Source organism: Protopterus annectens, chromosome 7.part0 (genome assembly GCF_019279795.1).
Source record: "Protopterus annectens isolate FY-2018-M chromosome 7.part0, PAN1.0, whole genome shotgun sequence".
In the NCBI taxonomy this organism is placed as follows: Eukaryota; Metazoa; Chordata; order Ceratodontiformes; family Protopteridae; genus Protopterus; species Protopterus annectens.
The window spans coordinates 586,661,211-586,733,299 of NC_056739.1; positions in this window are offsets into that span (position 1 = coordinate 586,661,211).

A 72,089-nucleotide genomic window follows, 5' to 3' on the forward strand; every position below is an offset into this window, starting at 1 on the left:
TGTGACTCAGTTGCTTCCCATTAGTTAGTGACCTCAATCCCTACAACATCAAACTGATGTGTCAGGAATACATAAGGAATACATAACAGTTATGGGGGACGAGACCAATGATATCAGCCAGACAACAGGACATCCTACGAATATGTGGACATAACACATTAGGGAAACTACACTCAGCTAACAAGCAAATCCAAACTACAATCAGACTGACATAACACTACCCAAATCCAGCTCTGGGGTTGTACACATGCATTTGCAAATATAACAGGCACTACTGGGATGTAACACTAGTGGAAAACAAACACTGGTGTGCAAGTGCATACCCACAAGCAATACCACAGTCACAGCAACATACCAGTAAGCAAACTGAACACTACAATATAATGAATGTGTGAGCAACAATATCTTGTTTGCCACTCACACATTACCCCTACATATACTGCCCCAAGTCCCAGTGTAGTGTGAATCTTGAGGTGTTACAGGAAATGTCACAGTCCACCCATACAAACATATACAGGCAATAGGGAACCAGACATTGGAGCAGTATGCACAGTCAGATAGAAATGGCCCATGACATTCACATGTATCCCCCTCCCTACACAACCCACATAACATGTGCACACTATACTGCTACACAATTCTGACAGTCTATTAACAATGGCCAGACATATACAGACTTTTCAAATGTACAGTTCCCCACAGAATGTATAGGCACAGGACTCATATCTATGACCGCTTCCTTGTTACATGTCTGGTGGACTATGACATCACTGGGATGGTAGCAGGAATAAAGGCAATAAGTAATGATACTACATACTACTGAACCTCTTAGTGCATGAGATCTGGACAAAAGCCGACATAATTGGGGGACAGAGGCCCAAACACAGGGATATATTGGACATGTTGCTGTTATAAATTTCGACAGCTGCAGGTGTTACTGGGTTTGTTGTCACATATCTTTCCTTAGGGATATTAAGTCAGTAACACCAATGGATGTTAGCATGTACTGACTGTTTTCTCCAGAGTATCCTCTTGTTTAGCCAAGGACAATGACTGTGTGGGGAACAAAGCAAACATATGAGGCACACATCTGGACAGTGTCTAGGCCTCTGGACAGTGTAGAAGTATGACCACAGTCATTTAACAGAATGGAAATCCCCTGACAGCTGCCAAATATGTCACCCAGCACCTTATGAAGCATAGTAAGACCAACACAACACTCCCCCACATCAGCTCTGGGCAATTACCCATGTATATTCAAATATAGCATGCACTACAGGGATGGAACTGTAGTGAAAAGCAGAAGTGGTGCAAAAATGTCCACCCAAAAACATTTGCATCACAGTCACAGCAACATACCAGTACCCAAAATGAACTCCAGAGTACAACTGTCTGAACACACATATCCTGATTGCCAGTCACACACTACACTGACATATACTGGCCAAAATTACAGTGTACTGAAAATCCTGAGGTGTTACAGGACATTTTACAGCCTGCCCCTACAAGCATACCGACCTGATAGACCACTAGCAGCTGTAGCAGCATACACAGTCAGATAGGTAAAGGATGTATGACACTCACATCTGGTACTCTCCCTACCCAGCCCAACAAACATCTACACACAACACTGCTGCACAATCCTGGCAATCTCTTCACAATGGCTAGACATACATAACTGTCATATGTACAGATTTCCATAGAATTTCCAGGGTGTTGAACCATAATCATGGCCACTGCCACATACCATGGTCAAGAGTCTGCTAAGTCACTGGGATTGTAACTGGAGTGCAGTAGGTGATTAATGATATACCATACCTCTGCACCTCATAGTGCAGGACATCTGGACAACACATGATGTACTTAGGGGACAGGGGGATGGAAAGAGGGATATATCACACATAATGGTGTTACAAACCGAAACAGTAACAGGTGTTACATGTGTTGTTGTAACATAACATTCCTAAAGGATATGATGTCTGGAACACCAATGGATGTCAACAGTTAGTGACTACAATCCTCACATTATCCTACTGACACCACAAAAAAGTAATTGTTCGAGGAACTGACCAAACATAACAGGCAAACTTTTGGCAAGTCTGTGGACAACATGCCATTTGAGAGGTATGTCAGAGGCATATAACTGTCAGATGTCAGGTCACTCAGTAAATGCATGTCCAGATGAACCCTGTCAATCTAGCAACCCTCCATGTGTATAACAGCACTAATGACATACAATCTGTACCAAAATCTGGACCTTTATCCCACATGTTGTTGGGCTGCCTCTACATATCCTGTCCTGTGATGTATTCCCACCTACTGTTTGTGAAGCTGTAACCCCCACACCTCCATAATGTCCCCTGCACAGCCAAGGAAAAGGAGCAAGGAAAAGGAGCAAGGCCCACATGAAGGACATCCTATATGATGGAACTAGCAGCAGTTTCCAGACCCAAACTACAATACTATGTGGGCACCTACATAGCTGTATGGCCTCAGCAATACTTGACAGGACAACATCAACCCCCTCAAGGTAGCTTGAATGCCTGTGGTGTACAGCAGCAATACACAACTACCACCATAGGTGGAAATAATTGCAGGGTGGGACAAGAAGGAACAGGTGCCTAATCGGCAGCTATGTCACCTTATTCTGCACAAGCTGATGTGATGGTGATGTACACTAAGGCTCTCTCTGAGTGCAAACTGGATACATCCAACAAGGCCAATCAGTAGGCCTTCCAGACATGTGTCCACAATTCCAGAGCCAACACACATATCTGCCCTTTAGTGATGGTCAATAATAGCACATACACATATGCCATAGATATATAGGCAACCAACTGCAGACAGGTGAAGTGTAAACTTCACCCCCCCCGTCCCCCATAGGTACACACGTACAGCACTTGCTCCCCTCCCCTCATGATCAGGAAGCAGGTCTGTAATTCCCTCTTAAAGGCAACACACAGAGGTCTTCATAGGCCTGATACCATTCCTGGCTGCATCCTACATAAACACAGGCATGGGCTCTCAGACCCATTCTGCAGTGTAGTCAACCACAGCCTGAGCACTGGTGTCATCCCATCTCCACAGAGGACAGACAGAAAGTTGATAGAAAACAGGTTATGCATTAGCACAAATGTTCTGAAGGATACACGTCTGAAACTGAAATGTATGCCATTATGCCATGACAGCAGTCCTCAATGACAAAGCCGAAAACTTCAATAATCTCCATTTAATAAAATAACATAATATTAATATGCAGTAGGAAATAAATAAAAATATACAGCTCAAATCCTCAACCCAAGGTAGTATAGTGGTTAGAGTCCCAGCTTGGCATGCAGGCATACACTGTTTGAGTATTACAACAGGGAATCCAATTTTACAAGGAAAGCAGTGTTAAAAGTAATATTTTCATATTAAAATATGTGGTAAGTTACTTTTGTCACCCAGGGTAGTGTAGCTGGTGTAACATGGAAGTGTGAGTGCATATAACATGTGAAACTACTCATGTATACCTGTGCCCCATACAGTGTAGTTACACCCCTTGCTAATATGTTATATCAGATATATAAAAATATATATATCAAAATATAATATAATATGATATTATAATAATATTATAAAGATATAATATTATAATATTATTATAATGATAATATAATGTAATATAATATATAATATAATATAATATAATAGAATAGAATATAATATAATATAATATATACAGAAATATATATAAAAGATATTTTATAAGAATGAACTTTAAGCAATGGTTAGCAATGCTCAGCTATGCTTAGGAGGTATCATCGTTGTTCAGACGTGAATGCTAAGCAGCAGGAAGCTCAGCTAAGTGGATGTGTGCACTGGTAAACATTGCTAAGTGAACCCAGCACAGATTAAGGATCTATACATTTAACCTTGTGTTGGCATCGCTTACTGTCACACAAACCTGCACAAACCCACTTAGAACTGCTTAAAACTGCTTTAATCACTCTGTTTCTATCAGCCACTGTTCATTCTAGCAACAAAATAATCAGGCTTGCTAAGTCACGATCCCAGAGCCCTGTACATCATAGTCAGAGCAATGTACCACTACACCATTTGAGTTGTAAACATTGCTGATCCTTTTTCAAACATATCATGCAGTATAGTCATTCAACAGTAGGGAAAAGATTCCATAGAATCAGTCAGGTTTTGTATTTATACATATACACATGTATATATGTATGGAGATGCATACATATGGAAAATATATACTTAATATGAATAGAGATATACACATAAAATATATACATATACATATATATAACTAAATATATATATATATATATATATATATATATATATATATATCTATATATATGTGTGTGTGTGTGTGTGTGTGTGTGTGTGTGTGTGTGTGTGTGTGTGTATATGTATATAGTCATACCTCACAACCAAACCTCTCAACCTGTTAGTGCAAGAAATCTCTCCAAAGGCTGTCCAAATGGGGGTCAATGGGCCCAAACTAGGGACATATTTTAAATATTGCTCTTATAAATGTAGAATGTTGCCAGAGTGACAGGGTTTGTTTCAGCATACATGTTCGGAAGGATGTGAGTTCTGAAACTGAAATGTTGCAGACATTGGACCCGACCCAGTTTGGCTTTGTCAAGGGCAGATCATGCCTTTTGAACTTGGTCGACTTCTTCGAAACAGTCACCAAGGCCATTGATGAGGGAAAGGCAGTCCATACAGCCTACCTTGACCTTGCAAAGGCCTTCAACACAATACCCCACTCGGGTATTGTAGAAAAACTTACCAGCTTAAATGTAAACCCATATGTCACAAGATGGGTTGCAAACTGGCTTAAGGACAGAACCCACAGGGTTAGAGTTGCTGGCGCTATGTCAGACTCCAAGCCAGTCACAAGTGGTGTCCCACAGGGCTCGGTCCTTCGCCGCCTATTGTTCGGCATCTACTTCTCAGAAGTACAGGCCAACATGGGAGGACTTTGGCTGACAAAGTTTGCAGGCGACTGCAAACTGGGCCATAGTGGAAAGTGCATCGGACACGGATATCCTTCAGAAGGGACTCACGGAAACAGATAGCTGGTGCCAGAGCCATGGCCTGAAGTTAAACGCCAAAGAATGTATAGTCATACCCTTCAGGAAAAACAAGGTAACCCCAAGCTACCATATAGGTGGCAACCCACTAAGCACAGAAGAGGTTATCAGGGACCTGGGGACCCAGGTTGACAGTGGCCTTTCTTTTGACACTCACATTGCTAAAGTGGTTAGAAAGACCTTCTACATTTCCCACCTGATCATGAAGGATTCACATCCAGATCTAGTGAGGTCATTGTTCCCTGTACTCTTCACTTATCAGACCAATGATCGAGTACAATGCCCCATTCGGGATGTATCTCACCCGACATCTGCAGCAATTGGAGAGACCCCAAAAGTTCCTCACCAAAAGGATAAAGGGACTCCAAAATCTGTCATATGCTGCCAGATTGAAGAAACTCCAGCTCTATTCAGTTGCATACCGTCTGCTCAGAGGTGACATGTGCCTGACATACAAGGCCATGTCCAACCCGGAATTAATGGACATGCTCCACCTCAAAAAATCCAAATCCACCAAAACCACTAGAGCAAGCGATTTTAACCATAGCACGGATATAAATAGGACGTGCTGGAGGGATAGATTTATCACTCAGAGACTCCCTATGCTGTGGAATAAAATCCCGATCCGTGTGAGGCAGAGCACCTCGCTGGCTCTGTTCAAGAGAAATCTTGACCTGTGGATGGGAGATCGTAGGTTTATCGCGGGAATCATCTCTGTGTCACTGCTGGACAGAGGCACAACAAACTAATGGGCACAGTATTTTTTCATATAAGGGGTGGCGTAAGCCACAAAAATTTGGGCTAGGCTTATAAATGCCTTAGGGCAGATAGCCTAGTATAAACCTATGAACCTATGAACCTATGAACCTATTTTCTGTCATAAATCTGCAGATCATCACAGTGATTTACCAGGGATGTAATAACAATGAATATGTGGAACAGACCAGAAATTTGAGCAATAAACCTGGACATACTGCAGCAATCCAAACAGTCGAGAGATAGGCTCAGAACTCCTTAGTGTAATGAATCTGGACCAAGCCTGACAAAGTGGGGGGGATGCATGAAAATAGGGACATATCTAAAATACTGCAGTAGATAAGCTGACACAGTTGCTGTAGTAACAACCTCCTGTCTGTCCTAACATATATTGATTGAAATAGCACAAGTCCAACACTCAATTACTTCTCACTAGTTTGTGACTGAAATTCTCACATCATCCCACTGATATGTCAGAAATACACAACACTTATGTGGGCCAGGCAACAGCACATCCTAAAAATATCTGGACATAACATCTCATTAGGGAAACTACACTCAGCTGCTAAGAATGTCACCAAGCACTGTCCAAACTACAGTCAGACTGACACAACACTAACCCAAATCCACTAGCGGGAATTACACATGTATTGGAAAATATATCAGGCACTACAGGGATGTAAAAGCACTGAAAAACAGACACCAGTGTGAAAGTGCATACCCACAGCCAATTCCACCACAGTCACAGTGACATACTGGTAAGCCAAAGGAACAGTACAGTATAAGGACTGTGTGAACAAAAACATCTCAACATGTTTGCCTCTCACACACTCCCCCTACATATACTGGCCCAATTCACAGTGTAATGTGATGCCTGATGATGGTATGGGACATGTCTCAATCTGCCCCTACAAACATATACAGCCAATAGACCACCAGAAACAGGAGCAGCATGCACAGGCAGATAGAAAAAGAACCACAACACATACATCCACCACCTTCCTACACAGGCCAAATAACATTGACATACTACACTGCTACACAATCCTGACAGTCTGTCAACAATTTCCAGAAATACACAGACCTCTCAACTGTATAGAGTCCCACAGAATGTCCAGGCTTTCCCCTCATATATAAGGCCTCTTCCACATAACATGTCTGGCAGTCTGGTACATCACGGGGATGATATTAGGTATGTAGGCACTAAGTAATCATATACCATACCTATCTAGCTCTTACTGCATGACATCTGGATAAAGCCTGACATAATTGTGGGACTGAGGCCCAAAAACAGGGGCATATTTGAAATATTACTGTTTTAAACTGAGAAAGCTGCTGGTATAACAGGGTTAGTTGTAACATATCTTTTCTGAGGGATATGAGGGCAGAAACACAAATGGATGTTAGTTACTGACTGCAATCCCCAGAGTATGCGACTGATTCTCCAAAGACAAAAAAAGTCTGAGAAACACACCAAACATAGGAGTCCAAACTCTGGCCATTCTGCAGATAGCCCTACAGTTGAGTGTTATGTCAAACACATAACACTGTCAGAGTTAAAATCATGTAGAAACTCCATGTCCACACAAACCCTGTTAGACTAGTATTAATCCAAATGTATAACAGCAATACTTACATTCTGTCCCTATGTCTGGAACTTTCTCCCCCATTTTATTGGCCTATCTCCACAGTTTTGGTTATAAGAGGTATTTCCAAATACCCTCTGTGATGCTGTTGTTCACACACCTCCATGAAGTTCTCCTCACTGGCAAGGAAAAGGGCCAACACCCACATGAAGTACTCAATTATAGGACTGTGTTGCCATGCCATTTGCTATATGAATAACAACACAGCTCTTCTGCATGCAATTAGGAAGTGGAGGACACAAATTGGTGCACAGGCCATCAGCTGCTCATGAGCATTACCTACAAAAGGCAAGCTGCTGCCTATGCAAAATAGATGTACACCCTACATCCATGAGATTGATAGAGATACAGTAAAAGAAAAACAGCAGGATATAACCACCTACACTTGGAAAAAAGGTATGTCAAACAAGTAAGCATGTAATGGACTGCAGTAGGGGGTATGTAAGAATGGGAAATAGGAAGCGTAACATATATGTCTCAAAAAGACTTGCTGTACTGATATATTGCTGATCAGAACCTATGGCCATAGCATCTGGGTCTGACTGCAATAACATAGATAATAGGTCAGGCCCCTGAGTCACCCCAGGAAAGGATGGCTCACATATGACTACTACTGGAATGTGTGTTGAACAATACTGACTGTGACAATGCTAGGCCAGCTTCTGGGATGTCATACATATCCGTATCTTACTTTTGAATACAACTGTATATACTTGTTTGTCTCAGAAATGTGAGAGACCTATATGTGGTATTTGCATAGTAAAGTACTGTTGCAGCTGTGTGTGTTGAACTGCATGTGATATACTGAGCTCATACCATTAAACTGTCCAGTGTTATGCATACTGACCATATGTGTGCCTCATATTTGTAGTCATTTACTCATACAGTTGTTTTATGTCTGGAAAATCCTTGGAAAATCTGTGAAGATTGACATTACAATATCTCAGTCTTTTTCCACTAGCTGTTCCTGTTAGGGGCTGCCACAGTGGATCATATGTTGCCATTTCTGCCTGTCTTCTGCATCTTGCTCTGTCACACCAACCACCTGCATGTCCTCTCTCACCACTTCCAGAACCTTATCTGAGGCCTTCCTCTTTTCCTATTACCTGGCAGCTACATCCTTACCATCCTTTTCCCAATATACTCAGCATCCCTCCTCAGCACGTCCAAACCAATGTAATCTCGCCTCTCCGGCTTTGTCTCAAGACTGTCCAACATAGGCTGACCCTCTCATATACACATTGCTAATCCTGTGCAGCCTCGTCACACCCAGTGCAAATCCTAATATCTGTAACTCTGCCACATCCAGCTCTGACTCCTGCCTTTTTGTCAAAGCCACTGTCTCCAACCCACATAAAATAGCCAGTCTCACTACCCTCTTGTAGACCTTCCCTTTCACTTTTACTGGTACTCATCTGTCACAAATCACTCCTGACACTCTTCTCCACCTTCTCCATCCTGCCTTTACTCTCTTCTCCACTTGTCCTCCACAGTTGTCATTACTCTGAAATGTTGATCCCAATCATTTCAACGCATTCACCTTTGCCAAATCTACTCCCTGCATCATCAACATTCTGCTATCCTCCCTCTCATTCACACACAAATATTCTGTCATAGTCCTGCTGACCTTCATTCCTCACCTCTGTAGAACATATCTCCAACTCTCCAGGTTCTCCTAAATCTGTTCCCTACTCTCAATACACTTCACAATGTCATCTGCAAACATCATATTCAACAGGGAATCCTGTATGATCTTGTCTGCCAACCTGTCCATCACCATTGCAAATAAGAAAGGGCTCACAGCTGATCCCCGATGTCATCCCACCTCGACCTTAAATGCAGCCATCACTCTCACCACAGACCTCACCACTGTCACACCACCCTTGTAAATATCCTGTACCACTCTTACTTATATCTCTGCCACTCATGACTACCTCATACAATACAACAACTCCTCTCTAGTTACCCTGTCATATGCTTTCTCTAAGTCCAGAAAGACACAAAGCAACTCCTGACCTTCTCTGTAGTTCTCCATCAACAATCTCTGAGCAAACATTGCATCTGTAGTGCTCTTTCCTGGCATGACACCATACTGCTGACCACTACTCATCACCTCCCTGCTTAACCTAGCTGTCACTACTCTTTCCGATAACGTAACTCTGTGACTGATCAATGTTATCCTTCTGTAGTTACTACAGCTCTGCACATCAACCCTATTCTTAAAACGGTACCCAAACACTTTCTCTTCACAACTCATGCAAACTCTCACTTTCCAAGATATCATTAAACAATCTGGTTAAAAACACCACTGCCATTTTCCCTAAACACCTTCAGGCTTTCACAGGTATGTCATGTGGACCAACAGGCTTTCCAGTATTCATCCTATCCTCTTCATATCTATCCTTACTTCCTCCTTGGTAAGCCATTGCACTTTCTGATTCACCATACCCACATCATACAACCTTCTATGTTTCATTCTCTTCATTCATCAGCCTCTCAAAGTACTCTGTCCATCTGCTCAACACACTCCCCTCATTTGTGAGTACGTTTCCCTCATTATCCTTTATCACCCTTATCTGCTGCACATCTTTACTATCTCAGTCCCTCTGTCTAGCCAGTTGGTACAAGTCCTTTCATCCAACCTGTCATATAACTCTTCATATGCCTCATCCTTAGCATTTGTCACCTCTCTCTTTGCCATGCACCTCATCTCCTTATACTCCTGCCTACTTTCCTCTTCTCTCTGGCAATCCCATTCCTTCCCCAACCTCTTTCTCTGTATACTGTCCTGTACTTCCTCAGTCCACCACCAGGTCTCCTTATACTCCTTCCTCCATCCACATGTCACACCAAGCACCTTTCTAGCTGTCTCCCTTACTAGCTCTGCTGCACTTATCCAGATATTTGGTAAATTATCACTGCCACCAAGTGCCTGTCTTAACTCTCCCTGAACTCCATCTCACAATCACCCTTTTCCAGTTCCCATCATTTGATCCTTGGTGTTGCCCTCACACTCCTCCTCTTCTTGATCACCAATGTCATCTTACAGACCAACATTCTATGCTGCCTAAATACACTTTCCCCTGTCATGACTTTACAGTCTCCAATCTCCTTCAAACTGGCCCTCCTACATTAGATATATTCCACCTGTGTGCATCTTCCTCCACTCTTGTATGTCACCTTATGCACCTTCCTCATGTTATAGTATGTATTCACCACAGCCATGTCCATTCTTTTTGCAAAATCCACTACCATCTCACTGCCTGCATTCCTTTGCTTGACACCATACATACCTATCACTTCCACATCCCCTCTGTACCTTCACCAACATGCCCATTGAAATATGCTGCAATCACCCCTTGGGTACAGTCATCACCACATCATCTAACTGACTTCACATTTCTCTTTCTGATCCATCACACAACCAACTTGCGTAGCATATGCACTAACAACAGTCTTCATTACACCATCAGTTTCCAGCTTCATAAACATCATTTTATCAGACACTCATTTCATCCTCCAAAGACACTCTTGGTATACTGTTCCTTCAGGATAACCCCTACCCCCCTTTCTCATCCCATTCACACCATGATAGCACAATTGTGACCTGCTTCCCATACACCTAGCTGTACTTCCCCTTCCATCTGGTCTCTTGCACTCAAAATATATCAATCTTCCCCTGGCCATCATATCAGCTAGCTCTGTCCCTATACCAGTCATACTGCCAATATTAAAAGTTCTTACCTCACTACCACACTCCTAGCCTTTTTTCTCTCTTCCTTCCAAAACAGTGTTGTAGATCCTCCAGGATATGCATGTCAATGCAAAGGTTACTGTGCTATCAAATGACTCAAGTGTGTTACAGCAATATTAAGACAGTGTCACTAATTTTGTCCCATTGCCCCCCATGTATGTGTGGTGTCCTACAGATGTCCTGCTCTAATGGGTTGAGAAGGATGACTGGGCAGTAAGAGTGTGAATACAGTGTGCCATACTGACATAGAACAGAAATGTATATCAGGTATTACCTGTGAACATGTCAGTATGAGTAAGTGTATCTAGCCACCTCATAACAATGGACATGGGATGCAAAATGCCAGTTAATGAAGCTGTACATGTTGTACACGTGTGTAATCTTAGTTACTGTGCATCCAACAGAGTGACATTTCTACAGCTACTGGTTGTTGCATCGCCCTGACACAGCCATGGGTACTACAATAAGCATGATTATCAGTTTGAAATTAGAGAGGTGTCCAACTGTGTTATGACTTTTTGTCCATGCCTACTGCAAACAGCTATATGAATACCTACATAGCTGTACGGACTCAGCAATACCTTACTTGTAAAACCTGCCTCCACCAAAGTACAGTAATCCCCTTTGCTGGACAGCAGCAATGCTGGACAGCAGCAATACACAAACCACAGGGCCCAACCTGGCATCAAGTCAGCCATTTTCTGAACAAGCATATAAGGTCACAGGTGGATTTCTGTAAGGCTAACTATGAGTACAACTTGGACACATCCACCAAGGCCAATCACAAGGCCATCTTCCCATATGTCTGCAATCTCAGTGGCAACCAACCGGCCCAAACTGTAATGGTGGTCAATCAGACCACATACACACACACAACATAACTATAGTCAACCTGCTGCAGATAGGGTTAGGGCAAACATCACCACCCCTAGCTCAGCATCACTATAGATGGATATGCACAGCACCCACACCCCTCCCCTCATTACCAGTGAGCAGGTACATATTGCCTACTGAAAGGCAACAAATGCAAGTATCTATGGGACATGATAACATTCCTGTCTGCATCCTACATGAACTCAGGCATGTGCTCCCAGCTCTATTAGACACTGTAGTCACACCAAGTCTCGTCACCATCCACACCTCATCCACATGGAAGATGGCCAGTGTCATCTGTCTACACAGACCTGAATGAGGAATAGAGGATTATGCAATTAACTGGCCCACATTGGAGGGAATATGACACATCAGGACCAGGGGTGCAATGCAAGCTGATAGATTACAGGGGTATGGTGTGATTGTGAGTGGTGGCTACTGGTATTCAATGTACATGTGCAGGTTCTGTACATACTGTTGCCAAATGTATGAGGTCCTGTGATGTGTTTCCCTGTTTATGTCTTCCAGGTGCAATGTTGCATCAGCAAAGGTCAACATTTTCAGCAGCTGAAACAACCATTATCATAGAAGCCATTCTACAGCACCATGCAATAATGTTTGGCCAAAGCCATCAACATCTGTGGGAGAGGACCACCCTGTGGGACGACCTTGTCCACAGGGTAAACAAAGTCAGCCTGAATGCACGTACATACCAGCAGGTCTAGCATCATGCAAATGACCTCATACTTTATGTCTGGCAAAGGCCTGCTGCCATGGCCAGAGACTACACATCCACAGGTGGTGGCCCAGCCATGCAGCCCCAATGACACCCACCAAGTAGCTCCTCGCCAACCTTGGGACACTCATCCAAGAACAACATCAGGGTATAGGCTCCCACATGCTGGAGGTGGGTGTCACCCAGACAATGGATGAGGAGAGTGCAGGTAAGGCCCAAGTGAAGATTACTACACTAGTGTAGCAGACATACTTGTATCTGTAGAGTATCTATGTGCATGTGTCAGGTCAGATTGCAGTTGTGGATGGGAAGGACAGCAAATTGTGTAGTATTGGGGGTTGTACTGTAAATGTGCAGACATGCTGCATCCATCCTGTATCAATGCCACATGTGAGTCTGCTGACAATACCTCTCTCCCACAACAACCTAGGTCCCTTTTGTCTGCATATGGGACAGCAACCTGAAGCTGGTGAGTACGGAATTTTTCTGTTGTGGTTTGCCTGTACCCCAGGCGTGTGAAGGGCATGCAATTTACCATGCACACAACTGTCACTCATAGCCATATTACGTTATGTGCATGTTCACTTGTGGTGGGGTTAACTGCATTGCATCACTGTGGTCACCGCAGGGGCCTATATGAAGAGAATGTAACATTCCTGTAGCCTACCTGACTAAATGTCAGTGCAAGACTTATGGACAGAGACCAGCAAAATGGGGGGACAAACGGCCTAAGGTAGGGACATTTGTGAAACATTATTCTTATACAGTGGATATAAAATGTGTACACACCCCTGTTAAGATGCCAGGTGTTTGTGATATATACAAATGGAGAAAATATGTCAGTCCACACCTTTTCTAACCTTTAACTCATTAACCCTGAGTACCATCTCACAGCGCCTCTGTGCTTACATCCAAGAGCTCTGTGAGACAGTAGTAATTGTATGCAGTTACATCCAAGTCCCTTCCACAAGGGCATCTAACTTTGCAGCTGTACTGTAGCTCCACTGTTAAATAAGTTGAAAAATTATCTGAACTTTTTCAGGAACTTTCTCAACTTACCTTTCAGTGTGGAGCTACCTGATGTATGTATTAGACTTTTCTGAGAAAATCGGTTGTGAATACCAGTAACTGCAGTAAGACAACTCTCCATGCATGTGGTGGCAGCCAATCAGATATATCCATTTCAAGACTCCACTTGCATAACACCTCCACCCCCCATCTAAATTTTCTTTGGTCTGTCCAAATAAATAGAGGGTTCAGCAGTAGTAATTCCCTTTTTTTATTTGTACGTAGTTGCTACTGGATCCTGCAATTTATTTGGACAGAACATCTACTTCTGTGTGCCAGTTTGCGAGTGTGGAATTGTTGAGGTACTGCTATGAGCTGACAAGTGGACAGCACAGAGAAAATCAGCAGAAACAATTGTCTACCTGAAGTGCAAGTTTGAGATATTGAGTTGCTGCCACTGTGTAAGGTCTGTCTTTCTGTTTAGTGTTGTGCCATCAGAGCCATATCTCTCCCTATGTTTGGTCCCTTGTCCTCCCCAGTATTTCTAGCTATGTCCATGTGTGCAATTGTGAAATGTTGAGAGCTATGATTGCCCATGCTTCATTTTTTACTGGTCTGTGTGTGTGTGTGTGTGTGTGTGTGTGTGTGTGTGTGTGTGTGTGTGTGTGTGTGTGTGTCTGTGCAAGTGTGCGGTCATAAGATATAGTCTTGGTGTGTGCTTTACGGCCGCCATCCATGCCGTTTTCCTGTAAGTTTTGGCATTTGTTTATTCAAGCCCGTGTTTTGTTATGATGTTTTGTTTTCATTTCTTAATATTGATTAATGGCATTTGTACATTAAACCTCAACTGTAACTATTGTGACTGTTTTAATTTTTTTAATTTTTTTTTTAATGGTTTGTTATATTTGCTGAAATATGTTAATTATGTTCTCAGTGTTATGCCAGTGGGATCCTCTATTGACGTGACGAGCTCTTTGGCTTGGTCGGTAGGATCTGATGGCTTGGGATCCTGGGGGGGTGACCAATAATTATAACTTGGCCATAAGTAGGGGTTGGTAGATGTGGATAAGAAAAAGGTCACAATTTGTTTTGAACAGGTTTTACGCCACTGCTATGCGTGTGTGCGTGTGTGTGTGCGTGTGTGTGCGTGTGTGTGCGCGTGTGTGCGCGTGTGTGCGTGTGTGTGCGCGTGTGTGTGTGTGTGTGTGTGTGTGTGTGTGTGTGTGTGTGTGTGTGTGTGTGTGTGTGTGTGTTTGTTACTGATTGATATGGCTTGCAGAAGCTGTAGCCCTCAAGTGCCAAATGTCACAGCATTACTTTAGGAACATAGCTCTCAACCTTTCACCACCAGTATTTGTACTCCATTTTCTCTTAAACTTTCATTTTACTGGCCAAATAGTAACAGATAATGCCATTACAGTTCACATCCCTCATAAAACTGCAAACCCAGTTATTCCGTCAAGTTTCGAAGTATGTATTTGATCAGCGGAACGCAAGTTAAATAAATTTAATCCCTGAAGCTCTCCTCGCTCATATTCGTTTATTGGAAAACAATGGTGGGTGAGCTGTGCAAAGTTTAGTTACATACAGACTTGTTTAAATTATTAAATTTTGAAAATGTTTTTTCATTTTATAGTTGACAATCAGAAAATTCATTGGTCAATGGGTCAAAAGCATGGACTTTGATAGGTGGGATCTTGTAAGGCATGTGATCAGAGGCGCGCATGGGGTTTGTCCTATCAAATACAAATGTGTCTGTGGGTAGTCTTGACCATCTGCTTAAAAGTTTAATATTAATATACCTATTAAGTTTAATAAAGGCATGTATGGCTTATGGACAAGTGGGCTTTTAAAACTAGGTTAAGACAGTGGGCAGGATTCACGAAGCCTCCGTGTAAGAGTTACAAGGCTTACACGGAGGCTGCAGTTAAATGGTGTGATGTCAGCATGTCATGCATATGCATGAGGGCATGCTGAATCACACCTAAGGTTAACACGGTCCGTGGAAGACAGTAGGGGGCGTGTCCGTAGGCCGAGCCCTGCAAACGGACACGCCCCCAGAAGAGTAAAAGTCCCGAAAGTAAACCCCCATGACAGAGTCCATGTAAATGTGAATAAACACAACACAACACATGCCCCCACAGACTACAAACATAAAATGTACAAATGAACATCTTATAATTTTTTTTTTAAATTGTAAAGATGTTTGCCCGTGAGTGCACTCGTTTGCTCGGGCGTGCCCGTAGCTTAGCCACAGTTAGCAGTCAGTGGAAAAGCATATAAGAACTAAATATGCAAAGTAAGCCAAAAAGCAATAGCGTAGCGGTAGAGATGTCGGCTGAAAAGCAGGCAGTCATGGTTCAAGCCCCCACAACATCAATTTTTTTTTTTTAGTGAAATAAGCACGAAACAAGCCCCTGACATATATGTACACATATAAAATTAGATTTTATGTAAAATGTAATGAAATGGGCCATATATTTTGAAGAAATGTGAGATAATGAAAAAACAAAAATGTCAGATGTGCCTATAGCTGAGCTACAGTCTAACAAGTTGAGTACATCTGCCCGTAGGTGAGCAGTGGTTTAACAGGTGTAAAATGAGTGCCCGTAGGTGAGCAGTGGTTTAACACGCTGAAACTGTGTGCCCATAGCTGAGCTGAGCGTAATATGTGTGCTGACAGCCAAATGACACGTAAACCAGCGTAACCCATTTGCGTGGAGCTGCGAGCCGCGCCAACAAGCTAACCGACGGGCAACGTTGAGCAAGCTGTAACAAAACTGCCTTTACACAGACACACCTCCTACTCTGTGTAGACAGTCATAAAATATAAAAATTAGTGGCCAGGTTCGAACCCAGGATACCATGCACCATAGTCAAGGTACTGAACCACTATATATATATATATATATATATATATATATATATATATATATATATATATATATATATATATATATATATATATATATATATATATATATATATATATATATATATATATATATATATATATATATATATATATATAGGAATGAATAGAATTCCAAATTGGCCAATCACAGATAAGAGCGGGAAAAATGGCATATATAAGCCCCATAGGCAGGAATACACAGCATAACCGATTGTAGAACCGACTTGCAGCCAGAATGTCAGGTGTAGGTGAGGGTAGTTGCTTTCGAGCACAGAGTTGGGGCATTGAGGAGTCCAAATATATGGTTTGGCTCCTTGTCCACAATCATGAGGCCCAACTCATGCAGGGCCAGGTCCTGTGGGGAGCATATAGGGCTGAAGTGTGGGACCGGTTGGCTCATGATCTCACCAGTGCCACAGGGATACCAAGGACTGGTGAGCAGGTCCATCACCACCATGCGGACCTGAAGAGATGGAAGCAGGACCAACTGAACCGCTGGATCCAGGAGGCCCGGCAAATGCCCAATGCCCCACTACTGAGTAAGTTACATCTAATTATTTATGTAAGAAATTAACTTAGCTGATATTATGGAGATGTGTATTCCAATATTACTTTATTTATATTACAGCTGCAGGTGTCCGTTCTGCAAACTGTAGAGCCTATGGCGATAGGCTGGCATGGTTGTGCCACCAGGCAGGTCAGTAATTCTCTCCCTGTAACTGTAAATAAATATATAAGTATGACAGTTAGCAAAAGTGTGCAGTGTAGTCACTAATTAATAAAATGTGCAAGTAACAGTGTAAGAGGGTTTGCAATATTGCTTGATTACAAAAGTGTGATGCAGCCTGTAATCCAAACATAAAAATGAAACAAGTCTGAAATAAAGATGTCCCACCTGTAATATAATAGTACATAACTTGCAGCAGGCTGAAAAGTACAGCTGCAGAAGCTGAGTAAAACATGTGTGAAATATATCCCTGTTGAAATACAGAAACATGACAGAAGTGAGACTGTTGGAAAGGATTGTTAGAACTACAGGTAAAACATGTCAATAAAGCCTAGAATTAAGTGCCATCCTGAATTGTAAAAATAAAAGAAGTGAGAGAGTATGAGAAAGAGTTATGAATCCACCAATAAAGTAGTACTAACTCCTGAATAAAGTATACTGCAGTCAGTACAGAATGAAATGAATGTGACAGGCAGAACCAAACACTAACATGTGCTGAAAATGGTACCGCAGCTGAAATGTGTATCCCAAAATCTGGATATGTTGCTCTCAGTCTGCAATATGCAGATAGTATGGTTGTCTGAAATACCAAACATCCACAGTTGTCTATAGCTATATAAAGCAAATGTAGCAGGATGATGTAGCTGAACAGAGCCAGATATGAATGTGTATGAATAAAAATGAAAATGTATATTGATGTAGCAGTAACATTCCTATCACCAACATGAAGTAGTTATCACATAGGAAACTGTAGGCAGAACTGTAGTGTGTATATATCTGCAGCTATTAGAAATGTACAGCATATGTATTGATATTTGAAGTTGTTAATTAAATTTTCTTCACCCTACCCTATAACCACATATAATCCATTCCACATGAAATTGGTATGTGCAGTCACAATTAACACCCCTAGACATTTGTCCTGTTGGTTCATACATATTTGCATGTACGTTGATGCATCTGCCCTGGTCATACATCCAAACCTGATGGCATGTTGCCATCAATCAACCCTGCATGTTGTTGGACTGTGTATTGCTGTTCAAAATATGCATGTGTTATGCTTGCTGTTCAATGGTTTGAATATCTGGGTGTTTGGTTAATGGGAATACTAATGCATGCTGTTACAACTAATTGTGAATGGTATTGTACGTTACTAACCCAAACTGTCATGACATAATGCAAAACATAGGACGACAGGGAAGGCGGGTTCCAGTGGACCCACCTCTCCCTCCTCAGCTGGCGAGTGCACTTGGCAGTAGTTCCCAAGCTGGACCCTCCTCCGGTGGCCCTGTGCCACCTGTGGGTAGAAGTGCTGCAGGAGATGGGGCTCGTCCCCCCCTCTCCAAGTGTGGCCAGAGGAGAACATCCACTCACCCTCCGTAATGTCCGGACTGTGGTGCGTAGGGAGATCTGGGAAGCTGTTCTTGGGCCCCTATGCCAGCTTGAGGCACCGGTGGCACAACTAACGGGCGTGCCTGCTGCCTGGCCTACACAGCCCCCAGCACAGCCCCGTTCTGGGCAGGGAAGGCACACTGGCAACTGCCCATGGGTGGGGATATCAGTACCATTGTTGCCATCTGTGGGCTCATGGGCTCTAGATATCCAAACATCCGTCCCCATCAATTGTGTAACCCCCCCACATGTGTCACACACTGCCCCTGTATGCGTCTTGTTTGTCTTGTCTGTTAACCTACCCAACCTACCTCCCCAGCTATACCGACTTCCTGTACCTAACATACCACTCTCACCTGAAAAAAAAAAAGGGCATTCTGTACCCACAAACAAATTGCGCCCCATACATAGCTGCCTATTTTGCACACATGTCTGCTGGACATGGAAACTGTCAATTACAATTGGCTGTACAACAAGTATTATTGTTGTCCTTACACCTGTCTCAGGGGTGGAAGGTTTCAAATGTCACACCAAATTACAAACATATGCACAGCTGTTGCTGATGAAGAAATGGGCAGCTATGGGCCTTACCTACATCCCTCCTGCAAAACCTGAGCTTGTTTCCCTACTGTCTTGCCCTCTTTGTGACCCCTTTTTCACCACTTTCCTGTCTCCCCATTTTTATTTCTTTCAAAGAAATTAGCGCAGGTGTGCGCAAGAGTAAGCACTTTTAAGTGGCTGTAAGTGGGTGTGCGCGGAGCTGAACCCAGTGCACATGTGTGAGCTCCACACAAACCAGCGCTAACCTGGTTACAACTGCTTAAAAGTGCCTTAGTCACTCTGAATGTCAAGGCCTGTAGTCAGCTCAAAAGCAAAATAAATTCCCACTGTCAGCCCTGAACCCAGGACCTTGGAAACAGTAGTCTGCATGACTTACCACTAAGCCATGACTGTTATACAAGAGCATTGTGCTACAATAAATATATCATGTAATAGTAGGAATGAATGTAAAGGGAATATAGGATGTGTAGTACACAAAGCATGTCATGTATATTTACTGTCAAATGTAGTGGATTTCTATAATAGTAGTGTGTGAACAGAAACAGCCATGCTAGTTGGTAGCTAGTAGGTAATAATGTCACTGTAGCACCTTGCAAGCCACACACATACTCACAGCAGGATAATCACTGCCCATACCCCACAACCTCTTACAGCAACATATCCGGACTAAGTAATAAAAAATGTGGAGCAAAGGCCCAAAAACAGGGACACATTCAAAATATTGCTCCAACAAACTTAGACAGTTGAGAGAGTAACAGGTTTTGCATTATGTTGGATGTTTGGAAGGGTATGAAGTCTGAAACTGAAATGTTTGTCACTATAGTCTGACTTGAGCCCAGTGTGATTTGCCAGAAAAAGCTGTTTATGAGATATGGACCAAAATATGAGGCAAAAATGTGGACATCCTGCAAATATCTGTACACTTGAGAGGTCTGACACTGCCATATTTGAATAGTTAAGAGCCTAGACATAGCAATAGTGACTGAGTTACAGGGATGGCCCACAGACTCCCTGTGAAATGTACAAACAGTAGGCAGAAAGGTGTTACAACACATGCAATGGTAACTGTGAAGTACTGAAAGTATGCACCACTTGCACGCCAGAAATAGTGTAGTAATACATATGCTCATGCTAACCCACAGTCACAACTGCAGAATTCCAGGCAATTTAATGGGTGTACCCCACTGATATGTAGCATTCCATGAGGCAGATAAAAGATGCACCTGAGAGTCTCTGGGGCCTGCTCAGCAGCATACTCAAATACCCTAATAGATGTCAAGGCCGACACCATGGCCAGGCCACACTGCATGCAGTAACACCCTAGCAGATATAGCAAGCATTCCAAGGTGTGAATGCACATGGAAAATAGGAAAGCCACAGCAACACACTATAGTCAAGACACCTAGCAGGCATACAAGTAGTGAATGCAAAGGGCAAATATTGAAGCCATAGCAACAAAGTGCAAGAGCCACTGCTATATACCAGTTACACCATGTCCCACAGGAAATCACACACACCCACATTAACAGTAGTAGTAGTCTTAGGTGTCAGTGTACATACACACTTAGTACAGGAAACTGGAGAAATGAATGGAGAAATGTTAATCTACAACACAGCCAGAAATATGAGAGAGATACTAACCTTTACACTCACAGAACAGTGTCCACAGCATACCAGCACGGTCCCTGCCCTTAAACTCTGAAAGGGCTACGCCTATCTCACATACCTCTTTATAGCACTGTCCTGGAATCACAGTGAGAACTGCAATCAGTACACAATTGGCTGCATGCAATTAGCAAATGCTGGCTAACAATTGGTGCAGAGGCCATCACATGGACATATGCAGATACCTACAAAAGCATGCTGTACTCCCAATCCACACATGCAATACGTTCATTGCACCCTGTGGAGGTAGGGAGAGAGAGAGAAAGAGAGAGAGAGAGAGAGAGAGAGAGAGAGAGAAAATAAACATACACAAACAAAAACAGTCATCAAAACTCACTCGAAAGCTGCCAACTGCCAACTGGAGCAGCAGCAAGACACCAAACCAAATGGCAATGCAAGCAGCTGTGACAAACACAGGTAATGTAAAGTAATACTTTAAAAGTCTACATACTGTGAACCCTCCATATGTGTCATTGGTCTGTATCCATATGTATATGAAGATGTGCATAGGGCAGGGGACATACAGCAACTATCAGTGAAGGCTGTACATACATATGTATGTGAGGGCATCTATGTGCACATATCAGTGTAGGTTGAATGTAGGTTGTAGTGCAATGTACAAAGTAGGTTTCACAGTTATGTATGTTTAGCAGTATGTTAGTGTGTGTATACAGTTTTATAAACAAACATGTTGATATACTTATCTATCATATGGATATGTATGTATGTCAATATAAGTATGTATATATAAATAGAGAGGGATGTAGGAATACATAGACAGATGTAGATAGATAGAATATGTAGAAACATATATATGTAATACACACATACAGATATAGATATATGTAGATACATATACATAGACAGACAGATCTATCTACAGATATGACTGTATATGACAATCTCACACTCCCCCTGTCCCACCCTCTGACACTCACACCCCCTCTTTGTCACACTCCCCCCCTCTCTCCATATCTATAGCAATATATGTACATCGATATATATATGTGTATATGTATACAGACATATATATATATATATATATATATATATATATATATATATATATATATATATATATATATATATATATATATATATATATATATATATATATATATATATATATATATATAGAGAGAGAGAGAGATGTATATATATATTCTGAGTGAGGCACATGTGTACAGATGTATTGCAACAGGTGCCTGGTGACAAAGGCATGGAGTGAACACCAGTGTTGAAACTGGAGTACCATTCCCCATTCCAAATCACCTACACCAGTAACCACCAGATATGTGATTGGCTGCCCACCACTGCATGTGTCAGGGGTGAACAGGGTCATAAATGTGTACAATAGTCCCCCCAATGATAGTCACAGTGGTACACTATTCCTGGAATACCTGCACATGGTATGTGTCAGCAGACATGGTGTGTCAGCTATGGACATGTAGGTCAGTGTACCCCTCCACACCACACAATGGCTGCCATGGTATGTACCTCACATGACAGCTACAGATATGGAGAAGGACACAGTGACATGTACAACACTGTGACAATGCACTCAAACACATTAGCAATGCACAGTGACTGACAACACCACAGAGTACACACATACTACCCACATAGAGGTTACCACTCCTGGATTTACATACTTAAGTCACACCCATGACAGATGTCCAACAACCATAGTAACACCTCACACCCTCCACAACTTAAATGACTGCTGTGTGTCGTCCTTGACACCGCAGTAGAGAGCACATGGTGGAGGTACAGGTTCCTACCCACAGAGAAGACATACCCTGCAATAAACCACACAGCGTTAAGAAACAAGACTACCCATGAGTACATGTCACACATACCCCAGCTGAATGTTAGTCAGATAGGTAATATGCCATATGAGTCACCCTGTGTAACTGTTTGACAGGAGCAGGTACCATCACATCACATGTGTCAAAATGGTCAAGGTAGCAGAACAGTATGCTGCTATAGTCCCAGGGGCAATAGCATATTGTATTGTATTGTATTGTAATGTATTGTATTGTGTTGTATTGTATTGGTATGTAGAGGTGCCACCTTCATGGAGTGGAACCACTGCTGCTGTACGCCAGTGTACAGGCACATATCCTGTAGTCAGGCTAGTGTTACATAGCACTTCTATATGTGTCTTTAGCTCCTCTTGGAGTTCATGTAGCATGCAACCGGGGATACCATCAGGTCTCATTGATGCTGTGTTTTCTGCTTTTCTGAGGGCGTCTCTCACCTGGACATCTGTGATGACAGGGAGGTTACATTCAGCTGGGATAAGTATGTCTTAGTTTGGGGGAGAGGGAGGGGGGGAAACTTGCACTTAACCTGTCTGCCACAATGTTGCCAATATCTGTGGGTTCAGTGAATTATTTGTTGTTGTGTACTAACTATGAGCATATTGGAGGGTTTCTGACCAGGTTTCTAACATAACTGAAAAAGGCCTTGTGGTTATCTGTAGTGTCCCCAGTGATTTTCCTCTCAAAGTTGCCCATGGATGTTTGTATGAGAGAAAATAGCTCTTTACTAGTGCTGATCAGACATGCCTTCCCTTTATGGAATTATGCTCTGTCTTGCAGTAGCTTCCATCTTTTGTTATACAATCTGTCTATGGCTGGAGTCCACCAGACAGGATGCTTTCCCTTTGTGGAGAGTGTCTTGGTCTTATATGGGATTGCATAATCCATGCATTCTTGGAGATGTCCGTAGAAATCATTTGTGAAGGAGTCAGCATTGTGGGTTGTATCTTCCACTGGCCCAGTGGGCTTAAAGGATACCATCTCAGTGTTATGAAGTGTAAAGTTTGCATTTGAAATGTTATTCACTGTAGTCATTTATGCTGGTGGTGGAGGTGGGATATGTATATCCAGGGCAATTCGTTTGTGGTCATATCACAGTAGTTGATGATGTACCCCATACAGTACCTCGATACAAACCCCCAGAGTGAGGATGTACTTTGGACCTGAATCAGTGTTTTGACTGCTGGGGTTTGGTAGTATGTCGTATGGAGTGTGCCAGGTACTGTTGCACAGTTGTTGGCTGAGCACTGATACCTGGCCATTTACATGTGTATCCACCAATAGACAGACAGATGCTATATATGTGAGATATGTTGTATCACGACAGTCGAGTAGCATGTGTAGTATGCGTGCCAAATTCTGCTGACATATTTTGCTGATATCATGTTATTTCCTTTTTCAGGACCATGGCTCACCAACGCAATCCAGCGTACTCTGCAGCTGGGGATGAGGAAATACACCAGAGCCTGGTGCGGGATTATGCAATACTCTTTTCCCGCACCAGCCAGAATCAGCAGGAGAGGGCTGCACTGTGGCAAGACCTGGTCTGTCGGGTAAATGACATAGGCGCGCATAATAGGACATATGAGCAGGTACGACATCACTGCAGTGATTTAATCAGAAATGTCCATCAGCGTGCGTCGGATATCCACAGGCAACAGGTTACCACAGGTGGTGGGGTGGCTACAAATCCCTCACTCACCAGACTGGAGGGACTACTCATAAGTGTTGTGGCTCCTGCCCACCAACAACAACAACAGCAGCAGACCTGCATTATGATGGAGGCTGGAGCCACACAGCACCAAGACTATGAGTGTGCAGGTAATATGCCATATGTATAGTTGACTGTTGTGTACACTGGTAGTTAATGCATGTGTGAGGTGTGTCTTTGGTTTGTAGCTGTCATCATAGTATTTAATGTGCAAGTGTGATATTCTCAATATCAGCAGCTGATCTGTGAAAGGCAACTGTTGTACTACTGACCTGTATCATACTCAGTAACAATGACACAGTTGTGCACACTGACATTAATTTCCTCACTTCTGCAGGTCCCTCCGGTGTAACAGCAATGCAGCCTATCCATGCTGATGAGTGTGTATTAACAATACCTTTAATAGTCTTGATAGTAATAGTAATATTAGGTTCACTTAGTAGTGCTCTGTGTATGCATGCAGGTGTGTCTGTGTCTGTGTGTTGATATCTCACATACTGAGTAGTGTGCAAGTGTGCAACTGTGTGCAAGTGTGCAACTGTGTGCAAGTGTGCAACTGTGTGCAACTGTGTGCAACTGTGTGCATGTGTGCACCTGTGCACCTGTGCATGTGTGCATGTGTGCACCTGTGCATGTGGGCATGTGTGCATGTGTGCATGTGTACATGTGTGCACCTGTGCATGTGTGCATGTGTGCATGTGTGCATCACTGGTAACATTGTGTAGACATTGTAAACTGTGTTTCCTGTTTCCCTCCCACAGGTTCTGGTGCTGCTCTGGTGTCATGCAGCAGGGAACCTGAATCAGGTGCCATGGATACTGATAATGATGACATCTGTGTAATGGCACAGGAAGGTGTGCCAGGGTCCATCATTGGTCAGCCAATTGACAGTACACAGCTGTCAACCCCATCAATGCACACAGTCATCCTGCCAATACACCCTTTGTCACCAATGTCCCTAGGTGATGGACAGGATACAGTGGGCATTGACCAGGGTAATGTGGTATCTGTGGCACATGCTTCACCACACAGCAGCCATGGGCATGGCCCTGAGATGGTACCACACAGACAGATGTCCAGGGGTTCTCATGGGAGCATCCGTGGGGGTACTGCCCCTGTCAGACATGCCCACAGAGGTCTTACAACCTCAGCTATGTTTCGGGCTGTCATGCAGGCACAGTCACGTATGGAACGGTACACCAGACAGGGTCTGAGGGAGCTGACAGCATGTTGCACAGCCATGACTGACAGTATGCGTGACATTGCGGCTGCCATCCGTAATTTCACCAATGTCATAGACAGACGTTGTGGGGACATATTAGATCAGTTCCACAACTACATGTCCATGAGCCAGGGCAATGGTGGAAGGTTGAGGCGTCGACGTGGGCGTATGCCAGCAACAGCAGCAGCTGGCAGTCATCGCGGATGACAACAGGGCCGCGGCTGCCCCCATAGTGCCAGCAGCAGCCCCAGCAATGCTGGGTCTGTGCTGTCATCAGACCACCCCAGGAGACCACATGCATGTGGCTCTGGACAGGTCCAACAGGGATCTGTGTCCAGTCAACGAACACTTGCTTCTGATGACAGTACCCAGTCTGGATTGGTACCGGATATGGTCCGTAGCACCCCTGCAAGGCACAGGTACCATGTCCATGGCCAGAGACACTGATCTGTATAACCTGGCAGGTACGGCTGTCCACAAACACCGGTATATGGCAAGCCATGAGGTGGAACTGTGTGCATCCATACACACATGCGAATTGACAACACCTAGGGCTACTGCATACACGCACACACTGCATCAACATTGCCCCACCTTGTACTGCTGTCCCTCACCAACACACATACACATACATGTCAATTGGTGGTATCAGTGGCAGACTCAGGCATACCAAGTTCACACCCTGTGCATATGATGAAACTGTGCCACCTCCTGCAATCTGTAACATCAGTGCAGGTACAGGTTAACATGTTGCTGATGCACAGGGTGACTACATAGGCATGTAGTAATAGTATCATGCTGTTAACAGTACTGTGTGCTGATATAATTGTGGGTATATCCCAGCATGCCTGATGCAGTAAGGGTATGATTGTCTTGTACTGTTTTCCACACCCATGGTAAGTACCATAGTGTATCATCTGCACATGTTTGCATACTGGTGGTAAGGATGTCAACAGAAGGCCACATACATAGGTAGCACAGGGGATAAGGTAATGAAAGTATTGATATGCGATGATGGACATGTAAACTGCAAGTGGCATGTTGCCCACACTGGACTCTGCAATGCGGATGTTTGAGGATGTTGATATGTGTGCAGTACTACACCACTGGTACAGGACACACAGGAGCACCCTAGCACTGCAAGCTCACATCTCATACCATGCTAGACAGCCCCAACACACAAAACTAACTTTCACAGGAGGGAGAGTCCCCATAAATGTCAGGGATACTGTGGTGGCAGAACAGGTAGCATACATCCTACTAAGTATGGAACCACTGAGTGAAGGCTCAGTGTCTGTTATTTGACATGTGTATTACTGCAGGTATGAGCACCTGGGTTTCCATCCGGTTATTGTACATCCTGATGGTACATGGTCTGTACACTTGTGTGCGCTGAGACTGGACCCTGGCCATCTGACCTGTGTATTTCCATGTACATGTGTATAGTGCCTGCATATTTGCACTGTGACCTACTGGAAGTGGTACAGCTTGTTTGTTGTACAATGGACTACATGCAGCCCTGCTTACTGTAGCTTTGTTTACATGCATGTTTGCTTGCAGTTACCCTGGAACACTAATCCCACCTGCAATGCAGATTTACAGAGCTTCTGTGGACTCCTAGTGACATCTGCATAGCTTACTATATGTATGTCCATGTCTCACTTGACAGAACGTCACTGTTTGTCCTGCTCGCATGTACGTTGCCTGTGACACATTGCATATGACTTTTCTGGCATTTGACCACGTGTGCAGTCATATATGCCAGTGCTAACTAATCACAGGCACTACACCCTCACATACTCACCTTCTGTACCTTGTTCCCCATTGGCCCTATGTGCTGTTAATCACCATGGCAATCACAATACTATGGTAGCATGTGCAAAGGTAACTTGTCAGTCACCTCTATGGTACAGTTGTGGAATATGTGAGTCATGTGGCAATGTCACAGCTGCCACATGTACACAGTCAACCCTCTCCCCTGCACATGGACATACAACACATGTATGAGATGCAACCACATAGCCAAACTGGGGACCAAGCACTCTGAACCCAGTACTGGCATAACCTGTCAGGTGGCATGAAATACTACAGTGACTACAATACCAGTCTGATGTCGACCTACACTGACAGCAATCCAAACACATGAACACACTGGGGCATTCATGGAACCTCAGAATAGCATCCTGCCTGAGCAGCAGACACCTCTGCAGCTGGCACACAGACATACGTTAAGCCGGAACACAGCACGTGCAACGCATTTCACACAAATCCTGTGTGCCAAACAGTCACAGCCTGTACGGCTAGACAACACACCTGCTACAGTTGTGTTAGGTACCTTTATTGTCTGGTACAGTGAGGTCCCGCTCACCATGCTGGACGAGGTGAAGGTCACAGTGATATGCCCGTGGGGCACTATGGTCCACCACATAACACAAGCATACAGGTCAGTCAGAGGTATGGACACATATGACTCAGTCATTGTCCATGCCACTATGGCTGACCTGTGATGTACCTCCCTGGACAACATGATAGGGAACATAGAAGGGCTCTCTGAGCATGTGGCACAGGCTGGTATGACCCTGACCTTGGTTGGCATCATACCCTCACCAAGAATGCTGAAGTATTACTGAATGCTGATGAATTACCCTAGCTGAAAGGTTCCTAGCATGTAGTCACTGCATTGCTATGGAACAACTTGTTACCACTCCCACAACAGGTGAAAACATGCAGCACCTGTTCATCAACATGTAGACTATATGCCCCAGACCAGATGTGTATCCCTCGCTGCTAGGATGATACCATATACAACTCACACTGTATATACACATACCACATGCAGCACCTGCACAGAAGACCACAGTCATAATGTTATCCAGTGCAAATACCATGTATTCACATGTGGCAGGCATCAGACATGGGAACTATTGAAGGTCACAGGTACATATGTGTATTTGGCACACACATACATCATCTGTGTCCATTGCCATTACTGGTTTAATCGATGTCATGCATTATTGTGAACAACAACCCACACACATGGTCATTCTGTGTGACAAAAACACACGTGGCATGTGTGGAATTCACAGCCATAACTAACTGTGCTAGGACAGTAGTGAGAGACGCAGTAGCAGAGTGTGCTATTTGCATTACTGGGATATTTGCCCTCTTCTGCTGTACTTGTAGGGTACTGACATCATCTCTGTTTAGAGATTGGAATATGCAGCAGCTGGTATGTTGTACTGATTGCCAAAAGGGTCAGTTCTTTCACACATGTAATTGCACACACCCTATTTCCACACCCAGGTTACAGGTACATATGTGTATTTAACAAAAAAGAACAGTAAACTTGGTAACACGACACAATACTGGAATAAAGCACAGCTTGAAGTGTAGTCAAGAAAAATCACATAAGTTACGCATTTCGTCCACCTTTAATCACTGTGAACTTCTTCAGAATACACATTCATTCACTTAATCACCTTAAATAATTAATTAAACACATCACATGATCATTCAAACCAATAAAAATCACATGTAAAATACTTATAAACATATACTTGTATATATATATACGGTTCTACCTGACTTCGTCGACAGCTGAGAAGACCGACATCGGAATCCGGAGCTCCAGAAGATCGAAAGCGAAGAAGACCGACGCGAATCGCGGGTTGCAGAACATCGACAATGCAGAAGACCGACACGACGGATGACAACACCAACGCCGAGGATGCCGACATGGGGAAAGGCTGTGTGAGTATGCGGTAGTGACGGACGTTAGGGTGCGAGGCAGGTAAGTGTGGAGATTGACGGTCTGTGGGGATAGGGGTGGGTTAAGTGAGTTAGGTTAGGGGCGATAGGGGTGGGTTAAGTGAGTTAGGGTTAGGAGCGATAGGGTTAAGTGAGTTAGGGTTAGGAGCGATAGGGCGGGTTAAGTGAGTTAGGGTTAGCGGGTAGGTAAGTGTGCGATAGTGACGGACCTTAGGGTTAGGGTAAGGTTTAGTGTGGGCTTGTAAGGATTTTGGTGTGCTTGTGTTGTGTGTGTGGTTTGTGGAATGGGGATGTGTTTTGTTTTGTATGGGGTTTCGTGTTTGTGTACCGTCGGTTATTTCGTTGTCGGTTATGTGTGGTTTCGTGTTTATGGACTGTCGAATATGTGGTGTCGGTGATGTGGTTGTCGGTGTTGTGTGGTTTCGATTATGTCAGGTAGAACCATATATACATATATATGTGTGACTTTAAAAGCTACAAACAAATACATTAAATTAAATTTGAATCTACACAAACACATAACACTAAATAATATTTAAAACTTATTAATTTAAACTCAAACCTAAAAATATGTTTGAGTATAACTTATTCTATGTTTTATAATTTTTTTTTTTCCATAATAAATTTTTATTGAAATATATTTTCCAAAAACATTACAAAAATACAATAAACATCACACACATAATACACTATAACTACTACAAACCATTTATACAATATCTACATGAAATGCTTCCTATATTTAATATATTCCTAAAATCAGTATCATGCTAATATAATATTGAAGACCTTTTCCCATATTTTCGGGTTATTAATATTTTTGTTAGTTTGTTTCAGAAGTAATTTATGTGCTAGTATATGCTTTATAGCCACAAGCTTAAAATTATTCCATGATGTCTTATGTGGTTCTAGCCAATTTGTGGCTATATAGAGTTTCATCAGCAAATAAATATTCATACAAATAATAGTTTGCGATCTGGAAAGCTCTCTTGGAGGAATGTGTAGAATCATAAATTCCCATGACAGTGTAGAACTTTGATAACCCATCTTTTGCAGTTGTACTTTAAGAGAGTTCCAAAGTTTATATACGCATTTACAACTCCAGAACATATGAAGAAGATCCGCTGTTTGATCTGCACAGTATGGACAAATTGGAGAATTCCTAGGGTTAAATTTATGTAATCTAAGATGTGTGTAATATGCATTGTTCCAAATCATCAATTGCGTGTACATCAGTTTTGAAAAGAAACTGATTTCCTAGTTATATCAATTGCTTTTAATATCTGATTGTCTGTTACTGTTACTTTTTACCCAATACTCTGAAAGCAAAATTTTGTCCTGAAATTTCAAATCCTTAATTAATTTATATGCAGTTGCTATAAATTTAGTGTCTTGTTGGATAGCTTGCCACAATTCAGAGCACTTATCCACAAATCCGGCTGCAGGTTTAAAGTTCCTAAAGTAGCTCAAGGCAAGTTCTTTAACTTGTCTCATTATAACAATGTAACTTCTAGGTAGATTCATTTCCTGTCTAATTTGTAAAGCCGATAAGTCAAGTTTATTAAAACATCAAATAGAGTCAGATTAAGTATTAATGGAAATTTGCTGAGATCGATCAGCTGATTATTTAGTTTAAAATTAGGATTCCTGTGGAAAGGTTGAAGAACCATCATATATTGCAATAAATCTACGGACTGAAATAAAGTTTGCAAAGATGAGACACAGGTTATTATGTGGTCCATGACCCCATATTTTATCAGACTAATTTTGTCCATAAAGGGCAATGCTTTAGGATTTATTTTCCTATCCAAAATATGCTTATGATTCAAGACCACCCAAGTTGGTATCCATTTTGTATTCGTTACATCATAATTAGCAATTCTTAAAATTTTATTAGCGTTTACAATCAAATAATATGCTTCAAAGTTTGGTAGCTCAAGTCCCCTCTTGTTTTAGGGGTCATTAATTTCTCATAAGATATTCTAGTTCTTTTGGGTTCCAGATAAATTTAGCTAGATCTTTATGCATTTGTTTAAAACTGTTTTTGAAATTGATAATTGGGCAGACCTAAATATGTATAACATTCGTGGTAGTATATTCATTTTCACTATTGATACTTTTGCTAATACCGGTAGTTTTAAATTCTTCCATCTGTCACAATCAGCTATTATGTGTTCCCATACTCGTTTAACATTATTGTTATAAAAGTCCTTATTATCCGTAGAGAAGTTGATACCCAAATATTTAATATTTTCTTTACATGTTAACTTCCCCATCAGGGCCATTAGTGAAAAAGGTTTTGGGGTTCTTAATGGGAAGATATTTGTTTTCTGTAAGTTAATTTTATAATTGGAAACTACTGAAAATTCGTTTATGAGCTTTAATATCTTTCTATGTTTTATAATTTTGTTGCATTTATAATCTCCGTGCTTGTAAGAAGCATTTAATGTTAGTAGCTTCGTTTAATCCAGGAAATTCATCAGCTTTCAACAAAATTTGCCATAAAGCCTCTTTACACTCCAATTTAACTTTATAATTTCCACTAAACAAATCATCACTAACCCTTTCTAGAACAGAAAAACTGAATTTTTTGAAATCCGGGCATGTATCAGCATGTTTTGCTAAAGCATTTTTAAAATCTTTATTTTTAATTGCTAGCAAATGCTCATAAATTCTTTTGTGAGGTAATCTAATAGTTTTTCCAATGTAGAATTGTTGACAAGAATTACACTGAGCAACGTAAACTACATTGTTTGTTTTACATGTATAGTGTCCTCTTGTCTGAAATTCCCTTTTTAGATGTTTAAAAAATACACTACTTGTACCCGAAATGTACCTACATTGTTTACAACTTCTACATGGATAAGTCCCAACAACTAAATTATCCTTCACTTCCGAATTACTGCTATCTTTCTCTAAAATAGTTTTTAAACTGATGTTTTTTCTATAAGAAAATAATGGATTTTTACCCACCACCACAGTTAAGTCATGATTTCCTAAAATAACCTTCCAATTATCAGAAATAATATTCCTAATCTGATACATCTCATTGGTGATGGGCATTGTGTGTGACAAAAACACATGTGGCATGTGTGGAATTCAAAGCCATAACTAACTGGGCTATGACAGTAGTGAGAGATGCAGTAGCAGAGCGTGCTATTTGCATTACTTGGAGATTTGCCCTCTTCTGCTGTACTTGTAGGGTGCTGACATCATCTCTGTGTAGAGATTGGAATATGTAGCAGCTGGTGTGTTGTACTGGTTGCCAAAAGGGTCAGTTCTTTCACACATGTAATTGCACACACCCTACTTCCACACCCAGGTCACAGGTACATCCACACCCACGTCACAGGTACATATGTGCATTTGGCACACACATACATCATCTGTGTCCATTGCCATTACTGGTTTATTCGATGTCATGCATTATTTTGAACAACAACCCACACACATGGGCATTCTGTGTGACAAAAACACACGTGGCATGTGTGGAATTCAAAGCCATAACTAACTTTGCTATGACAGTAGTGAGAGACGCAGTAGCAGAGCATGCTACTTGCATTACTGGGAGATTTGCCCTCTTCTGCTGTACTTGTAGGGTGCTGACATCATCTCTGTGTAGAGATTGGAATATGCAGCAGCTGGTGTGTTGTACTGGTTGCCAAAAGGGTCAGTTCTTGCACACATGTAATTGCATACACCCTACTTCCACTCCCAGGTCACAGGTACATATGTGTGTTTGGCACACACATACATCATCTGTGTCCATTGCCATTACTGGTTTAATCTATGTCATGCATTATTGTGAACAACAACCCACACACATGGGCATTCTGTGTGACAAAAACACACGTGGCATGTATGGAATTCCAAGCCATAACTAACTGTTCAATGACAGTAGTGAGAGACGCAGTAGCAGAGCTTGCTATTTGCATTACTGGGAGATTTGCCCTCTTCCGCTGTACTTGTAGGGTGCTGACATCATCTCTGTGTAGAGATTGGAATATGCAGCAGCTGGTATGTTGTACTGGTTGCCAAAAGGGTCAGTTCTTTCACACATGTAATTGCACACACCCTACTTCCACACCCAGGTCACAGGTACATATGTGTATTTGGCACACACATACATCATCTGTGTCCATTGCCATTACTGGTTTAATCAATGTCATGCATTATTGTGAACAACAACCCACACACATGGGCATTCTGTGTGACAAAAACACACGTGTCATGTATTGAATTCAAAGCCATAACTAACTGTGCTATGACAGTAGTGAGAGACGCAGTAGCAGAGCGTGCTATTTGCATTACTTGGAGATTTTCCCTCTTCTGCTGTACTTGTAGGGTGCTGACATCATCTCTGTGTAGAGATTGGAATATGCAGCAGCTGGTGTGTTGTACTAGTTGCCAAAAGGGTCAGTTCTTTCACACATGTAATTGCACACACCCTACTTCCACCCCTCTTCTGCTGTACTTGTAGGGTGCTGCCATCATCTCTGTGTAGAGATTGGAATATGCAGCAGCTGGTGTGTTGTACTGGTTGCCAAAAGGGTCAGTTCTTTCACACATGTAATTGCACACACCCTACTTCCACACCCAGGTCACAGGTACATATGTGTATTTGGCACACACATATATCATCTGTGTCCATTGCCATTACTGGTTTAATCGATGTCATGCATTATTGTGAATAACAACCCACACACATGGGCATTCTGTGTGACAAAATCACATGTGGCATGTGTGGAATTCAAAGCCATAACTAACTGTGCTATGACAGTAGTGAGAGATGCAGTAGCAGAGTGTGCTATTTGCATTACTGGGAGATTTGCCCTCTTCTGCTGTATTTGTAGGATGCTGACATCATCTCTGTGTAGAGATTGGAATATGCAGCAGCTGGTGTGTTGTACTGGTTGCCAAAAGGGTCAGTTCTTTCACACATGTAATTGCACACACCCTACTTCCACCCCTCTTCTGCTGTACTTGTAGGGTGCTGACATCATCTCTGTGTAGAGATTGGAATATGCAGCAGCTGGTGTGTTGTACTGGTTGCCAAAAGGGTCAGTTCTTTCACACATGTAATTGCACACACCCTACTTCCACCCCTCTTCTGCTGTACTTGTAGGGTGCTGACATCATCTCTGTGTAGAGATTGGAATATGCAGCCGCTGGTGTGTTGTACTGGTTGCCAAAATGGTCAGTTCTTTCACACAGTAATTGCGCACATCCTACTTCCACCCCTCTTTTGCTGTACTTGTAGGGTGCTGACATCATCTCTGTGTAGAGATTGGAATATGCAGCAGCTGGTGTGTTGTACTGGTTGCCAAAAGGGTCAGTTCTTTCACACATGTAATTGCACACACCCTACTTCCACCATACTTGTAGGGTGCTGACATCATCTCTGTGTAGAGATTGGAATATGCAGCAGCTGGTGTGTTGTACTGGTTGCCAAAAGGGTCAGTTCTTTCACACATGTAATTGCACACACCCTACTTCCACCTTACTTGTAGGGTGCTGACATCATCTCTGTGTAGAGATTGGAATATGCAGCAGCTGATGTGTTGTACTGGTTGCCAAAAGGTCCAGTTCTTTCACACATATAATTGCACATACCCTACTTTCACACCCACCACCACACACTTGCCAGTTGTAGGATTCAAACCTCTACCTAACTATGTTATGAAACTCAAGACGGATGCATTAGCAGAGCAAGCTATTCGCATTACTGGGGGGTTTCCCTTCTCTTGCTGTACTTATAGGGTGCTGACATCATCAGTGTTTAGAAAGGAGAATGTACAGGTGTGTTCTCCTAACACAGAATTGCACACACACTAACCCCCTCACCCATACTTGCCATTTGCAGGATTCAAACCCCTATCTAACTATGTTATGACACTTGAGACGGACGTGCTAGAGGAGCACGCTATTCGCATTACTGCAAGGTTTGTCTTCTCCTGCTGTACTTATAGGGTGCTGACATCATCAGTGTTTAGAAAGGGGAATGTGCATCCTGTACTGTGTTCTCCTAGTTGCCAAAAGGGACATTTCTTTCATACAGAATTGCAAACAGACTAACCCCCTTCCACACACACACTGCGCATTTGCAGGATTCAAACCCCTATCTAACTATGTTATTATATTAGAGACAGATGCATTAGTGGAGCGTGCTATTCGCATTACTGGGAGGTTTCCTTTCTCCGGCTGTACTTATAGGGTGCTGACATCATCAGTATTTAGAATGAGGAATGTGTATCCTGTAGTGTGTTCTCCTAGTTTCCAAAAGGGACATTTTTCTCACACAGAATTGCACACACACTAACCCCCCTCCCCCAAACACACACACTGAGCATTTGCAGGATTCAAACCTCTCCCTAACTATGTTATGACACTTGAGATGGACACATTAGCAGAGTGCGCTATTCGCATTACTGGGAGGTTTCCCTTCTCCTGCTGTACTTTTAGAGTGCTGACATCATCAGTGTTTAGAAAGGGGAATGTGCATCCTGTAGTGTGTTCTCCTAGTTGCCAAAAGGGACATTTCTCTCACACAGAATTGGACACATACCAACCCCGCTCACCCACACACACACACACACACACTGAGCATTTGCAGGATTCGAACCCCTACCTAACTATATTATGACACTTGAGGGAAATGCATCAGCAGAGCGCACTATCCGAATTACTGGGCATCTGTTCTGCACCTGCAGTATTTACAGGGTGCTGATATCATTATTTATACAGAGGTATGTACATCTATTACTACCTGTCAGGTGGGGGATAGCATATATATGCATTTGCAGCCACCTACTTCAGGGTCAGATATGCACATCAGCACTGGCAGGTTATGTTTTATACCATGCTTCGTGACCACAGGACCTGTAACACACAACACAACCAGTTCAGACCACCCCTCCCACATCCGGGACACACACTTTGCTTCCCTGGGAACAGTGCCAAGATATGAAGGTGTTCACATACACCATTCCAGTTGTTAATGTCAGGTACAGGTATATTGTGTGTGGGAACTACTCAGACCTCTACAACATTACCCTATAGCCACTGCAATTTGTGAGTCCATGTGCTATGGCAGGACCACTCACCACAGCCACAAGGGGGAATACATATTGCACTTGACCATCTGCAACATGGGTACTCACTGTTCCACACCAGAGGTAGACCACCATTGTTGATATCTGACCATACCCACCTTTCCCTGGGCATCCATATCCCATCCCCACCCCCAGGCAAGGTTGTCACTGCAAACAAAGTGTATTTATCAAAAGCAGACTTTGCACTTGTTAAGACTGGGGTGGAAGACTTCAAAGGACCCATGCTGGGGGAGTATACAGGCCACTCTGCATAATCCTTGACAATTGCATTCTATGAGCATGTGGAAGGTTTGCATTGATCATGCTATCCCAAATATACCCATGACTCCTCCACAACAGGACACCCTGTCAGGTGTACACCAGCCATATATGAGCTGTCCAACAGATGGAGTGAGCTAATACATTGCAGAGCAGTAGCCCACAGAGGGAGGACATCTCTGAACAGTACTGGCATGACACTTCAATCCCTCATAATCATCACAACAACGTGTTGACAGTGAAATTGTCCAGACACTGCAGATAAGGCTCCCCTCAGTCTGTTATTGACGCCCACTTACTGTTAGAGGTCCTCACCAACCCTCTTCCAGCACACACCAACAACATGGATGTGGCATAGCAAATTCAACCCCTGGGATCTCCACTGTGTCCCTGCTTGATGGAGGGACAGCATACTAGCCTCAAACGGTGCCTTATGTGACCTACTTTATAGTGGCACAGTAGCCTACTGTACTGGGGATGCAGACACCAAGCACACTATGGCTAAGCTTTCATTCCCTAGGGCAAACAGCCTAGTATTGACCTCTACACCCATATGTTTAATTGTCAGATGCACAATATTTGTTGCTGATAGGCTGTTTGCAGGTCTTTATTGCCATAGCATTCCCTGTTTCTATGAACAACTTGTGTATCTGTGGAAGATGTTTGAATATGAGGGGGATCCACTATATCACTTATGTCTCTGTAGTCATTTAACTGTGTGCACTGGACAGATTGCTGTAATGTGGTTGGTTCCTGGAATGACACGTACAAGTACCAGATATGTGTGGCCAACTGCTAAACTGAGATATAGCCTAAGTGTGTGAGCATGCCCAGTTCAGCCTTTCCATGGCATGTTGTCTGACATATGTCTCATTTATCAAAGTGTGCGAGCATGCCCAGTGTGAGCTTTCCATATGTTGAACTCTGCAGTCCACCACATATGTGGATGAGTGTGAACTTCAACAATATCTCACGTTTATGGTTGTGTGTTGGGTGTCATGTTGTATACTTACTAGCCAACTGTTTCATATCCGAACACAACAGGGATTATACTGTGCCTGCAGGGTTTGCATGGGATACTTTGCATACAGTTGTCAACATCCTTTCATACTGACCTAACACTGTAGTACCATATAGTGTACTGGTTCAGTACTTTCACTGTGGTGGACAGTATCATGGCCTTTAGTCCTATCACTGCTTTAAATTTTCATAGTGAGCACAACAGACTGTTTAGGGGCCAGTTGTGCACATATGACCATGTTGCATTATGTTCAGATATGGACTACTTAAACCAGGCTTGTCCAACATTGGTAGTGTATTCCACAACATAGGTGGACATTGGCAAACACTAGCAATGAGCCCTAGGCCATTTCTAATGCTAGTCAGAGAGTGTGTTTGTCCTTCGACACACATTGTAACTGGAGTTTGTCATGACATATGTCATGGTTCGTATACTGTGCCTCCGTCTACCTGTGACATAACAGTGATACCTAGGGTAAACCTACCATCTCCCATCCATTCATCAAGATTCTTCTTGAGGAGAGTCGATGGATGGCTCTCTGGCTAACCTGTACTGGGAGTTTACTCAAGAGTGGGGGTGGCTTCTGTGTTATGGATCATTCAGTACAGCTTGTCCTATGTATGTCAGTGCTGGGGTTCAGGTCTCTCATGTGCATAGCTCACTTCCATTCAGATTGTACAAGGTGCAGCATGTTCATTGATTCCAGCTTGGACATGGCTTTATACATCAGGCACAGCTTGCCTCTGGGTGGGCAGTATGGCAGTGTGTGGAGCTGCAGTTTGTTTAATCAGGCAACACATGGCATCTGTTCAAGCTCTTTGATACTCCTGGTGAGGTACTTTTGGGGTCTTTCCAGTTGATGGAGGTGTCTGCTGAGGTACTTCCCACAGGGGCCATTGTAGTCAATTGTGACGCTGATGAAGGATGACTGCAGAGCCACAATGACCTCCCCTGATCTAGATCTCACTACCTTCATGATTAGGTGGATATATGGTATGTTTCTGTAACCACTACAGCCATATGCTTGTCCAATGCAAGATATCTATCAACTTGTGTCCCCAGGTCTCTTATTACATCTTAAGTACTTAATGGGTTAACACCTATGTGGTAATTGGTGGGCACTTACTGTATATCCACAGGGGTTGACTATACACTTTTCTGCAATTAGCTTGCTGAAATGGCTATGGCACCAGTTGTCTGTTTCTATGTGGCCCTTTTGTGGGATGCTTGTGTCAGCTGGAGGGTCAGATATGGTGGCCAGTTTGTAGTCCTCTGCAAACTTGTTCAGACACAGTCCTTCCATGTTGGCCTGTACCTATGGGACATATATACCAAACAAGGGAGGTCCCAGGACCGAGCCTTGTGGGATGCCAGTTGTATCTGGTTTGTGGTCTGACATGGCTGCAGTATTTCTGACCATGTCAGTTCTGTCCTTGGTCTAGTTTGCAACCCCTCTACTGACATAGGGGTTTATATTTAAGCTGGTGAGCTTATCTATAATGAACACGTGGGGTATTGTATGGAAGCCTTTTGCAGGGTCCAGATAGGCTGTGTGGACCACATTCCCCTCATCAATGACCTTAATGACTGTTTCAAATGAGTCAAACATGTTTAAGGGGCAGGATCTGCACTTAAGAAAGCCACACTGGGTAGGGTCCAGTGTCAGTAGGTCCCCGATATCTTTATGTCTGAGGTACATGCTGATCCTTTCCATAGCTTTGCAGACCAAGCTTGTCAGCATTCTGGGGTGATAGTTTGCAGTATCAATTCAGGCAACACCTTTGTGGAGAAGGACCACTGTTGTTGTACACTGCTCTTTGTGTACATATCCTGTGGTAAGGCTGGCATTGAGCAGTAGTGTTATTTGGCATTCCATTCTTCTTGGAGTCCATGTTGGACTCAGCCCAGGACACCATCTCATACCACTGATGCTGTGTGTTTTGCTTTGTAGATGCTGGCTGTTACCTCAGCATCTGCAATGTCAGGGGACCAGCACTCTGCTGGGATAGATATTTTGCATTTTGGGGGGGGGGGGGTTGCACTGCACCTGTCAGGTTGGATGTTGGCAATATGTGTGTGTGTTTGGTATGTTGTTTGTAATATCTGAGTGATTCAGAGCATATCTGTGAATTCCCAACAAGGTTCCTACCATCAGTTAAGAAAGCCTTGTGATTATCCTTAGTGTCCTGTACAATTTGTATCTTCATAGGTTCATAGGTTCATACTAGGCTATCCACCCTAGGGCATTTCTAAGCCTAGCCAGAGTGTGTGTGGCTTTCGCTACCCCTTGCTATGTGAATATTATGGCCATTTATGATTTACTTTACTGTGCCTCTGTCTGGATGTGACACAGTAAAGACCCCCAGTGTACATCTACGATCATCCATCCACTTGGCAAGATTCCTGTTGAAGAGAGTGAGTGAGGGGCTCTGCCTAACATGGAGTGGGATTCCATTCCAGGGTGTAGGGAGCCTCTGGGTTATGTATCTGTCCCTCCAGCACATCCTATTTCATTATGTGTTGAGGTTGACATCTCTCACTCTCACAGCTCCGATGGAATTGGATTTTCTGGGGTGGAGCATGTCCATTACTCCTGTGTTGGACATGGCCTTGTACAACAGGCATGCAACACCTCTGCATAGGCAGTATGTGACTGCATACAGCTGGGGTGTCTACAGCCAGGCAGCATATGACAAATATTTGAGACCCTTTATCCTCTTGGTGAGGTACCTTTGAGGTCTTTCTAACTGCTGCAGGTGTCGGGTAAGGTACATCCCAAATGAGGCATTGTACTAGATTATGGGTCTGATAAGAGAACAGTATAGGGGCACAATGACCTCTGTTGACATAGATGTGAATCCTTTCATGATATGGTGTCCAATATAGACAGTCTTCCTAGCCACGTTGGCAATGTGAGTGTCACATGACAGGTTACTGTCCACTTGTGTCCCTAGGTCCCTGATTACTCCTTCCATACATAATGGATTACCACCTATGTGGTAATTTGTGAGTACCTTGTTTGGTATTTGGTGAGACATTCATACTGTCCAGTGTCTTCAGGATGGCTGAGTGGGGTTCCTGTGTGTGAGAGTGTAGTCTGTAGCATGCTACAGACTGTACAGCAGTTTTGCTTATGGTTAGTTGCACATGGGTGGTCTCTGATGCTTCGTGCATTGTCAGTTACCTGGACATGTGGGTGTCTGTGCTGAATATGGATACCCCCCCCTCCTTTTATGTTTTGGTCCAGGTTTTGGGGCCATAACGCATGATATGAGGTATAACCTGGTAGTGCTGGTGTGCTGTCAGGAGCCTTGCTGTAGGTTTCTGTCACTGCACGGACATCGATGTTCTCCATACTGGGGAGGGCTTCGGGAGCATGCATGTTGAGGTTTGCACATCTGGCATTGGGCCCTTATGTTTCTTTCCACTTATGTTTTCTAGGGAGGTGGGTTAGCCTTTTCAACCTTGCCTACGAAAGGCTCTATGGAGGTGGCAAGAGCCTTATCCAATATCCAGACACCCAGGGGTAACAGGTGCAAGCCATCCCTGGCACAGCAGTGTGGCTTGTCAAGCATGACATCCTAAGCAGACAGACATTGGATCCCCTTGGAATGACACCAGTAATTGTGTCACTTGTTAAAGCTGATCATTCTGTGTTTGTACTGTGGCATCATTCTTGGTGAGGGTAGGATGCTGCACACGGTCAGTGTCATACCAGCCTGGACTATATAATCGGAGAGCTCATCTATGTCTCTTATCATGTAGTCTGGGGAGGTACATCTCAGGTCATTCACACCAGCATGGACAATGACTGCATCATATTTCTACTTGCTTTGGGGTGACCTGCATACTTGTGTTATGTGGCATATTGTAGCAGCCTACAGGCAGCTTACTGTACCCTTTCCCTTGTTCAGTCTGGTGAGTGGGACAGCAGTGTGTCTGACTATGGAGTCACCTATTACAACTGTATCAGGCATGTTGTTTCTCCTTCTGGCCTGTGACTGTTTGGCACACCAGCTTTGTGTACTATGTGTTGCATGTGCTATGTTTGGAGGTAGTGGTTGCTTGGGTGTCTGCTTTGGAGGCCTCTGTTGATGTGGTGTGTTTGTAATTAGGGCCTCCAGGAATGTTTTTCTGTGTTTATGTCTTTGGTTTGCAGTTGTGATAGGTCTATGTGAGACTGGGTTTGTGGTGTGTGTGGTTACCTTCTCCTCCTGTCTAGTTTTGACAGTACTGAGTTGAGAGAGCTCAGCCTCCGGTTTGGATAAATGGTTGCATCTCTCACATATAATTGTATTTCTTGAGGGGAGGTGAGGGTTGTCTGTGTACATGGGGCAGGTGTAACATTGCCTCAAGATTCACAGATTCAACTTGTTGTAGCTGGCCTTAGTGGATTGTATGAGTGGACATATTTTATTGCCATACTGCTGATCAGTGATTACTTCCCTTTTTATGTTTGCTCTATCATGTAGTAGCTTCCTCATTCTCTTGCATGGTTTGGTAATGGCTGGAGTCCACCATGCCAGATGCCTGCATGTATGGCATTGTGTCTTGGTTTTATTTTGGATTGCATAATCCATGCATTCCTGGCAGTGTTCATGGAATGCCTGTATAACAGGTTCTGAGGTGTGGCCCATATTTTGTACCTGCACAGGGCCTTTAATGGATTCCACAACTTTTGCTTTACACATGTTTTTCACTGTGGTTTTCTGGCCAGGGACTGTGGTCATGATGTGTATATCTGGTGTGATTACTCTATGGTCTGGTCTTACCAGTGAGGGATACACTTCTCATCTTGCCATCCATTTCTTTCTGCCATTCCCCCCGTGATGTCACCTATCTCCTACTCTGTTCCTCCCCCTTATGTAACTCCTACACTACTCAGAATGTGCTCATTTGCTATGTGACAGTGGGATTCAGTATCCTAACACTCATTTACATCAGATTGCCTACTAATGCTTAGTTACATGTCTTAGACTCAGCTTCCCCCCTTAGCAACCACTAAACGGTGGCCATGTTGCTTTTGGTCTGCTGGTCCCTGCATTGTAAATCCATGTATTGCATAAAACCCACATTTGTGGGTTTATAACCTTCATTTTTATGTTTTATATAGCACAGCCCATTTGCGCGGGGCTGCGCTGCGTTTAAACAAAAAAAAATATTTATTTCTCATATTTGCATCGGGGTACCTTGCCAATGGCCACATATTTGGCCATTGGCATGCTGCCTGACACATATGCACCCTTTATTTGGAGCTGACATGGCTCCATTGTGTTTTTTGCAGAAACGTGTTCAGTTGTCATCTGAGTACATTTCTGCAGCTAAAACGGCTCTTACACGGGCTGGTTTGGGCTTCGTGGATCGCTACTCTACCTCATTTGCATGCCTTTCGGCTGCAAGTGAGGTGATTAGCATATCCACGCCCAGCCCGTGTAAGAGACGTTTTAGCTGGTCTCTTACACAGAATTTCGGGCTATTCCTGGATCGCGAGGGCTGCATGGAGTCTTACACTACTCTTTGACTCCGTGCAAGCCTTCGTGAATCCTGCCCAGTGTCTTTGCTTGTAAGTTTGCATTGGGTTGTTGGGACTGAGGAAATTGTGCATTTTATTCCTTTGTTTGTCTAATTTACGTCTAAGTAAAAACCTTTATATGACATGAGCTTATTTGTGAACTCATATGGTGAATGCTGCTAAAATGTTCACCATATAAGTTCACAAATTCACACATGGATTGGTCCTTTTTACTAAATACTTAAAATGATTGGCTCTCGATATTAGGTAAAAAAAAACATGCTTTTGACCTGCTGACCAATGAATTAATGTTCTGATTGTCTACTATAAAATGTAAAGAAGTTTTTTCATGATTTAATACTTGAAACAAGTGTGTACTTGCTGAGATTTGTAGTCTTTTGTACAGAGTTTTTGTGAGGTATTTCAGACCATACTTCTAGCACTTGAGGTAGTGGCAGAACAGTGCATGTCAGTTGATACTAGAAGGGAAAACCATCTTCCAGAATGCCTTTAATATATTTCAACTAACTTCTGCTCTGGTTTAGTTATATGGTGCAGGGTATAGTAGTTAGAAATAATTGCCCTGATTTTATTTTTTTTTTAGTTTGTCAGTCACTCACATGCTGTTTTCTGTTTCTGTGCAGTTACAGAATCTTACTGCTCCGAGTGCAACTATGTGACTATGGTATGGCAAAATGTAAAAATAGACCACATGTTCATGAAAGCTTATGAAAACATCAGAATCTGTAAGTTAGAGAAAGGAACCCAAAGGACATATAGTGATACACAATGAGAAAAAATATGGGTGGATATCAACAGCAGTTAAAAAGTTGCTGAAATGACAAATGATTGTGCAGAAAAGCTGATGAGCTAAAGCATAACTGAGGACTGATAATGTGTGTGTGTGTGTGTGTGTGTGTGTGTGTGTGTGTGTGTGTGTGTGTGTGTGTGTGTGTGTGTGTGTGTGTGTGTGTATATGAAGTAAAAAAAAATAGCTGTTCATTCATAAATGTACTCCTTTTTTTTCTTAGTTACTGCTGAAAGCCACAGTTGGTTGGGAGTCAAACTGGCACCTTGGTGTTTCGTAAAAAATCTACTGCCAATCATTAGTGGACTGGAGTTCCGCTGTGGTGACCCATTACCAGGAAAAAGCTGAAAGACAAACAACAACAGCAACAACAACTCTAGCCTCTTTATTAAGCATGAAAATGTATTCACTAAAGGAAATAGGTGAAGCTTCTTCGAGTTTAGCATGAGGCAGCAACTGGTTATTTTCTGCTATAGTTGACATAATGGGAAAGGATGTTAGAAGTAAGCCGTGATGGGCGAGCTCGCTCTTGATTGGTAGTTACTGCACATGGCGTTATCATCAGAGGCAAACTCTTTATGGTGCTAAAATATTTCCCACAGTTATCTTTAAAGTCATAGTGTTACAATAGAAGCATTCTATAACTATTATTTAGTGAAAAAACCTGTATGAGCGAGAAATATCACTACATAGTTATAAAAAGTGATTCAATGCTTCACTGTCTTATGAAAAAAGAATAGTAAGTGTCTCTAGTCTGCACTACCACTATGTATAAATAACAGGAATGTAAATAATGATATCCCCTAGGATGGAAACTTTAGAGAGTTAAACTTTTGGTTTATCTATTGTATAATCTCTGAGATACCCTTAGCCATTTGAGAGGAAACTGATAATGGATTTGTTGGTGCACATATAACATACTAGAATAAAAGATGTTTAGGTCACATAGAAGTTGATGTAAGATAGAAAATTTAAATTCTATATATGTCTAGCTATTAATGAATAAAGAGTTCTTCTCATACTTTAGAGAAGAGAGTAACACAAGTTTAACAACATACATAGTAAATGAGAGTGTAAGCTCTGCTTGACTTATTATTTGTGTTACCTAAATTCAAAACTTCTTAAAATTAATCCAGTTGCTTAGACTATATAAGGTAACTATTTTGCTAATAGAGATATTTATTATACTAAATATAATTAGAATGTACAACATTTACATAAGTAGATACACATCTAACTTGTTAATCTGTATTCTTATTGATACATATTTTTCTAAATATTGATATTTTATGATTATTAATCCTAGAAAGCTTCATATTTTTGTTTAGTGAACAAATGTTTTTATTTAAGTAAAAATGGATGATAAATATATAATTGTTACTATTGCAACATAAGCGATGTTATAATCTGATTAAATGTTTCTTAGTATCATTAGATATTTGATTCACAAAGTTTCTCCATTAATCATTAATGGTTTTATGGGCTCGAACAAACATTTGGTGGTCTGAATGGTTAGCCTAACAGATTTATTATTGTCTGTTGGGCTAGGAATGCTTTTCATTCCATGTTTTGGATGTGTTAATATGTACATCAAAGTAAATACATTAACATGTTGATATCTATTTTTTCTTTTGTTATACAATGCCTGACTCAGAATTCCCTTTATTATTTACCAATGAGACATTTATATGGATTAAGTTAAATAGAAAACAAATATATGTAATTTTTATAGTTTTTCAGGAAGTCTCACTCTTTTAGGGTATTAATAACACAGAATAGATATATTATTTGTGTTTCCAAGAAAAAATTGATATGGATCTAACTTTGGTTTCCTTTAATACCAATGGTTTAAATAATCAAAATAAGAGATCTAATTTATTAAAGTATCTAAAACTGAATAGGGCACAGATAGTTTTTCTTCAAGAGACATACTTTAAAGCTAAGGACACATTTACATGGGCTCCTAATAAATACAACATGCTAGCACAATCTTCATATAAATCTAAGACTAGAGGAGTAACAATTCTATGGATGAAGATGACATTCAATCCAGAAATCATTGGAAAACGTGTAGATAGTGATGGTCTCATAGCTATAGTTATACTTAAATTTAATAATAAATTATGGACCTTTGTAAATTTATATTGGTTTCCTGGTATGGGGGTGAGAACAGCCAAAAACACCTAGACCTTATTACAACTATGTCTAAAGGTAATATTATAGTAGGATGTGATTTTAATTGTATCACATATATTTCAGGAACCACAAATAAGAAATCCCCTAAGCTATCATCCACAGCTAAACAATTAAAACAATGTATTGATATGTTCAAATTAAAAGATACCTATAACACGTTAGTACCTTTTTTCACACCAATATTTTAGATATGGTACCCAAATGAGAATAGATAAAATATATATTTCCCAAGATCTATACTCTAAAATTCTTAATTTTTCAATACAACCTTGTCCATTTTCTGACCACAACTCTCTTATATTACAAATACATTTAGGATTTAATCCATTAGTTATTACTTCTAGAATTCCTTCATATATCACTAAAATTACAGAATGTAAACCTTGGATTATTTCTGAATTTCAATTATTCCTAGAAATAAATTATAAACCAGAAACAAACATAATAATGGTATGGGACACACTAAAGGCCTATATATATGATATATAGACACACACACACACACAGACACACACACACACACACACACACACACACACACACACACACACACACCCCCCCACACACACACACACACACACACACACACACACACATATATATATATATATATATATATATATATATATATATATATATATATATATATATATATATATATAGCAAAACCATTATAAAAGAATGGGAATCAGAGTTACAAGAACTTCAAAATCAAATGGTATTACTTAAATCAATGGACATTAAAAAGAAAATTGAAGAAAAAAATAAAAAATATAATGATATATTATCACATAAAAATAACCTTGCTTTGGAAAGATTAAAATTAAATTTCTATGCTACTTCTCCAAAACATCTTCATAATTTAGTTAAATTGCAAACAAAAAAATAATAATATTGACAGTATCTTTCATGAAGGAAAAAAGAAACAAGTCTCGGATATAGGTGACATTCTTGATTTTTTTAATTATCATTATTCCAAACTTCATAAAGGTAAAACAAATACAAATGAACATATAAATATAGAAGATATAGTATCCAAATTAATAAAAATTTCTGAAGAATTAAAACTTGATTTACATAGACCAATCTCTCTGAAAAAAATAACAGATAAGATTAAAGTAAATAAGGCCAATAAAATACCAGAAATAGATGGTTTAATTATTGAAATATACAAACTATTTCCAGCCTCTATAGTATCTTTACTACATAAAACTTTTATAGAAATTCAAATGTCAACAAATATTCCCCCTTCCTGGAAATATTCTTTGATTTCTCCAGTATTAAAAGGAAGTAAGGATCCTAGTCACTGCGACTCTTATAGACCAATTTCATTATTGAATAATGACTATAAAATTTATATGTCAATAATGGCCAATAGAATGAAAATACATATATCTAAAATAATGCATGAAGACCAAACTGGATTTATATTCAAAATACATACACAAGATAAAATCAAAAGAGTCTTAACCTTAACTGATTATTTGAACAGAGAAAACCAAGAAGCTTTAATACTTGGTCTAGACATAGAAAAGGATTTTGACTCATTAAATTGGGATTACTTAATTAAAGTTCTAAATATATTTGATTTTCCGCCCCCTTTTATTACACTTATAAGGAAAATTTATGGGAATAATCAAGCATTTGTCAAGATAGGTCCCTTTACTTCTAAAGCAATCCAAATCATGAGAGGTACTCAACAAGGATGTCCTATGTCTCCTATTCTATTTGCATTAGCCATAGAATTACTAGCCAGCTCAATACACAATAATCCAAGAATAAGTGGTATAGATGTGTATGAACAGTACACCTCAAAAATAATGATGTTTGCTGATGATATCCTTCTTACCTTAGCCAGCAATATAAAGGTACTTGATGAAGTGGATAGATTAATAGAGATTTTCCAAAGTATTTCAGGACTTTGCTTTAATAAATCTAAATTTAAAATATTTATTAATTAATACAAAAAGAGATACAAGTACCAGCAAATCATATTATTGGTAAGCAAGTCTCAGAACTTGATTACTTGGGGATAATCATATGTAAGAACTTGGAAGATATAATAATAAATAGCTATTCTAAAATCATAGAAGTAATTAAGACATTGATAAATAAGTGGAATAATATGTTTATAACATTTGAAGATAGGTTACAACTGTTAAAGGTGGTCTTATTACCGAAAAATATTATATACAACACAGGCTCTTATAATTTATCCAGGGAAAAAATGAATTAAAGAAATTACATCTGGAGCATTTCTCCCCAGGCCTCCGCTGAAAATTGACTCGTTCCAAGTCAGACTTTCTCGATTAACAAATGTAAAATAAAATAAAAATAAATAAAATAAAAAAAAATAAAACATCTACTTTACTGAAATGTTTGTGGTATCCTAAAAAAAATAGAGTGGCATATGCTCATCATATTAGACAATGGGAATGGGGGGGGGGGCTAAAGTTTCCAGATATAGAAACATATATAAAGGCTTACTTGAACAAATTTGTGGTAGACTGGGTAAACCCTTGGAAACAACTACATTTTATAATAATAATGAATGAAAATGTTTTATCAAAACATGTTATAGTAACTGATACAGATAATAAGTTCTGGCAATATTTAAATACAAACTTACAATTTAATGCTACAAAGTTAAATAAACTAACTTTAATAAACCACATTTTTGAGACCTTTAAAAAGTTCATTGTCTCTAATTTGCACATAAAACTTTGGTTCACAACCCTAATGCCATTCAGCATTACAAAGAATTTGCCTGATAAGATACATTGGGAAACTTTTAATTTATGGGGAAGTAGGAATCTATGTTGTTAATTACAATGTTTTGAAAATCACAAAGATTTGGATACTCAACAGTTAATATCAACCTATGGACTAACTGCTAATGATTGGTTAATCCTTAGAGTGTTATAAAATATTCTAAGGCACTATGTAGAATAATAAATTCCTCATCTTTCATAACTATTCCGAAATTTATATCCTGGCTTTATGAAATTGTCTATAATAAAATCAATACTAAGAGTAAGTTGTCTTACTTATATAATATTCTAATTGCTTATAAGACAACTGCTAAAGTTTCGTATTGTCAACATTTAACTAAAGGACTTCAAATATCATTGTCAAAGGTATATAAAGTTAATATCTTACCATGAGTTAAATTAACTTTCCTTTCACAATATTGGAGGATTTTTCATTAGAAATTTATTCATAGATCTTTTGTAACTCCTGAAAAACTCTCAAAAATAAATTCCTCCAATAATGAGTTATGCTGGAGATGTCATATTTCTATTAATGCAGACTAGTCACATTTTTTATGATTGTGTCAACATTAGATCATTTTGGAATGAGGTAAATGATTTTTTACAAGCAATATATACAGATTAATTTGTTTTGACAAAATCCTCAATTTTACTGAATCTAATCTATCCCAAACCATTGGTCAATAATCCATGGAGGAAAGTTTTGACTTTAATCGACACCATGCAAAGGGAACCAGACTCTTCCTAAAAATATTGAACAATGTATTAACATCCGTTATTCTTATATGGATAAATTAATATCCTAATTCTTTGTCAGGCTAAAGGTTATCATTGCATATAGTTATAGATTTTGCTCAATGTTATTATCTTTATGCTATTACATCATCAAAATAAAAATTATTTGAGTAAAAAAAAACAGGGACAAACCCACAAATAATCAGGGCCAATTAGGGACACTTTTAAAATATTACTACTATAAACTTGAGACACTGAAAGAATAAGAGATTGTGAACTAGTATTAGTATTAGCCTGTAACAATGTTCTATAACAATATAATAGCAGCTAGAAATGAAAAACCGTGCTGTGATATAATCTATCTAGATTTAACTTCAGCATTTGACAGGGTCATACAAAAAGCACAGATCAATAAATTAGTGCAACTAGGTATTGATGTACTGTTGTTAAGATGGATAGCTGCATGGCTTACAAATAGGACAGGGCAAGTATCATGCAGCAACTGGACAGGTAAAATCTTTGGTTACAGTCAGGGTGTCCCACAAGGCTCTGTCCCAGGCCTTTACTTGTTTATATTGTATCCTTCAGACCTAACAATGCATGTAAAAAACAGTTAAACATTAAGCTTTCAAATATCTTTAGGCTAGTACATTCTCCAAATAAGTATGAAATTCTGTTAACACTGTAAGTCAGGAACAGTCCATAAAAAAGGATTAAAAGAAAATATGTGCAGTTAGCTTGTGGTTGCTGCTAGAAAGATAATCTGTTATTTTGAGAGGGTTACCTTGGTATTTCAAAGTAGTACTTGCAAAACAGCAGCTGTTTGTCACTGCCTTCCAATCTACTCATTTTATTTTTATTTTTTGTTTGTTTGTTTTTTGTGGTCCCTGGTGGTGAAATTTAACTGTAAATTATTTATATGCATACCTCTCAACTGACCACATTTTCACACAATGTCCACATTTTCCCCTTGTATTTTTGGTCTGTTCCTCATAACGTTTGTGATTTTCTGGCAAATCACTGAGGCTGAAGTCACTAAACAATAACTTGCATTAGAGTTTCAGACACCAGGAAATGTTACTGAAGGGTTTGTTTTGGCTAAATCTTCAATCCTGGCATTTGTGCTTACTTGTGCATACATTTCAATTAAGGGGTTGCTTGGGTGAATGCTTCATTTTGGTGGTTGTACATACTAGGAAAATTTACTGAAGATTCATTTGGAGAAGTGTGGTGATTATGCATACCTCAACATTCTACTGAAGTGGTTGATTGGGTGAATGGTTCATTTTGGTGGTTGTACATACTAGGAAATGTTACTGAAAGGTTGTTTGGGTGAAATGTTTAATTTTGGTGCATGTGTACACCTGGACATACTCATGAAGATTTTGCTTGTGGAAATAATTCATTGTTTATCAGAGAAGTGCTTGTCCATATATGATCAGACTGCTGAAGTGATCACTGGGCAAAATAGTTTGCATCATTTTTGTGCTTGTGCATACACAATGCAAACAACTTGCGAGGGGGTTACTGGAGAAACTAAGAAATTAACTATGTAAATTAGATATGGTTATATTACTTAAAATACAGCACAGAAATTTAAATACAGTGTAATATATCAACTTGTAATGTAAAGTAGGCAGTTAAAGACAACCAATCATTTATGCTTGTATTACTCTATTTCTGATTATACTCAGTAGTTGCCTGAATGAGATAACGGTTATTACTTGCTGACTATTGCCAGTATGGAGCTACCATATATTTTGGACATTTTTCCTGGCTTTGTCAGTCATGTGTAGGATTTATGTGGGAGGAAGGGCTCATTTCAAGCCAACCTCCCCCACACCAGTTTCTTTCTGTCAGTTTGACAATTAGTTTTAGATACAGTACAGTCCCCATTGTGGTTATATGCCTCATATTATTGTGAACTACTGCAATTGAACATCATATCATGTAGTAATTTTCTGTATCACACAGTCGCTATAAAGTTTTGTGGTGTGTTGCTTTTCCAGTGCATCTGTGCAGGTATATAACATCAGAATGTTGTATAGTGTTGTGTTTTTCAGGTGTAATTTCAAGCGGAAAGTAACATGTCCCCCAATGAAGATGCCATCTGTGGAGGAGAAAGCAAGCAGCATTTACCTGCTGGGTGAGGAAACAGACTCTGATGGATGCAGCAGTGGTTCAGACATCGGTATGTACCTTGAGACACCATGTAATGCCAACCAGAGTGAGGATGAAGACTATGATACAGACAATGAGATTCCACTTGCATATCTGCATGAGAAGGCCATTGCATGTGATATGGATGATGCCCTGTGACAGCCATTCCTGACAGACCACTTTGACTGTCAATAGAAGATCTAAACAATAAGGAAGAAACTGACGATGATAGTGAGGATGAGGTACCACTTGCATTCCTAAGGAAGGATGCCACACACAATGGTCACCCAGTGTAGTCTGATTTTGACACAGATGATGAATTGCCTTTATCTGTGTTCAAGAAAGCACATGCTGTCACAGACACACCTATGAAGTCCTGCACAGTCCATGACAGAACAAATGCTGACAAGGATGTGGTGTTCCTTCAACTGTACATGAGGTTCATAGTAATCCAAAGTATGTGGATTTGGATGGAGAAAATCCATTAGATCTGAGTCTAAGTAGATCCTTGGCAAGCAAGGATATGATTGTGCCTCAGCATGGAACGTCTGTTAGTACTTCACTAACAAGTTCATGCAATACAGTTGCTACTGACACTGCTGAGAGAGTACCATCACTGAACCATGCCTGTCCTTCCATTTCAAGCTGTTCCAGGTGACCCAGTAAGGTACGCTGAGCATGTCCACCATGTAAGATCATGTCAGAAAAATGCCTCACAACAGTACACATTGATGAATTTGTGGGGCCAGTAGGCCCTGTAAACAACTTGGTCTCAGCTAGCATAGAGATGGACATCATGAATATGATGTTTCCAGAGGAGCTGTACACCCTTATTGCCAATGAAACCAATCGCTATGCTGCAAAAAGGCAGGCCACAGCAGGCAAGGTGGATACGCGGTGGAGTCCTGTTTGTCAAGGAGACATATGCACATTTCTAGGTGTCAGAATATACATGTCCACTGTACATATTCCTGGATACAGGCAGTACTGGGAAACATACTATGTATATAGTAACTTACCAATAGCTGAGTACATGACCCAAGAGAGGTTTGAAAAAATTCAGCAGTATTTCCATTGCAATGACAATCACCTGAGCCTACCACAGGGCTGTGTGGGTCATGACAAGCTACATCACATGCTTCCAATACTGGATGCAGTACTTCATGCATGCAGGACACAGTACAATGTGCATTGTGAGGTGGCTGTAGATGAAGCCATGGTCGACGTCCGTGGACGTTTGACATTTAGAGAGTTTATGCCTGGTAAGCCAGAGAGGTATGGCATTAAGGCATGGGTGTTGGCAGACTACCAATGGGTATTTATGTGAATTCCATGTATACACTGGAAAGCAGAGCAGAACACAGAGGTTTGACTGGCACACTGAGTAGTGGTTGACTTAACTAGGGGACTGATTGTCAAGAAGCATCACATTTACTTTGATAACTTTTTTACCTCTGTCCCACTGGCACAGCAGTTGCTGCAAGATGGTCTATACTGCTGTGGAATCATGCACACCAATTGGTCAGGATGACCTCTAACATTCAACAGACAGGCCATTGGAAAAGCACCTTGAGGGTACTACAAGCAGTTGCAGAGTGGACCACTGCTGGCTACTGAATAGAAGGATAACAACCCAGTATTCCTCCTGTAAACTAACAGTAACCCAACCTTGTCAGTCTCCAGCACATACAGGAGAAAGCATGATGGAACAAAGGCAATGGTGCCATGTCCACCAGTTGTAAACATGTGTAACATTTACATGAATGGGGTGAACTGAGCAGATCAGCTCAGGATACAGTATCCCACAGCAAGAAAGGCCCACAAATGGTGGTTGTACTTGCTCTGGTTTTTATGGGATATGGTCATAGTCAATGCTTTCATTATATTTTGTGAAAGCAACAACCACCATCAACTTTCACGCTCTTGATGTCCTATTCCAGTAACACAGTTACAGTTTTGAAGAAACCTAGCCTTGCACCTCCTTGCCAGTTACAAGAAGAGGAAAAGATGCATCGAGTTTACTGTCCCAGAGCATGTGAGCTGATTTGAGCATGGCTCACACTTTCCGGTGAAATGGCAGAAATCAAGATACAAACACTGTGCCAGCAAGGGTAAACATGCTGAACCATCATGGAGATGCCTGACCTGCAAGATCAACCTGTGTGTTGAATAATTTGGTGAGTACAATGGCCATAAGTGTCTAGCAGATTGCTGACAGCAGTAAAATATACAGTATACATTGTACAACATAATCAAATTGTGCCTAGGCTGCTGGGTGCATCGCTGGGTGTCATACCCAACCACCATGGATCTTGTGATCGACCTAGCTGGCAGTTGGGAACTAGGAGACTCTTCATCACAGTCCCATAGTGCTGCTGTCATAGGTAAACATGGCCTCAGGGTTGCCACTGTGATGCAATGTTTCCCTCCAGGAAAGGACACATGCAAAAAGACAAAGCCTGGGGCAGTCTTAGTCTTTTCATATGTTGTCTTGGTTGAGCTCTCCACTCAGTCTCCTTCACTTCAGGTGTAGTAAATGTATGTAGGTCATGGCAAGAGGCTTTACATTAGCTCCCCCTTTGACTCCTCATGGCCATTGCCGAAAGGACACATGCAAATGGAAAAGGCAGAGGTAAGGCAGAGTGCTGGCATTGCATGCAATCAGGAGTCATTGCTGCTACCAGCAGATTGAGTGGGTAGCCAGCACAGGTATGGGATGCTTCAGACACCCACGAGCTAAAGCCACCTGCCTGTCCTCAGCATATTAGTGGAGTGGTGGTCCTTACCCTGCTTTTTCTCTTTACGTGTGCCCTTTCTGTTCCCCCTTGTCAGTTACCAGCCAAGCCATTTTGCACCAAGGCCAGGAAGGTTCCTCTTCAGATATCTGTGCCAACTGCTCTTGTCTTGATGGGTACATCATGGGGGGGCATACCCAGCCACCTTGGATCTTATGATCGACCTGGATTGCAGTTGGGAACTTGGAGACTCTTCAGCTCAGTCTCATAGTGCTGCTGTCCTAGGCAAGCATAGCCTTGAGTCATGCTACTTTGATGCAATGTTTCCCTCTGGGAAAGGACACATGCAAAAAGACAAAGCATTGGGAAGTCTTAGTCTTTTCACATGTGGTCTTGGTTGAGCTCTCCACTCAGTCTCCCTCCCTTTAGGTGCAGTAAATGTATGTTGGTCAGGGCAAGAGGCTTTACATTAGCTCCCCCCCTTTGACTCTTTATAGCCATTGTTGAAAGGACACATGTAAATGGAAAAGGCAGAGGTAAGGCAAAGTGCTGATATTGCATGCAATCAGGAGTCATTGCTGCTACCAGCAGTCTGAGTGGGTAACCAGCACAGGTATGGGACAATTCAGATTCCCATGAGCTGAAGCCCCATGCCTGTCCTCGGCATATTAGTGGGGTGATGGTCTTTACCCTGCTTTTTCTCTTTACATGTGCCCTTTCTGTGCCCCCTTGTCAGTCATTGTGTATAATGCGGTGTTTTCAAGGGTTGTAGGTATGTACCTCTGCAGTGTCATCACCACTTATGTACCTTATGAAATAAATAATGCCCCTGTGGATAGGAGTGAAGATTTGGATGGGCTAACCAGGTAATGCATATGATATACACATATATATGTAGTTTTCCAATATGTCTCTCAAACATCAGTAGTAATCTGTTTGCATTTTCTTTCCTGTGCAGGTTCATCCACCTTCTGACACTGACATGGCTTCACGAGCAGGAGAATGACAAGTGAGAGTGTGGGTATGTGGCCATTCCTACATTCACTGGGCCATGCCTCCGTAAGTGAAAACCACTACAACTTCAGCCTCCCCACATCTAGTGTGAAGGTATACTGGATTGCAAGAGGAGATATGCATTGGAGTGGAGTACTGCAGTTGTTGGAAGAGAAGTGTTCCATCTCCCTGAGCCCGACATTCTTGTGCTGCACATAGGAGGGAATGATGTCGAGTCACCCACTCGAAAGGCTATGGCTTCAAATCAGAGCCATTTTTGAACACCTGCAGTCGTGGTGGCCATGCTGTCATTTTGTGTGGTCTGACATAATTCCTCACCAGATATGGAAAACAGCAAACAGTCAATGGGCAGCACACAAGGCCAGACATTTACAGAACGGTTTCATGCATGCCTTGATGCACAGGGTCTGTGGATCTACAGTTTGCCATGACAGCATCACCGCAAAAGATGTTCACCTTTTCAAAATGGATGACATTTACCTAACTGAGGAGGGCATTGTGTTGTTCTCGACTGACCTCCACAATGGTGTGAGGAGAGCTATGCACAATAAATTGGGAACATGCAGCTTGTGAGAAGAACGGAAAACACCCATGACCAAGTAGGATCAGTATGGTAGGTAAAACTCTATCATTATATTTATGAACACCATTGTCACTACTTAAAACACAGGAAAAGTTGTACTAGGGAACTTTTACACATGCTGAGTAACACTTCATTTTCAGATTGTAAAAGCACTATATGTATGCTGTGCACAGGTACAAATAACCATTTACTTATGAACTGTGTTGTGTAAAATATGATATTTTTCTGAGTTTAGCAAATAACTGTGGTAAGGAGCTGGTGAAAATGCTGAGAAAGAGCAACTGTTTCAGGAGAGTGCTACCACGTACAATCGAATATGTCAGTAACCATCCTGCAATACTTTTTTCATCTGCTTTTATCAGTCATTTGTAGAGTTTAGATGACAGGAAGGGCTTAGTAGTGCAGAACTTGATCCCTTAGGTCCATTACTGAATGGACACATGTAAAGAGAAAAGGCATAGGTAAGGCAGACTGCTGACACTGAAGGATGTCATGAGACTATATTGGTATCAGCTGTGTGAGTGGGTAGTCAGCACAGGTATCAGACAGAGCAGATGGTCTTGCATGCCACTGAAGTCTCATGCCTGTCCTGGGTTCATTAGTAGAGTGGTGGTCCTTACCTTGCTTTTTCTCTTTACTTGTACCCATTCAGCAGTATGTTCCCTACACCAAGAATGTGTATATTTACTATGATATGTGTCTACATGGTAAAACAACTGGGTTTCAATGCTGTACACATGCACAGATAGTTTGTTTAGGACTCAGGTTATGAACATTTTGATTTTTTTCATATTTCAGTAAATAACTTTGCTAGGTAGCATGTCATTCTGCCAAGTCATACCTCATTTTAAAGACTGTGTTAGTCCTTACAACATGATAAAAGAAATGTCCGTATGTGGCACACATGTACAGATATCAGTTTTTTAGGAGTTAGGGTATGAAAATTATTATATTTTTTCATATTTTAGTGAATGACTTAGGTAAGGAAAAATGTCAACGTGCTAAGTAATACCTCATTTGGAAGACAGTATTAATAGTTCCAACATGGTAAAATAATTGTGTCTGTATGTCATACACATGTACAGATAGCAAAATTTGTTTAGGACTTAGGTTATGGAAATTATGATTTTTTTTCATAGTGTGATAAATAACTTTGCAAGCAAGCATGTCAATGTGCTAAGTAATACCTCATTTTGAAGACAGTATTAATAACTCCAACATGGTAAAATAACTATGTCTGTATGTCTTATGCATGTAAAGATATCAAAGTTTGTTTAGGACTTAGGTTATGGAAATTATATATTTTTTTCATAATTTGGCAAATAACTTTACAAGGGAGCATCTCAATGTGCTAAGTAATACCTCATTTTGAAGACAGTATTAATAGTTCCAACATGGCAAAAAACTGTGCCTGTATGTTGTACACGTGAACAGATATCAAAGTTTGTTCAGGACTTAGGTTATGGAAATTATGATTTTTTTTCATATTTTGGTAAATAACTTTGCATGAGAACATGTTAGTATGCCAAGTAATACCACATTTTTAAGACAGTGTTACTCCTTACAACATGGAAAAAGAACTGTGTCTGTGTACTGTACACGTGTACAGATATCACAGGTTGTTTAGTCTTGTAGGATTATGAAAATTATACATTTCTAATACTTCTCATTATTATGCCCATATCTTTGCAAGGGAGCATGGTGAGTACACAAATAATGTATCATTTTGAAGCTGGCATTGAGCCCCAAACTTGTACACTGATATGTAGCCTCTGGCTGTTACAGGTGATGAGATATTATGCTTTGTTTATTTATAAATTATGAGAAATATATTAATCATATTTCTGTGAATATATACATAAAGGAGCATCACACAGTAATGGTTAAGGTATCATTTTAAAGCTGACATTCATATAAACTAAATACAAATTGTACGGGTTTATATGGTACATTGACCAAGATATTGTGCTTTGCTTTTCCAAAAAGGTAAACAAAGTATGCACAATATCAGCATTCCTTGCCAAATATTTAATAATAGCTTTGATACACACTATCATCATTTACACTGTTGGAAACATCAGTGTCTCTTGAACAACTTTTGTATTTACATTTTTAGTCTAGCTCTTATAGTTAAAAAGTTATGAACATTTCTTTTCTGTATGGTATTACAAATGGATTTTCTGAAAATGAGCTCAGGCTGCACTGTTGTTCCTATGGTGGAAGTAAGCAGGCAGCATTTTCTGAACTGCTCTGGAGTGACTGGGTTAATGTGACCCATAACATGAACAATTCACTTGTAAAGCCAATCAATCTGTTGGGCACCAAATACGAAGTATACAAACCTTACAATAAGCTGGATGCATATGTATGCACACCCTTCAGATAATATTGTATTGCAGCAGCTTGTGATTTACTGACAGCATTCAGTCTGCTTGGGTACACACCTTCCATCAAAGAAAGGTACTCTGAGTAACACCAGATAACAGCCTGCTGTCCGAGTAGGATATTCATGACATTTGCTTAGATGCCTGCAACAGAAACAGTCATGGCTTGCAGACAGCTTACAAAGCAGCAAAGAGATCTCATATTTGAAAGGTAAAACTCAGGGGGTAGAGTACAACAACATTACCACAGCATTGCATACACTATGGAACACAGTGGAGACAGTCATCAAAAGGTGGATTGACTATGGGACAACAGTGCTGTTGAAAAGAACCTGACATCCCTCCAAAACTGATGAAAAGACATGTCTAAACCTGGTCAGGGATGCTGCCAGGAGACATACAGCAACACTGAGGGTGTTGCAGGAATCTTTTGCAAGTATTTGTGTTGCGTACTAAATGTGAGAACAATCCCTCATATTCTGTATAAGTCTAGTCTATGGGGTAGGGTCAGAAGATGGAAGCATTTCCCCACACCAAAAAACATCTGGGGGTGGATACAACTTGCAATACAGCACATCAAGTCTCCCAAAGGCATGTGTGGAAATATGTTATGGTATAATGAAACTATGGATCAACCTCACAGCCACAATACCAAAAGGTACATGTGGATCACAAGTAACACCTCTCTTCACCTGAAGACCACCATCCCCATGGTGAATCCCGCTGGTAGCATTGGCCTGCTGTGGGGTGTTGTTCTAAAGCTGGAACTGGGCCTGTAGTCACGGTGTTGGGAATTATGAACCGTTCAAAATATATTGCAGTCATTATATTTTACACGTAACACATTTGTTTGTTTATCGATTGGATTTCACAGGTCATATGTTACATGAAAGGTGGGTAATATATTTGCATGCATTATTGCTGTCTCATCTTATACAGGTATTGTGTGACCATACATTTACTGCTGGATTGTAGTTCTGAAACTCAAATGTATGTCATTAATCAGTGATGACACTACTCAGATCATCTCAGTTATGTATCAGACAAACACAGGGGTTATGAAAAACAGGGCAAACATATGAGCTAGACATCTACACATCCTGCGAGGATCTGTACAGTTGTGAGGTATGTTCTGTAGCACTTGCCACTGTGCTATACAGGTGAACATCAATAATGTGTACATGGGTGCAGTCTGTGCTGGGGAAGGGCCATAACCTACTAACACTACTCACATATCCCAGAGCTCTATATTGTTAGTAAAACTGGCTGCAATGCATGGTGTTGAGGGCCATGTGTCATGCATGCCACCATTTGGGTGATGTGAGGTCTGTCTAACAGATTTGTGGCACCTCGCCTATAAGTGTGTGTGTGTGTGTGTGTGTGTGTGTGTGTGTGTGTGTGTGTGTGTGTGTGTGTGTGTGTGTGTGTGTGTGTGCGTGTGTGTGTGTGTGTGTGTGTGTGTGTGTGTGTGTGTGTGTGTGTGTGTGTGTGTGTATATATATATATATATATATATATATATATATATATATATATATACCAGCAAATCTGAAAGTGCAGGTATTAATGTACATATGTTGTCTTCCCCTCACAGGTGGCAATGGGGTTCAGGGTCCCTCCCACTTGGAAATTGATGTCATTGTCTCTGCAGACTCTGACAATGATGATAGGAGTAGTGAGGTACAGGTGGGGTTGTCAGGGGCTGAATCTGTGCTATTGGTTGGCATCTCACTCTTGTCCATACCATCCCTACACACAGTGACAATGCCCACACATATATCATCACCAGTGGCCACAGATGATGGACAGTTAGCAGGTGGTGGCATGGAACAGGCTAGTGTGGTGACTATGCAGATGCGAGTGTAGACACTGACCATACCCAGAGTGCAGGTGAGGTTCCATACAGAGGGATGGGAAGGTGTGCTCGCAGGAGGACTGCTGCTCGTCAAGCTGCTGTCATAAGTGGCACAGCAGGTGTCACCAGATGCATGTTTCAGGCTGTCATGGATGCACAGGCATGTAGTGAATGCCACACCAGACAAATACTAAGGGTAGTGGATGCAACCTTTTCTGATTTACGTGGTGACATACATGACCTTGTTGAGGCCACATGTCAAAATACTGATGTCATGAATAGATGGTGGGGTAAGATTTTGGCAATCCTTGACCATGGCATGTCTGTGCTAGAGCATCTGGTGGGAGATGGGCATCGGCCATGTGGACGTAAGTCAGCACCAACAGCTGAGCATCTACTGAGCTGTGCAGCATCACACTCCCATAGTGATAGTGACACCAGCACTAACGAAGGGGAGTTGCTGTCCACATCACACTGGAGCAGCCCATGGGCATGTGGTCCTAGCCAGTCCCATCAGGGGCATGGATCCAGCAGACAGCAGTCTCCATCAGGAAACAGTACTGCATCTGACCTTTTGCTTAGTGGTGCCAGTGATATCCCTAGCAGGACCAGTTCCCGTGTCCATGGCCAGAGACAGTGAACTGGACACCCTGCCATATACAGTCCACAACTGTCTAACACACCCCTGTGTAGGGAAGCCACATGGTGTGACTGTGTGCATACATACATACTCACATCTATATCGCAGGCAGGTCACCTCCAGACACACACACACAGCACCTCTGCACAGCCCATCTATTGGATACCCTTCCAAACTCACACACATGATGTCAACTGTATGGCCCAGCCTAGGCCTCTGGTAAACCCACACCACACCCCTGTGCATATGATGATACCTGTGCCACATCCCTGTCATCCATAACATTAATGCAGGGACATGCTAACATGTGTCTGATGCACAGGGTGAATATAGTACAGTGTAGCTATGTAATACTATGTAAGGTGCTGTCTGCTTGCATTTGTTATGGGTACACATACATATGCATGTACTTTATTAGCCAGGATGCATTATTGCTGTTAGTACCACTAACTGAATGTAGTCTGACATGCTGTATTCTGTTTGTGTTCCAGGTGTCTGTGTGTCTGCAGGCTGTGGCCTTGCAGACATTTCCAAGAGGGAGTATGACAGAGTGGGAATACACTGACCATGTCATAGGCAAGGTACAGCTTTATATGTACATGTACCAGGTGCATATGCATGCAATAGTGTGTGAGGGGCACTGTTGTCAGACAGTGTGACCCTGCATACATACCCCTTGTCATCGACAGGTAGCCTTCAGACATGTCACCTCAGTGTTGTGTAGTACCACAGGCTCATACATACATACAGAACAGGTTACTGCAGTACTGTCAGCAGGTCCCTCACAAGCATAGCCATTACATTAACTGCAACAGATTCACCTGTCAACACCTTTTGGCCCTGCTATTTCCTTCCCATACACTCAACCCTGATGCAGTTAATGACAACATGCATGATACTGTGTATGACAGATTTGTACTATGTATTCCTGAGTTCACCAGGTGGAACAGGGAAACAAAATGTTATAGCCTCTGCATATACACAATAAGGACTGAAACAGAGGATGCGCACACAATAACACAAACACAGTTGGCAATAGACAGATTAGTAAACCTACATTTCCACTTTGATGTACTGTAATACTGCATACACATGACATGCCCTACATACATTATATGCATGGGACATAACACACTACCTCTTACAACATGTAATGTTCTGTATGCCTTCATGGTTGGTGAGATAACCCACCAGAAATAGCATGCAGAGTCATGTATTGAACCTACAAGCCTAGACAAGTGATAGTGTAGCAGATGTTGTATCAGCATGATATTTCAGTCAGGTATGATACCTAATGCTGGAATGTGTGTCACTACACTCACTGTGGCCAATTTGGCAACAATATCACATAAATGGGTATTGTTAAGGGACACAGACCACATATAGGTTGCAAACATCTGGATATTCCATAGACATTTGTACAGAGGACTGGTATGGCCTGCACAATGGTTTAACATGCTGCATGTGAGGTAGATGCTGTTACCATACCATATAAAGTAATGCCATCAGTAGGTGGTAAACAGGCATGGATGGTACACACATCAAAATGGTATCAACAAAACAGGATATAATTTTCACCCAAACACACCCACAGTTGCCAGTGTTGAGATTAGAACCTCTACCTATTTAGTTATGACTATTATAGTGTTATGCAGTTATCAGACATGCCACAGAAAGTACGTGACTTCATCTCATCCCAAGATACTTCTAAAATGAATGACATCAGCAGGCCTAGTAAAGTAAGGTGATGAGAAGTTTACAGGGTGGGGCACAACTCAAAATGGTATAACCCACACGGTATATAATGCACGCGCACACACACACACACACACACACACACACACACACACACACACACACACACGCACACACGCACACACGCACACACGCGCACAGGCACACAGGCACATGCACACACACACACACACACACACACACACACACACACACACACACACACAATTGCCAGTATTGAGATTACAACCCTTATCTGTGTAGTTATTACTACTAGTAGTATAGTGTTATGCAGTTATCAGACTCGCCACACAGCTTATATGATTTTATTTACTCCCAAGGTACTTCTAAGGTGAATGACATCAACAAGCCTAGTAAAGTAGGGTGATGTGAAGTTTACAGGGTGGTACACAACTCAAAATGGCATAACCCACACAGTATATGATTGCCACATAAACATGCACATACAGTTGCCAGTATTGAGATTAGAACCCACACCTATCTAGTTCTTACTAGTGTTACACAGTTATCAGATGCACCACGAAGCTTACATGACTTCACCTAGTCCCAAAGTGCTTCTAAGGTGAATTACATCAGCAGACCTAGTAAAGTAGGGTGATGTGAAGTTTACAGGGTGGTATACAACTCAAAATGGTATAACCCACACAGTATATGATTCACGGGTCTACGACTAATGACCGAAACGACGATTCCCCGACAGAAAATTCACCGACGCGAGATGACCGACAGGTAAGTTTACCGACAGGGTTATTTGCCGACAGCGGAAAGACCGACAAGGGAATGTGCGATTGCGACCCGGTAAGTGTGCGATGGTGACGGAGTTAGGAGCGGTCAGGTAAGTGCTCGAGATTGTGGGATGTCGGGTTAGGCTGTGGGAAAGGTGAGTGTGTGTTCGTGTCGGAGGTATGGTTCGGGTAAGGTAAGTGTGTGCTAGTGAGGGACTGTAGTTTAGGGCCGGGTTAAGTGAGTTAGGTTAGGGTGCAGGTAGGTGATGTGTGCGTTAGTGTCGGACCTTGGGGTTAGGGGTGGGTTAAGTGAGTTAGGGTTAGGGTGCAGGTAGGTGATGTGTGCGTTAGTGTCGGAGCTTGGGCTGGGGGTGGGTTAAGTGAGTTAGGGTTAGGGTGCAGGTAGGTGATGTGCGTTAGTGTCGGACCTTGGGGTTAGGGGTGGGTTAAGTGAGTTAGGGTTAGGGTGCAGGTAGGTGAAGTGTGCGATAGTGTCGGACCTTAGGGTTAGGGTTTGGGTCAGGGCTAGTGTGTATGCTATGTAGTGTAGTGTGTTGTTTACTTTCCGTGTGTCGGTGTAATGATGTTCGGTGTTATGATGTTCGGTGTTTTGCGTTGTCGGGTTTGTGTGATGTCGGTTATTTGGCGTCGGTGAGTTTTGTGTTGGGGAATCGTCGTGTCGGTGTTTAGTAGTAGACCCATGATTCACACACACACACACACACACACACACACACACACACACACACACACACACACACACACACACACACACACACACACACACACACACACACTTACATGCCAGTATTAAGAACCCCTGTCTATCTAGTTATTTGTACTATAGAGTTATACAGTTATCACATGTGCTACATAGCTTACTGGGCTGATAACTGGCCAAAGGTGCTGATAACTGCACAGCTGAGGTAAACTAGTACAGGTGCCAGAAAGTCTTCCTTAAGTTTTTCCCTTAGATCTTGCTAGTTCTTTCTCTCTTGAACTTCAAATAACCTAATAACTTTGCACTTAAATAGATTTTTGTATCAGTAATTCTAGCACACCTGAGAGCCATCAGCAGTAGTTGTTCCGCATGGAATTAGCTTCAGTACTTAATAGTTATGACCAAGCCTCCTGGCATGATTAAATTGCAGTTATATGTGCTTTTGCCCATTAACCTAGTGTACATGGGCATTCTGAGGCACTGTTGCAACTGCCTCATGTACACAAACAACCAACTCCTCTAAACTCCCAACACTCAGACTTGTGTGAGATACCCCGATATCACCGAATTAGAAGATATGCACTCTTCAGTGAAGACTGAACTAGCTGGTCAAGAGGAGAAAGGTCAAGGGTCAACACCTGCACCACACCACATGGAACACATACCCCTCCAGAACATCCACTATCATAGCTCTGACATATAAACAAAAAACACACACCCACCTTCACAGAGGCACTCAATAGACATTTACTCAAACAGCAGAGACCACCAAGACAGCCAACAATTCAACCACCACAAAACAGCACAAACCACGACACATATCTCACATACACAGTGAGTCCCTCAATCTAAGCCCCTAAGGCGAACCACCTTGCCCAATACAGTAATCATAGGTGACTCAATAGTGAGGCACACAGATGTCCCACTCACTACGTTGAACATGGAGAAGATAACAGTCAGCTGTCTATCAGGTGCCAGAATCCAACACATAACACACCCAGTCAGGTCACTCCACAACAACTACAAGTATCACTCAATCATTGTCCATGTGTGTGTGAATGACCTGAGATGCACCTCTCTGGACTACATGAAAAGAAACATGGTGGAGCTCTCAGATTATGTGGGCCAGGCATGTATGACAGTAGCCCTGAGCAGTATACTACTGTCACTCAGAATGATATTGCAGTACAAACAACAAATTATTGACTTCAACAATTGGCTTAAGTGTCTGGTGTCATTCTCAGGGGATCCAGTATCTGTCTGCTTGGGATGACATGATTGACAGATTGTGATGGCTTGCCAGAGATGGCCTGCATCTATCACCCCTGGGTTGCCAGGTACTAGATAAGTGTTTTGCAACCCCTATAGTGTCTTTTTAGGTGGTGTTCCAAATCAAATTACCACTGTAAAAGCTATACATATATGCAATCTGAGGGTCATGCTGCTCAACACTAGACATCTAAATCTCAAGATGCAGTGCCAGAGATGGTCTGCATCAGTCACCTCTGGGTTTCCAGGTACTGGCTAAGTGTCTTGCTACCCCTACAGTGTTTTTTTAGGTGGTGTTCCAAATCAAATTACCACTGTAACAGCTATATATATATATATATATATATATATATATATATATATATATATATATATATGTGCAATCTGAGGGTCATGCTGCTCAACACTAGACATCTAAATCTTGAGAGGCAGCCACTCAAAGCACTCCTCAAAATGGAGAAGATTGACATTTTTGCTGTAACAGAGACCTGGTTTACAGCAGCAGACAGCACCCCTGCACTACCAGGCTATAACTCATTCCACACCTGTCAGCCCCAGAACATGGACCACAGCTCCAAAGGTGGCGGTGACTCCATATTCATAAAGGATATGCACTCCTCCATACTAGTATCACAGCATAATGCATCTGAGATACCTGAAGTACGACTGACATTGGGTAATAGTGCAATCCAGGTCATAGCCTGCTATAGGTCCCCATCCATGTCCCAAGACTCTAAATCCACATTCCTCAACACCCTGGAATCTATCAAGGTCTGACCCAACACTCTCATACTAGGAGAGTTGAACTACCCCTCCATCAACTGGAAAAGATACTCAAGCACCAATACACTGGCCCAATGCTTCCTGGAATTCATCGGTTCCAGTGCCCTGGATTAGCTCATTCTGACACCAAGTAGAGGAAACCACTTCCTTGACCTGTGTTGATTACTAACATATGGGACCATTGCTTGACAACAGTAGTAAATGCCTGCCTGGTCAGATCCAACCATAAAGTAATCACCATGGAAATCCACATCTCACCCACACCTCCTGCAAAGGTAACCATTTTGAAAAACTTCTCTAAAGCGGACTTTGGATTCCTAAAAACAAAGGTGGCTAACTTCACATCACCCATGCCAATGGAAAATATGTACATGACTACTGAATCATACACAAATGCACTGTACAAGCATGTACATCAATGCATGGAAGCAGCCATACCCAACAGAACTATGATACTCTCCTTCAAACACTGTCAGCCAATCTCTTGGTCCCCTGCATTAATAACCTGTACAACAGAAGGAAGAAACTGTTGCAGAAAAAAAGGTACAGTCCCAAGAGTGGTAAAATGCCCTTATTAGCCTTAGCAATTACTTGAGATCCCTCATTAAATAATCTAAAGCCAGCTATGATGGCAGAATTGCAGCAGACACTGACAACAATCACAATAGTATCTCCACGGCAATACCCGGAAGTGCTCTGAGTTACTGCACAATGCTACCTCCTATACTGAGCCAACAGAAATTGCCAACATTCTTGCCAACACATTCAGTGCCAGCTCTACCCCTTTCTACCCCCGGGGGAATAATCAAAATGCCAGAAGAATGCCAGGCACCCAGGATTATTGACGACCAGGTTAAACCTGCATTGTTCACGGGCAAGAATACAGCTTCCATGGGACCCAAAAATTTCCCTGACTGTGTTCTACATGAAATACAAAGATACCTGTCACCACATCTGTGTATCCTGTTCAGTCACAGCCTCATCTCAGGCTTTGTCCCTCCCAAATGGTGCACTGCTACAGTCTCCCTTTCCATAAAGGTGTAGCAACTACAGACCCTGGGAATTATCAGCCCATTGGCCTGACGAGTCTGATATGTACAGCTATGGAGCACATCATCAGGGACCTGACTGACAAACATATAAGTAATCTCCTAACTCTGGACCCCACACAGTTTGGCTTTGTGAAAGGGAGATAATGCCTGCTCAACCAGGTTGACTGTTTTGAATCAGTCATCAGGGCTGTGTATGACAGAAAAGCACTGCATACTGCCTAAATCAATCTGGCCAAGGTCCTTAATACCATTTTTTCTCAGTCAGGAATTATTGATGAGCCCATAAAACTAGGCATGAACCCCTATATCACTAGGGGGGTTGCAAATTGGCTCACAGATAGAACATACAGTGCAAAAGTAGCAAGCTCCAAGAAAGACTGCCAACTAGTCATGATTGGAATCACACATTGATCACTCCTGGGTACTCTACTGTTCAGCATCTACTTCTCAGGAGTTCAGGCCAGCACAAAGGAACTTTGGCTGACCAAGTTCACAGACAACTGCAAGCTGGGAGCCATCATTAACTCCACAAGTGATGCAGACATCCAACAGAAAGGCCTCACTGAGATCACTGACTGGTGTGGAAACCATGGCCTGAAGATTAACACCACAAAATGCATCATAAGCCCCTTTGGTAAAAACTCAGTTCACACTAAGTACCACATCAATGATGGGAGCCCACTGAGCACTGTAGGCATTATAAGAGATCTGGGGACACAGGTTGACAGCAACTTCTCCTTTAACCACCACATTGCCACTGGTGTCAATAAATCCTTCTCTGTGGCACAGCTCATTACCAAGAGTTTTGCATCCAGGAAGAAAGATGTCATCATCTCTGTGTACTCTTCCCTCATTAGACCAATCATCAAGTATAATGGCCCATTTGGCATGTACCTCACTAGATACCTGCAACAGCTGGAGAGGCCACAGAAGTACCCCACAAAGAGGATCCTAGGCATTAAACACATGTCCTACACTTACAGACTCAAAAGACTCCAGCTATTCTCTGTCTCATATCACCTACTTAGAGGTGATCTCTGCTTGACTTGCAAAGCCATGTCCGACCCAGCTCTTTTAGAAATTCTACATCTAAAGACATCTCAATCCCTCTGCACTACACACTGCAGGAACCTCAATCTCATTACCACAATCAACACAACTTGCTGGTGGGACAGGTTCCTCACCAGAGACTGCACATGCCCTGGAATAGACTTCCCATACATGTCAAGCAGAGCACCTAGATGTCCCTGTTCCGGAGCAATCTTGATGAGTGGATGGGTAATAGAAAATTCACCCCAGGGATCACTCCAGTGGCTCTGTTTGATGGAGGCACTGGGAACTAATGTCAGGTGGCACAATGGCAGGGCACTTCTATGGGCAAGGCTTGTAATGGCTCCAGGGCCATTAGCCTAGTACACACCGATGAACCAAAAAGGGGAGTGACATCAGCATGACTGATAAAGTAGGCCAGTGGGTAGGAAACTTAGCAAAATACTTCTTCCTACAAACATACACATTTACACACCCATATGCACATTTGCCAGCTCTGAGAATAGAACCCCCTGCCTATCTAGTTATTTGTACTATGGTGTTAGACAGTTATCACATGCACTATAGAGCTTACTGAATTACCAACTGTCCAAAGGTGCTGATAAGGAGAATGACATCAGCATGAGTGATAAAGTAGGCCAGTAGGTGGGAAACTTATCAAAATACTTCTTCCTATAAACATACACACACACACACACACACACACACACACACACACACACACACACACACACACTTGTCTGATCTGAGACTAGAACCCCCTAACTATTTAGTTGTTCGTACTATAGTGTTATACAGTTATTGCACATGCTACAGAGCTTATGGAGCTAACAACTGGACAAAGGTGCTGATAAGGGGAATGACATCTGCAGGACTGATAAAGTAGGGCAGTGGGTGGGAAATTTATCAAAATACTTCTTCTTACAAACATACATACATACAACCACACACACATTTGCGAGATCTGAGAGTAAAATCCCTGCCTATCTAGTTATTTGTACTATAGTGTTACACTCAGTTATCACACACCCTACAGAGCTTACTGGGCTAACAACTGGCCAAAGGTGCTGATAAGGGGAATGACATCAGCAGGAGTGATAAAGTAGGGCAATGGGTGGAAGACTTATCAAAATGCTTCTTTTTGCAAACATCCACACACACTCAAACCAAAAATGAACAAGATAACAAACTAGTAAAAACCAACAAAAATAGAGGCAGAAACCAGGTTGATCCTTTTATAAAATGTTAGTGCTTTTGTCAAGTTTTTATTAACTCAACTTCATCAGACATGCAAAACAGAACTGCATGCATCCTTATATGCTTCCACAATAAATGACATGATTTTTCAAAATATCACATGACTCTCTAGAAAAACATTTAAAAACATATGTATGTATAGGACTGATAAATGGGGCACTGGGAGGTGTTTTGGGTGGAAATGGCCTAAAACTGTTTCACACACACACGCGCGCACACACACACACACACACACACACACACACACACACACACACACACACACACACACACACACACACACACACAAACACACACACACACAGTTATTTGTACTTTAATGTTACGCAGTTATCGCACATGCTACAGAGCTTATAGAGGTGATCAGTGTCCAAAGGTACTTCTAAAGTGAATGACAGCAACAGTTCTTGTGAAGTAGGCACCATGAAGTGTACTGAGTGGGAAGAGTCTCCTAATACTTAGACCTACGAGGACACATATACACACACACACACACACACACACACACACACACACACACACACACACACACACACACACACACACACAGGCAGGTGATATGATATTATAAACTCAACCTCAGTATTGTTACACAATGGGGGGTCACCTTTTATGCTGGCACGTGCAACTGTTTGCAACTGGTATGTCACTGTCCACAGCAGGATATCACTGTATGCCATTCAGAGTATCCATGTATGTGACTCACTCTGTCTGTGTCCTCCTGTGTCTCTCTCTCTCTATTACTGTCTGTCTCTCATTTCCCCACATCTATGTGTGTGTATGCTTGGCATATGTTATCTGTTACCCATATATGTGTGTGTGTGTGTGTGTGTGTGTGTGTGTGTGTGTGTGTGTGTGTGTGTGTGTGTGTGTATCTCACGCAACAGATGAAGATATATCATATATGGGCCACATACAGCTAGCTAAGGGTAATGCTGTCTGATGTGTGTCTGTGGGGACAGTTGAGGTGTACATAGCTGCCTGTATACACAGACAGATATACACAATACAGTCATATATTCTGATGTGAGTTCCAACATGTCCTGTGATTTTCTAAGTGTAGGAGCATGCCCAGTGCGACCTTCTAAAATTAGCATCAGACTCCATTCCAGAGATAGGTGTACTCTAGTCCAGGGTTTTGTGTGTTACAGCCATAACTCTGAGGAGTACACAGGACATTCCTCAGGGTACTTGGTTTGTTTAGCAGACATTTTCTGACATATCTGTAGTCGGACACTGCAATGTATTGTGTCATTACCTAGTGCCAGACATCCTCAGATCATCACAGTGCTTTACCACAGGAATACTAGTTGTATGATGCATAGACCAATATTATGAGGGCAGCTATGTAAATTCTTGCCCAACAAAGCAATTTGTGAGGTGTGGCTACAGCCAGTGTAGTAATGACACACAGCTGTGTAAACTGTCTAGCAACCTGGTAATATACTGGCTGTGGATCCCCTGCTTGTGTGAAATCTTTCTAACCTGAGATGTCATATCCTTGTGTGAGCATACCTCTCACATTTTTTGGCAGGTTGCCCAAGTGTTTGGGTAGAGGTTTCATCCTTTCTATGCAAACCTGTGGTTTTATGGCAAGTTAGTTACATATAATTGAAGAGTGATGTTACAAAATAATGACAGACATTACTGCTTCAGACTACATAACCTTCAGACAATTCCCACTACTGCAAACCCCTCACCCTACCAACTTTCTTAGTATGTAATGGTGAAATTTACAACACGTCTATCATTGTGCCTTTGCTTTACTTTTATTTTTGTCATTGTCCAGACATCTTGCTGTCAGAGGTTGAGATTTATGGTTGTGGATACAGAGTGCATTCAGCTGTGCAGGTATGTCCATTATATATAAAAGCAAACATAAGAAAAAAGATTATTGAGAATGACCACTGGCAACAGTACCAAAAAGCACTTATACTGACAAAAGCCTTGGCATCTCTGCTACACATCCTTCTAGATGTCACAAATATGTGTATTATATTCCACATAGCACTGTGACTTCCAGGTATGTCAGTGG